Genomic DNA, 72,089 nt, shown 5'->3' with positions numbered 1-72,089 from the left:
ACTTCACTCTTTTTTTTTTTTTTTTTTTTTTTTTTTTTTTTTTTTTTTTTGAGACAGAGTCGCACTCTGTCGCCCAGGCTGGAGTGCAGTGGCCGGATCTCAGCTCACTGCAAGCTCCGCCTCCCGGGTTCACGCCATTCTCCTGCTTCAGCCTCCCGAGCAGCTGGGACTACAGGCGCCCGCCACCTCGCCCGGCTAGTTTTTTGTATCTTTTAGTAGAGACGGGGTTTCACCGTGTTAGCCAGGATGGTCTCGATCTCCTGACCTCATGATCCATCCGTCTCGGCCTCCCAAAGTGCTGGGATTACAGGCTTGAGCCACCGCGCCCGGCCATAACTTCACTCTTTTAATCAATTGCCAATCAGAAAATCTTGGAATCCACCTGTGACCTGTAACCCTCCCGTTCAAGTTGTCCTACCTTTTCAGACCAAACCAATATATACCTCACATGTATTGATTGATGTCTTACGTCTCCCTCACACATCTAAAAACCAAGCTGTAACCCAACCACCTTGGGCACATGTTCTCAGCACCTCTTGGGACTGTGCCTCAGGCCTTGGTCACTCATATTTGGCTCAGAATAGACGTCTTTTAAAATGTTATGGAGTCTGACTCTTTGTCTCGACATGCTGATGGTCCCATGGGTGTACACATATGTCAAAACTTATCAAAATGTACACTTTAAGTATATGGAGTTTACTGTATATCAATTGTACCTCCAAAGTGAGTTAAAAAAAGTCTTGAGAAAAAGAAGTCCCCTTTTGTTTGCACTTGGAGCTGTAAGTAAGCATGTCTGAGGCTACTGGCAGCTATCTTGACATTGTGCGGAGAAAACACGCTTGAGAGTGAGGCCAACCCAGAGGAAAACAAGAACTGAAAAGGCCAGAGAAAGACCTGATTCCAGCCATCCATTGGTACTGGATCCAGCTGTGCCTACAATTGTCACTGGAATTTTTGTTCATTGAGACAATACATCTCTGTGTGTGTATGATTAACCCAGTCTGAACTGAGTTTTGTTTGTTACAACTGAAGAGTTTTGTGCAACATCATCCACAGTCCACCAGGCAGGCTGAAGGTGCTTCTTAATCAGCAAGTGCTTCACGGAGGGATTGGGTTTGGAGTTATGGAAGTGAATAGAGCTGCCTGCCTTAAGGCAAGTAGGCCTTGCTCTGTCCCCCTTGCAGTCCCCGAGCCCGGGAAGCCCGAGAGGGAGCCCTTCAGTGCTTGTGCACTCGGCTGTTTCGCAAGAGTCACGGTCAACTGCGCCTCTGCTTCGGAGGAGTATTTTTAGTGGCAAATAAAGTGGTGTGCAAATAAACAAATGCCTGGAACAAATCCTGCAAAGGAGAGCGCCTGTGTGCGGCCCACTGTCTAACTAGGTCAGCCTCGGGCACAACTCCTTTTGACAGTTTGCTCCCCAGGGTGGAAGGTGACCCGCAGGTGCAGGCTGCTTTTCCCACCAATCAGCCATCTGTGGTTTGAGACTCACAGGCCTAGGAGAGACTCGGGAGGCATCAGCTCTGCATCCCTCACTCCCACATGAATTTGCCCCCGCCCCGAGCCAGAACCCTAGAGGGGTGAAATCCCTGAATTCTGCAGGCGAAACCCATACTTCTTTGCTTTTTCGGCAATTCCAGGAGATGTCGTTTTTCAAGTGGCAAATGTGTGGCTCTTAGAGGACAGAGTAACCATCTTGCAGCCAAGCAGCCCTGATGTGAACTCCCAGCTTTGCTGCAGCACCCAGAAATCACCAGACCTTTCTGTATCATTCTGGGTGACTCTGTCATGAAGATTTCATAATGTAATTCCCTAGCACACAAGAATTTCTCAACTAATGTGACTTTCTTTTTTTCTTCTCACTAGACTTTGAGCTTCTTAAAGGGAAGCCATGTCCTATCCATGTCTACATCCTCCATACCAGTCTGCATTCAGTAAGTGCTCAATAAATGTCTGCTTAATCACATCTTCCCATTCAACTGCACGGCCTTGGATGATCCAGTTCTGTGGGGCTCAGGGTCTCCCTGATTCTGAAGATCTCCATTTCAATCACCCCATCCTGGTGTTTTTTCTGGAGAGACTGGGAAAGAGGTGAGCAGAAAAGAGTAGAACCAGGAGAGGGAGGGAAAGAGGGTTGAAAGAGGGGTTGGGGGAAGGAAGGGGAGGGAAGGGAAATGCTATAGTTTGAATGTGCCCCCTCCAAAATTCAGATGTTGCCAATGTGACAGTATGAAGAGGTAGGGCCTATAAAAAGGTGATGAGGCCGTGAGGGCTCCCTCCTTGTTCATGGGATTAAGGCTCTTGTAGAATAGGCTTTGCGCAGCACTGCACTAGCTTGCTCTCTTGCCTTATGCCCTGTGAGGTTGCAGCAAGAAGCCCCTCATGAGATGACAGCACCTTGCTCTTGGACTTTCCAGTCTCCATAGCTATGAGAAATAAATTTCTGTTCTTTATGAATTACCCAATCTCAGGTATTCTATGATAACTATTCTGTTAAAGCAGCACAAAATAGACTAAAGCAGGAAGGGAAGGGGGGAAGATAAAACAGAAGATAGAAGAGAAGGGGAAAAGAAGGGAGGCGAGACAAAAGGAGAAGGGGGAAGGAGAGGCAGGGGAGGGGAGGAGAAGGCAGAAAAGAGGAAGGGAACTTGAGGGGAGGGGAGAGAATATAAGAGGGGAGGGGAGGAGAAGGAAGTGGGGAGGAGGGGGGACAGGAGAGGGAAAGGAAGGAAAAGTAGGGCAGGGGAAGGGAGGAGAGAAAAGATGAAAGGAGAGGAGAGGGGAAGAGAAGGGAGGAGACGGAAGGGGAGGAGAAAGGAAGAAAATGTCCTGGGGAAGGAGCTCATTGATGGGGCTTGGGTCCATGCCCATTCCTGAACCAGTCACCGTGCACCATCACTAAGTCCCGTGTCCACCCCTGCAACCATGAAAGCAACACAGTGTCAAGGGTGGTCCCCCAAAGAAAGGGGAAGTAATGGGTCCCAGGCAAGTAGAAACTACAGATGTCTTTCCTGCCGATCCTGCGTGCCTGTCTTTGAATTTTGTAATTAGAAATGAGTTTTTTTCTGATAATGTCCATCATTTAGGTCCTGAGAAGGGCAGAGTCTGTGTTCCAGTGTGGTCCATCATACAAGGAAATGAAAAGAAGAGAAAAGGAGAGTAGAGGAGGACAGGGGACAGGAAAAAGAAGGAGAAGGGAGAGGGAAAAGAGGGGAAGGGAGGGAAGGAGAGGGGGGGAAGGGAGGGAAGTGGAGAAGAGAGGAAAGATCTGGTGGCAATCATTTGAGCCCTGTGTTTAGCTGTGCCTACTTTAGATTTTTCAGTTATTTGAGTCAATAATTACCTTTTTCCTTAAATGAGTTTAATTATTTTTAAGAGTACTTGGAGCTCAAAGGGATCTTTACTAATCTATCTGGGCCCTGTAGAGTAATTCCAGGGCCCATTTGTCAAGGAAAGCAACATGGGGCAGAGTCCTCCACTTGAGGCCGTCTGCAGGTATCCTCCTTGCTTGGGCACTGTGTGGCCCTGGAACCAGGCCTGTGTCAGGGTGAAGGGCTAGAGAAGGCAGAAATGGGTGTAGAGGTATCACCAGGACATTTATCCAAAGTGTGTCATCAGGTCAGGTGCGGTGGCTCATGCCTGTAATCCTAGCACTTTGGGAGGCTGAGGCTGGCGAATCGCCTGAGGTCAGGAGATCAAGACCAGCCTGGCCAACATGATGACACCCCATCTCTACCAAAAATACAAAAATTAGCTGGGCATGGTGGTGCATGCCTGTAGTCCCAGCTGCTCAGGAGGCTGAGGCAGGAGAATCGCTTGAACCCAGGAGGCAGAGGCTGCAGTGAGCCGAGATCGCGCCACTGCACTCCAGTCATCTGGGCAACAGAGCTAGACTGACTCCCTCTCAAAAAAAAAACAAAAAACAAAAGTGTGCCATCATCTGGCCTGCGCTGGTATGGTGTCGTTTCTGAAGGGTGTTCCCAGAGTGTTGTCAGGTGTGTGCAATGGACACCGGCTCTGGAGCCAAGCGGGGATTTGGAAGCTATGTGCGATTGTGGAGAACGTCTGGCCGCTAGAGGAGTGCGCATGGACCATACCAGAACACAGGCTCTGTGCTTCCTGAGACACCTGTCCAGGCTTGATTAAAAGATGGACCTGATCAGGAAACACACAAACAAACCTCATTTCTAATGACAAAATCCAAAGACAGGCACGCAGGATCGGCAGGGAAGGCATCTGTGGTTTCTGTTTGCCCGGGTCCATTATTTCCCCTTTCTTTGGGGGACCACCCTTGACACTGTGTTGCTTTCATGGTTGCAGGGGTGGACACGGGATTTAGTGATGATGCGCAGTGACTGGTTCAAGGATGGGCATGGACCCAAGCCCCATCAATGAGCTCCTTTCCCAGGACATTTGCTGGAGCTTTGGGAAAGAGGTATTCTTTTCCATTGAGAACGCCAAGCTGGCAGGTTGGAGCTCCTCTTAGCCATCTTGCGTGGAGACCCTGCCTAAGATCTACCAAGCACAGACAAAAGCAGAGCCGTGAGTCGGGACACATCCATTTCTCCCTGGATCCAGCCATTCCTGAAACCACGTGCATTCATTTTACAAACCAACATTTCACTCCCCCACACCTCCGTTATTTATGGTTAAGCCAGTCTGAATCAAGTCTCTGTCATTTGTGGCCAAACAAATCCTGACTAATGTTATCTGTGAATCAACAAGCCTGTCTAGCTAATGCCAGATGTTGAAGAAGATAAAAAAGATGATGTTGTGCAGGTGCTGGAGAGGATGTGGAGAAATAGGAATGCTTTTACACTGTTGGTGGGACTGTAAACTAGTTCAACCATTGTGGAAAACAGTGTGGCGATTCCTCAAGGATCTAAAACTAGAAATACCATATGACCCAGCCATCCCATTACTGGGGATATACCCAAAGGATTATAAATCATGCTGCTATAAAGACACATGCACACGTATGTTCATTGCGGCACTATTCACAATAGCAAAGACTTGGAATCAACCCAAATGTCCATCTGTGACAGACTGGATTAAGAAAATGTGGCACATATACACCATGGAATACTATGCAGCCATAAAAAAGGATGAGTTTGCGTCCTTTGTAGGGACATGGATGTTGCTGGAAACCATCATTCTCAGCAAACTGTCGCAAGAACAGAAAACCAAACACCACATGTTCTCACTCATAGGTGGGAATTGAACAATGAGATCACTTGGACACGGGAAGGGGAACATCACACACTGGGGCCTATTGTGGGGCGGGGAGGGATGACATTGGGAGTTACACCTGATATAAATGATGAGTTGATGGGTGCTGACGAGTGGATGGGTGCAGCACACCAACATGGCACATGTATGCATATGTAACAAGCCTGCATGTTGTGCACATGTACCCTAGAACTTAAAGTATAATAATAATAATAAAAAAAAGATGATGTTGTGGACCCAAATGAAATACCTAAGGCCTGGTAGAAGGCACCCAGCACTGGAATCCAGCTCTAGCCCCAGCCCTGCTACCCCTAAGGAGGATAAAATAGCTTAAACTCCCCGAAGGCATTACCAATACAGGGATGATAATACCACATAGGTCTGCCTCTTAGGAATATTGACCAGATGATAATGTGTATGTGAAAGCATTTTGAAATTCAAAAGCTCAATGCGAACATAGTAACAAGATATTCTGTAAATCTGTGCTACCTGGCTGGGCACAATGGCTCTTGCCTACAATCCCAGCAGTTTATTAGGCCGAGGTGGGAGGATTGCTTGAGGTCAGGAGTTCAATTCCAGCCTGGGCAACATAACCACAATCCCATCTTTACAAAAAGGAAAAAATTAACTGGGTTTGGTGGTGCACACCTGTAGTCCCAGCTACTTAGGAAGCCGCGGCAGGAGGATTGCTTGAACCCAACACTTTGGGGCTGCACTGACCTATGTTTGCACCACTGACTCCAGCCTTGGTGATTGGGCAAGACCCTGTCTCAAAAATACATACATACATACATACATACATAAATCTGTGCTGTTCAACACAGTAGCCACTAGCTACCTGCTGTTACTGAGCATGTCAAATGTGGCTAGTCTGAGCTGAAATGTGCTGTAAGTGTAAAACACACAGCAGCTTTCACAGACTTGATATCTTTTTAATAATTTAAATATCATATTAATACTTTTTATGTTTTTTTATGTTGAAAGGATATTTGTGATCTACTGAGTTAAATAAAGTACATTGCTAAAATTAATTTCACCTGTTTCTTTCCCCTCGTTTAATGTAGCACTAGGAAATTGTAAGTTGCATGTGGTGGCTTGCATATGTGGCTCACATTCTATTTTTGTTGGCACCACTCGTCTAAATTGTGAGGGATGGTTCGTTGTTGGTGTGGGAAGTCAGTGAGTTCTGGAGTAGTCAGAAAAATCAGAAAAACCTCAGATGAAGCGATAAGGATGGGGGTGGGATGACATTTGGAACCCATTCTCCTGTGGTTGTTGTCTCTAATTTTCCCTGTGAGTAAAATGAACTGTCTTCCCTTTCCCCATCATTCCTCCCACCATTCACCACCCACCGCCCACCAGACAATGAAATGGTTTTAGCATCCTGTGTGCTTTTCACAGCTGAAATGCTGGCAATTTTGCCACTGATTCAGATCTGCTTGGACTCGCTGGTTTCCTCTGGTAAAATGCCCCATATCCAGAAGGGAAGTCTACTGGCTTCTCTGACTTGGGCGTGTCTTTAGGATTTCTCAATAGGATGACTTCTGTGTCCAACACTCATGGCTCCTTTCTGCAGGCGGTGCACTTTGTTCTTAGCCCGAGTTACCCCTAAAAGGAGACCCTGAGAAGGACTGCGTGCAAATGGTTTGGGGGGAGAGGAATTTCAGGGAACACTTTGAGGGAGTAGGGAAGTGAGACAGGGAACAAATGGAAGCCAATAAAGGGTGAATTAATGAGGCCACCATGGGGGACATGGATTCAGTGTCTTGGGAAATACCTTGAGAAATACTGAGGAGCATATCTCCTTATTGTCCCTGGATAAGGAATCTGGGATATTTATTAACTAACTTTTATTCCTTAGAATTGAGGGTCAGTCTTGGGGTGTTAAGTTTCTGGTATTTCCAGCTTGGGTGTACACCACCAGGAACAGAGAATGCCCTCAGACAGAAAGATGCAGGCAATCTTTGAAGCATACAGGAAATGTCTGCAAGTGATCTTCAGGATAGGCTGCGGGGAAATGGTCAGACAGTGTCTGCTGTACCTTAGAAGAAAGACAGAAGACATAGAGAGAAGTGGGGTCCTTGGCGATAGTCTTGATCTACTGGACCAAGCCTTACCGGAAACCTACCTCTAGATTTGTCATTTACCTGCACCTATAAATTCCATATGCTGTTTAAACTGGTTTGAGTTTTCTGTTATTCACAATGTAATGATTCCTAACTCAGTCTTCTCCTAACCTGGTTCCTACAATTGAGTAGATCCCCTGTGGTTTCAAAATCAGGAAACAGGGCTGATGGGTAAGTCATGTCATCATTTCCTTCCTGAAACCAGAGTGCAAGGGAAAGAAAAGGAGGAGTTGCATGGATGGTAGCCAAGTTCTCATTGTGACCCAGGGACCATTCCCATAAAAGGCACCTGACCAGGGAACTTGCTCAGCTCTCTCTAAACACAGTCAGCTCCATGTTTCCAACTGAATGTCACATCAATTGCATTGATGTTAATTCTGGTAAACTGAATTCACCCAAGAATCTTGTTGTGGAAGCAAAACGAGCTTAAAAGGCTTCTTTGTTGCACAAGGAATTCTCACAAGCAATAAATTAAAAATGATCAAGGAATTATTTTATATAATCTGTATATAATATAAAGTAATTGTGTCCATAAATAACGAGGAAGTTAAACAGGAAAATAAAGGCTTTTTTCCTGACGTTCACATCGCTTCACAAGGTTTCGTGGATTCAGAAGGACATCTGGACCCCAGGAAAATTCAAACGTAGCATTTGAGACTTCCCTACGGCCCCCCTGTCTAGTACGCAATCGCGGATTCACCAGCTTGGGTCAGTTGGTCTGTTTTGCTTTTGCAGGTAAATGGGGTGGTGGGAAGAGATACAGTTCCATTCCTGATGTGGCCACAAGAGGGAGCTCCCAATGGTCGGCTGTACCTGAAAGTGCTGTCCGTGAAAACTGACAAAGAAAACTTGATTTAAAAGGCGTCTTCTGATAAACCTCAGCATCTCCTTGCTAACATACTAAGAGCAATCACTGAACACTTTTCGTCTGTTCAATGCGTCCTCGCGGGATCTAAGTAGCATTGTCCTATTAAATCTCAGTCGTCTGATTTTCAGCATCAATTTATCTTGGGAGCTGCTCCTGCATTTTATAAGGTGAATTCTGGAGCAACCAGATTAAAGATTCAGAAAGTGAGTAAAGTTAACACTGAGCCCTTGGGCCTGGTAAATTGATAACTGAGCCAGAATAAGTATTTACCATTGTAAAGCTCTCATCCTCGTGGCACAATTGTTTCTGAAGAATGCTACCAGCACTTCCCTGCCCTGCATTTGTCTGTCTTTTTCCATTCATATTTGAATCAATTCTCTCTCTCTCTCTCTCTCTTTTTTATTATTATTATCATTTTCCAGGGACTTTGGATCATTATAAGATTGTGGGTAATGACAGACTGTAATTAAGCCTAAAACAGATTTTTCTTTTAGGAGACAGAAGAATCCACTCTAGCTGAGACTCCAGATTGCCTGGGCTGTAATTTACGGTGCTGTCACAAAGGGGTCCTTTTTCCGCATGGTGCTCTGCGGTGATGAGCCAGAAGCTGAAGCTGAGGGGTGTGTGGCTGTCCTGCACACTCTCTGGAGTGAGCAGAATGGACGCTTAAATGGCTAAGTATAGCTTGAAACTGATTACAGGCCAGATCCCGCTATTGTGCATCATCAGTTGTCATTGTTGAGACTGAAATTGCACTGGGATGTTTCTCTTTGTCACCAGCTCCAAGCCCGTTTCTAGGACAGGAGTGAAACCTTATGGTGAGCCTCAGGCCCAGGCACAGGGAGAATTGTTCTTCTGGTGTGTCGCCCAAGGAAGGGCTTGGCAGGTCTTTGGCAGTGAAAGATGGGCTGGCTTCAATCATGACACCTATAACCTTGGTATTGCTAGGGCTTCCAGATGTATGGACAGTAACCTCTAACCTCTAGCAAAGAAGGCTGAGGTTGTGGCTCTTCCTCAGTTGCTGTGTGAACTTCAGCAAGCAGCTTAACTTCTCTGGCCTTAGTTTTCTTATCTGTACAACAGAACTAATTATAGTTACTCTCTGATATGGTTTGGCTGTGTCCCCACTCAAATCTCATCTTGAATTGTAGCTCCTACAACTCCCATGTGTTGTGGGAGGGACCTGGTGGGAGGTAATTGAATCATGGGAGCAGGTCTTTCCTGTGCTGTTCTCATGGTAGTGAACAGGTCTCACAAGATCTAATGGTTTTATAAAGGGAAGTTTCCCTGTGCAAGTTCTCTTGTCTGCTGCCATATGAGACGTGACTTTCACCTCCCACCATGATTGTGAGGCCTCCCCAGCCACATGGAACCGTGAGTCCATTAAACCTCTTTTTTTGTAAATTGACTAGTCTTGAGTATGTCTTTGTCAGCAGCATAAAATCAGACTAATACACTCTCCTATTCTCAAGGTAGATTTGCAGAGCAATGAAATGAGATATATGAAGACCCTGAGATATATGTGTATATATATATATATATATATATACTCACACACACACACACACTCAGGCACTGCACACACACATGCACAAGCAATATGCATAGAAGACATAGAAAGTACCCATATGTATTATTATGGGGTGTGTGTGTGTGTGTGTGTGTGTGTGTGTGCGCGCGTGTAGTTTCTTGGTAAAAGCATTGGGGTGAGATTATGGAAGGTTTATATGCTGGAAGATGAAGTCTGGACTTGACTGCATAATAATTGTAATAATAGTAAACTTGCATTCAGTGCTTATCGTGAGCCAGGCACTGTTCTAAGCTCTTTGCATGTATGAAAGCAGTGGTTTTCAATAGAAGCATTATCAGCATTTGGGCAGGACAATTCTTCATTGTCAATGGGACTGTCCTAAGCCTTGTGTGATTACCAAGGTCTCTCAGGACCCTCATCATCGCTGCTAACAAAAGATAGCCCAACTCCCCTGCGCTTTTAAAAACACCCAGCTGAGAACCAATTGCCTGAGTATAGATATGTACTCTCCAATATGGAAGCTACTGGCCACAGGTGGCTATGAATGGCTTGCAATGAAGTTAGTCTGGATTGGAGTGTGCTGGAAGTGGAAAAAAACAAACATTGGATTTTGAAGATTTGGTATAAAAAGATCGTATTAATATTTTAAAAGATTGATTACATGATGAGATGTTAATAGTTTGGATAGATTATAGTAAATGAGATATTTAAATTCATTTCACCTGATTCTTGTTGCTTTTTTTTTTTTCTTTTTGAGACAGAGTCTCACTCTGCCACCCAGGCTGAAGTGCAATGGTGTGATCTCGGCTCACGGTAACCTCCGCCTCCCAGGTTCAAGCGATTCTCCTGCCTCAGCCTCCCAAGTAGCTGGGACTACAGGCACCCGCCATCATGCCCAGCTAATTTTTGTATTTTTGAAGAGATGGGGTTTCACCATGTTGGCCAGGCTGGTCGTGAACTCCTAACCTCAGGTGATCCACCTGCCTCGGCCTCCCAAAGTGCTGGGATTACAGGCGTGAGCCACTGCGCCCTGCCTCTTGTTGCTTTTTTGATGTGGCTACTAGAGAATGTTAAAGGACAGACGGAGCTTGCATTTGTGGTTTGTGTTCTGTTTTTATTAGGCAGTGCTGGAATGAACAGTGGGATGCTGGCGAGGGCTTTTGAGCCAAAATGGTGTCAGAGTGGCTGTGGGGGACACTGCTCGGCCAGCCCAGCCAATATTCATTTCTGTTTCTTCTATACTAGCAAAATCCTGATTGTATTTGTGATGGCCGTGTGTTCAAATACTCTTCTCCTTAGATCCCATGTAACCTAGTTTTTGTCAAAAAGCATAAATGGAAGTCAACTGGGTGGGCCACCTGGGGAAGCTGTTGTTAACATGAGAAAAAGAAGACTTGGCTGACATGTGCCTTTTGCCCTTTGCCCTTCCCTCCTTTTGCTGCCTGGAATGCAGACACAATGCCTGAAGGTAGAGTAGCCTCTTTGGGACCATGAGGTTGACAGTCACATTATAGGAATGGTGAAAGGAGGGAGGAGACTAGTTCCTTAAGCAGCGTCACAGGCCCAGCACTGCCCACCCAGGACTCTTCATTATAAACACCTTGTTTGGTTAGGCCACAGTAGTTGGGTTTCTGTCACAAGAGTTGAAAATGAGCCTCACTGATCATTATAATTTCATTTGTTTCATTCTGAAGTCAATGCACTGGATGTTTTTGCTTTTCAGTCTGTCTCAAGCATTTGAGCATCTTTGCTAAGTTTGGGAAAATTCTGACATTAAGAGGTGGGCCGCCACTTGGCAGAACTCAGAAACCACCAATGGCCAAGTCCCTTATGGCATGAGGCTCTGCCAGTCGGTGTTTGATTCCAAGAAACTGGAGAAGAGTATCTAGTGTTTAACCCCAATAGCCTTTTAATAAACTCCTTGTCTGCTTAGCCAGCCCAAGCCAGCATCAATCGCCTGCAACCTAGAGCACTGATGGCTGCAGCTGGGAGTTAGTTAAGGTCCTGCTCCTCAGTAGTCTCTTATTAAAATCCTATTCCCCAGGAAAAGACACATGAATCCTTAACTTCTCAGCAGGAAACACTGCTCTGCGATCAGGCACTTCCTTACATTGGAAGAGCATTGTAATCTGTGCCATTGTCAAAATGCAAGACAGCTCTTATTATCCCCACTCACCTCTGTCTCTGGAGGCTGCTGCAGTGCCGGGCTTACAGAGTGTATTGACAATCACTTTTTGAATTCAAGCTGCTTGCGAGGAATCTGGGTTGACCACACCTGGGAAGGGAAATATAACGAGTGAGGAGTTACTGGAATACCAGTCATCTGCCTCTGGATGGAGTGTACCTCCCAGCACACCCCTCTGCTTCAGCCTGAGAATGTTTATGTAGAAGTGAGACTACCTGGATTCAAATCATGGCACCAACACTTACGTTTACAATATAACATATGTTTACAATATAACATAACTGCTGTGTGTGATCTTAGGGAGGTCACTTAACATCTCTGAGCTTTGGTTTCCTCCTCTCCAAGATTAGTTTCAAGAGTCTGTGAACTGTGCAGACACTTAGGGTCTCCTCCACTTGGAAAGGTTCCCTACTTAGTTTCATGCTTTGCTGTTGCCATCTTAAAATGTGTGATAATTTTTAACAAAGGGCTCTGCATTTTCATTTTGTCCTGGGACATGTAAGTTATGTAGCCAGTCTTGCTTCTCTATAAATTGAGAATACTATTTACCACAAATATTTGCAGTGAGAAGTAAATGAGAAAATGTCTTTTATGTGCTTTGCCAAGTGTCTGGAACTAGGATGTCCTCAGTGAGTGATGGCTGTTCCATGTCAGCGCAGCTAATTTTCTCACAGCATCCTCCCTGGCAGGCTAAGTTCCCTGCACTCCTCTTACTAACCTCCGTGTACTCAGGGCCTATGTGAGGACAAATTGGACACCCGCTGCAGCATCAAAAGTGGGAGACCTTGAGCCAAGAATTCCCAGAAGTGAGATTTTGTTTCAATTCTTTCCAAATATAAAGGCACTTGAACTTCCCCTGTGACTTTGATGCTGCAGTTGGAATTTCCTAGAGGATTCTAAGATGAGAAATCCATGTGATTAGCCAGAAACGCCACAGGCTCGTAGCAGAAGCTCCCAGACGCTTCCTTCTAAAGCACTGACACTTGTCTGCATTGTGAGGTTTGGGGATTAGACAGACCTTTCCTGAATACTCCTTAAAATCTTCTGGGCCCCACCTCTTATTCCAGCCACTACTGCAGTGACCAGTTCCAGGCTGACTTTGACCAGCTTTGTGCAGGTACAACTGGACATATTTACTGGGATTCACCACGCACCTCTGTCCTCCTGTCTTGGGTGAACATGCATCCTGATGCTGTCATATGGGGCACCCCTAGAGCCTGCCTAACCCAGAAGAGGGGGAGAGTAAATGCCTGCAAGGCCACCCCTGGCCAATGGGGGATGGACGCTGATGGATAAATGCTTCCCTTTTCATCCCCTTGCCATGCAGCTCTGAAATACATCGAATACAGCCACTGAGAAGGTCCCAGTGGGATACTCGGGCAGCAGCCCCTGTAGCACAGGCCAACTTCTTCCTCCTCCTGTTTCTCACTCCAGCTACCCTGGATCCTCCTCTCCAATAGTCAACCCCATGCAACAAATCCTTTGCGTAAGGCCCTGCTTTCCGGGGATCCCAGGCTGAGATGATCGGCTAATCTTCTGAAATGAAATACATTTACAATATAACATAACCTACCTCCACACAATGTAATGCCATAACTGAATTTTGATAGAGAAATAAAAAGGAAATCTTCTTAAAAATAATTAAAATGTCCCAGCAGAACTCTACCAGAAAACCAAGGGAGCAAAGACACTGACCCTTGCATGGAATCCCTATGAAAGTGACTTCGTGGCAGGAACCCTAGAAGGAGGGTCAGAGGACCTGGTTGGAGTAACCAGCTCTACCATTACCCTCCTGTATCATTTGAGTTCTTTTATTCTGGGTGTCCATTTTCTCAAGGGTGGTGTGGCATTGAACTGTATGCTCTTTAAGGACCTTTCCAGATTGGTTTCTGTATGATTTTCTGATCTTCTGACCTTTGCAGGACACTTGTTATCTTGTTCTGGCCTCCCTCCAACTGTTAGCCATCAACAGCTGAAATACTAAAGTTTTTATTGAGGATCCATACCTGCCAGGCGATGAAAAAAGAGGCAGAATTGTTCATTGTAGACTTTACATTTTTGGGAGGTGGTGGTGGTGGGGAACAGACAGTAAGCAAACAAGCAACTAAACATATAGTATGCCAGAGAGTGGTAAGAGCAATGGAGAAAAATAAACAAGTAAGGGGTCAGGGAATATGGTTGGTAGGAGGCAGGAGAGGCTGCTAAATAAATTCCCTATGATGCTCATCCCATAGAGTTATCAATACGAGGAGTGATGTCTCATTTGGAATGCCTGCTGTTCTGGTTACTATTGTTGCATAAAGAATGACCCCAAAAGGTAGTGGCTTAAAACCGTAGTTATTTCATTAGCTCTTATTGTTTCTTTTGGCCAGGAATTTGGGAAGAGCTTGGGCAGGTTGGCTTCAAGTCTCTCCGGCACTGTGGTCAGACCGTAGCTGGAGTGGTAGAGACTGCCCAGGAATCTCCCTCTCTTTTAATTTAGTCTCAGGGCCCCTCCTTGAGGTCACTGTATGAGCTAGCTTGGGCTTCCTCACATCATGGAGGCCTCGGGATAGTAAGGCCACTGACATGGGTAGCACAGAACTCCAGGCAAGTGCTCCAGGAAACCAAACTGAGGCTGCAATATCTTTTGTGGTAGACACTCCCCAGAGAGGCCCCCATGATTTCTCCCCCTTAGTGTCTGCACTCTATATAACTGCCTCACCTTGAGGTTGGCAGGAACTGTGACTTGATTCTAACCAATCATATATAGCAAGGGAATGGGATGTCACACTTGTAATTATGTTATGTGATATGGCAGTGGTGTCAGGGGATCTCAGGGGTAATTAAGGCCCCTAATCAGTTGAATGTGAGTTAATCAAAAGGGAGATAATCCTGAATGGGCCTGAGCTAATCATATGGCTTTCAAAAGAAGACCTACATTTTTTCCCTGTAGTGAAAAAATCCAAGCAGCAGAAATTCTCTCTCTCTCTCTCTCTCCATTGCTTGCTATTATGGGCTGGATTGCTCCCCCCACACCACCAAATTTGTATGTTGAAGCCATAACCTCCAGTACCTCAGAATATGATTGTATTTGGAGATAGACTTTAAAAGTTGTCATTATGTTAAAAGGAGACTGTCAGAGTGGACCTTAATCCAATCTGACTGGTGTCCTTATAACAAAGAGGAGGGAGAGACACCAGAGATGTGTGCACACAGAGGAAAGACCTTGTGAGGACACAGCAAGAAAACACCCATCTGTAAGCCAGGGAGACAGGCTTACAAAGGAACCGAATCTGCCAAACAGCCTCTGGAACTGTGAGAAAATAAATGTCTGTTGTTTAAGCCACCCCAAAATTGTGATATTTTGTTATGGCAGCCCTAGAAAAATAATACACTTGTCTTGAAGAAATCAGCTGCCACAAATTTTACAGTCATAAGAAAATAAATTCTGGCCAAAACCTGAGGGAACATGAAAATGGCTTCTTCCCTAGTTGAGCCTTCAGATAAGAACACAGCCCAGACCACACCTGGATTCTGTCCTTGGGAGATCCTGAGCAGAGAATGCAGTTAAGCTATACCCAAACTTCTGACCCACAGAGAGTGTGATATACTAATGTTGTGGTGAGCCACTAAGTTTGTGGTCATTTATCATGCCACAAAAAGACCTAATTCATGTTTAATAACCCAGCTTAGGAAGTCACAGCACCACTTCTGTTGCATCTTATTGGTTACAAATGAACCACAAGACCACCCAGATTTAAGCACTGGGATGGGAGGTGTTGCTGGGGCCAAATTTGGAAAATACAGCCTGTGACACCTGCATAATTGAATTTTAATTTGTAGCTCATATTTGAAACTGCAGCTGGCTTTCTACGTCTACATCAGCTTAATCAACTTGGCATGTTTCTTCCAACTGGTCTTCACATGGGCTTCAGAACCTCTCTGAAGGATGTCTGCCTCTGCCTGTCCCTTTGAGGAGCCCCCAAAGTGCACAATACCAGCAGAGAGTATAAAACAGGCTTTTTCTAACATTCCCTCCACGTTTGATGACCATTCATTCGGGCATTTTTACATGATGCCTTAATAGATAAAAACAATTATTTATTTGTGTAGGTTTTTCTTCACCCCACCTTTGCACCTGCTGGCTGGTTCCAGATTCCAACCTGGGAAAGCATAAGCATGACTAGCCAACTGGAAGTATGTATCTCAGCACCTTGTGAAGTAGGCCCTGAAACAGGGGCATTCAGCCACTTCTCAGGGCTGTACCTGCACTTAGAAGAACCTAGACTGGACCTATATTATTCCTGGGGGTAATAGAAAAACCAGAGTTCAGAGTCCTGTCCCCAGGCTGGACAGCCAGAAGCACCCTTGGCTCTCCATAAGTCATGACACTGGTTCATGTGCCCTCAGCTAGGAAGGACCTTGGAGGACATTTAGGCCAGACATCTGCTACTCAGTTCCCTTCTACAACATCCCCACCTAGTGGATCTGCCAGAGTGCTTCTCCAGTGGGGATAATCATTCCCAGTTGCCCCAGGGAAGGAAAGGGCAAGTTCTATCCAGAAGAAAGACGCCATTAACCACCTGGAGTCTCTAGGCTGCCTTCCTTGACCTCTTTAACAAGACAATGGTCTTGATAGCTGGGCACTGTCAATAGAGGATTTTCTAAACTCCCTTCCTCTCATTACTACATTAGAGCCTGGCTACCTAGATCATAGAGTTTTACTATGAGACAGAGAAGAAAGAAACCATGGTATGATGACAAGGAAATGAGAAGTCTATTCCTTCCAGTCCAAGAGATTTTGAGAGGAAGAGGAGCCAGGTCGAGAAAGCAGAGAAAGAGTGGCCAAGGCTGTGGATGTGGGGGTGTGTTCCAGAGGGAAGGGGAAGGCCAGAAACTCTGCACAGCCAGAGACACGCTTCCCTGTGAGTCCCAGATGGATGTGCAGAATGTCCAGGAGAAGCCCACCAAGCAGCCCCTTTCAACATGACACAATGTAGGGGCAACGGCTATGGCAGACACAGCACTTTTGGCTGCATAGGATCTCATTTACATGCCCTGCTGAGGAGACCTGGAGGGGCTGAAAGGACTGGCAGAGGGTCCTGCCAGGAAACAGAGTCCACTGCCAGTCATTTCCTACAATGAGAGCAAATGGCCAAGATCCAGTCATGGGTCCTGGCCAACAACAATGATATTGACCTGTATTGAGCACTTATTAAATGTCAGGCTTGTCTAAGTGCTTTCCATTTATTATCTCATATTTAATCTTTGAATTAGCCTTGCGAGGTAGGCACTATTATGATCCCCACTTTTCAGATGAGAAGTTCCTGGCCAAAGTTTCTCAGCAAGATTAGATAGGATCAAACAGACCTCAGTGGTCCTGAGGTCAAAGACCAAACCAGAACAGGGCAGAAGATGGAGTGTGTCCAGAAGATACTATATGCACGTGAAAACCCTTCCCCATCCCACCTCATCCCCACTGCCACCAGGACCCTAAAAGTTCTCTTGCAAGAGAAGCTAAAGAGGGTGGAAATCTGAAAAACTGACCATTTAACTCTTTTTTTTTTTTTTTTTTTTTTTGAGACGGAGTCTTGCTCTGCCGCCCAGGCTGGAGTGCAGTGGCCGTCTCTCAGCTCACTGCAAGCTCCGCCTCTCGGGTTCAAGCCATTCTCCTGTCTCAGCCTCCCGAGTAGCTGGGACTACAGGCACCCGCCTCGTCGCCCGGCTAGTTTTTTTTTTTGTATTTTTTAGTAGAGACGGGGTTTCACCATATTAGCCAGGATGGTCTCAATCTCCTGACCTCGTGATCCGCCCGTCTCGGCCTCCCAAAGTGCTGGGATTACAGGCTTGAGCCACCGCGCCCGGCCACATTTAACTCTTAACAGCCTGAATGATCTAACAGGACTACTGAAATTGTTAGATTTGACTGACATTACTGGGTTGGTCTATGCATGGTTTACTTACTATCAGTGCTAGGGGGTCCAGAAAAAAATTAGGTCAATTAGACAAAAAATTACAGAAGTTCAATTTTTTGCATGTTCGAGTGGAGTGTGAGTAAATTTATGGCTTGACTTCGTTTCCTAGTCTGGTATATCTAAGACACTTATTTGCTCTGAATAGGAAAGTCCGACAGTTCTGGGTTTGAACCCAGCTGAGCTACTCACTTGCTGTTTGACTCTTGCTTACTTTGAGGGCTTCATTTTCTTCACATGAAAAATAATAATAACAGATTTATATTGTTTAGAAGAGAAGCCAGTAAATATTTTCTATGAAAAGTTAGAGAATAAATATTTTAGGCCTTGGAGTCTTACAATCTCTATTGTACCTGCTCAACTCTGCCACTGAAGCACAAAAGCAGCCACAGACGATAGATAAGTGGATGTGCAAGTCTGAATTCCAATAAAACTTTATTTACAAAGGCATATGGAGAGACAGATTTGGCTCAAGAGACTTTGTTTGCTATCCTTTGGGTTGAATATAGACTACACAATGACAAAGAGATCCCAAAATATATTGCCTTGAATAAGACAGAAGTGGTCGGGTGCAGTGACTTACGCCCATAATCCCAGCACTTTGGGAGACCAAGTCAGATGGATCATGCGGTCAAGAGATGGAGACCATCCTGGTCAACATGGTGAAACCCCATCTCTACTAAAAATAAAAAAATTAGCTGGGCGTGGTGGTGCATGCCTGTAGTCCCAGCTACTCAGGAAGCTGAGGCAGGAGAATCACTGGAACCCAGGAGGTGGAGGTTGCAGTGAGCCAAGATATCGCACCACTGCACTCCAGCCTGGGCGACACAGCAAGACTCCATCTCAAAAAAAGAGACAGAAATATATTTCTCTCCCCTGTTAACAGTCTAGAGGTGACCATCCGGATTGGTGGGGCAGCTCTGCTCCATGTGGTCATTCAGGATCCAGGTTCTTTCCATCTTTTGCTCTTCTATGCCTAAGGAACATTCAAGGAATAGCAAGGACAAGACTGGAGTGGCTAGAGCCAAGCAAGCAAAGGAAGTCGTTTAGGAGATGAGGTCAGAGAGGATGTGTGTGTGTGTGTGTGTGTGTGTGTGTGTGTGTGTGTGTGTGTGTGTGTGTCAGAGAAACAAAGACAGAAAGAGTAGTTTAGGTTCTTGTAAGCTATTGTAGAAATTTGGCTCTTGCTCTGTGAATGATGGGAAGCCCTGGCTTTTCCTGAACCACCTGATCTGACTTACACTTTAGCAGGATCCCTAGAGCCACTAAGTGGAAAACAGACAAGAAGGAGTCAGGGAGGCAGCAGGGGGCCTAGTGTGGTGGCCACAACAATAATCAAGGTGGGAAAGCATGTGACTTGGGTCAGAGTGGATGTGGTCAGACTCTAGATATATTTTTAAATGCAAATACAATTTTAATTTTTTTCTGCTGAGAAAGTTCATGACTTTGTTTGGTTTATCAAAAGTTGACCCTTTAAAAACTTACAAATCGCTGTGTAGGCCAGTCACATTTAGATAGGACCAAAGGCTTTGAGGAAACACTTAGTGTCTGAATATCACGGTAAATAGTTTCACACAAGCAGGAACTGTGTGTCTTTTTTGTCAAACACTGAATTCTCACTGCTTGGCTCAGTGCATAACATGTAGCTTTACACCACCAAGCCCAGCTAATTTTTGTATTTTTAGTAGAGATGGGGTTTCACCATGTTGACCAGGATGGTCTCCATCTCTTGACCTCGTGATCCGCCTGCCTTGGCCTCCCAAAGTACTGGGATTACAGGTGTAAATGCAGCAAAGTGCAGGTATAGCAATGAACACAGTGTCTGCTATAAACTCAACCTTTGTGTCACCTTCACAAAGTGCACAGCTCTCACTTTACCATTTCTACTGTGTAGAGAACAAGAGCTCCAAGGGGAGATGGAGGTGTTGAAACAGGCTAGCCCATCCCCATTCAAGAAGCCACAGCCTCACAGGTCTCCTAGCTGTGCTTCTGTAAATCACAAGGTCATGGGCTTTTGCCATCTTGATTACTTAAGACTCAGATGGTTCAAGTTGCAGATTCCAAGGTGGTACCACGTTCATCACCTTCCACTGTGAAAACAAAGCACACACAGGAAAGTGCTAGCTCTCCCTCCCTTAGGCAAGACATGTCATCTCTGGGCCTCCGCTTCCTACCTAGAACACAAGGGGGTTGGAGTGAGAGGCTCCAAAGGATTTCAGACCCCCTGAACTATTCCCAGACTCAGGCCTGCTCCCTCCCCCGCCGCCCCCACCATGTTCTAAGCTCCAGAGAGAGTGGCTGGCTGGTGGCACACGAGAGGGCTCCACATCAGTGACTACTGGCTACTCATGGGTGAGTGGGTGGTCAGCAGAAAAGGCTGGGCTTAGAGCCGGGCACAGTGGCTCACACCCATAATCCCAGCACTTTGGGGGGCTGAGGCAGGTGGATTCCCTGAGGTCAGGAGTTTGAGACCAGTCTGGCCAACATAGTGAAACCCTAGCTCTACTAAAAAAAAAAAAAAAAAAAAAAAAAAAAAAAAAAAAAAAAAAAAAAAAAAAAGCTGGGTGTGGTAGCGGGCACCTGTATTCCCAGCTACTGGGGAGGTTGAGGCAAGAGAATCGCTTGAACTCAGGAGGTGGAGGTGGCAGTGAACCAAGATCATGCCATTGCACTCCAGCCTGGGCAATAAGAGCAAAACTCTGTCTCAATAAAACAAACAAACAAACAAAAGAAACGAAAAGAAAAAGAAAAGGCTGGGCTTAGAGAGCCCTTCGTGAAGAATGGCTTATCCAGCTTCTCATATGACCCATGCAGCGAAATAGACCCCCTCGCCCTTCTTGTGTTCCCTCACCCCTCACCCTACTGCCACATCCACATGCTCTCCTTAGAATGGGATTACAGAACAAAACATGGGCTCTGGAGTCAAACATATCTGGATCAGCACTTGGCACTTACAATGCTGAGGCTTTTTGCATATTTATGGATTAAAAATGGAGAGTAGCCCAATGGATAAGGGTTCACCCTCTGGTGCCAGAGTTTCCTGGGTTTAAACCCAAGCTCCTCTTCTTGCTGGCTGTGTGACTCCAGATAAGTTCCTTAACTTCTCTGTGCCTCTGTTGATTCATTTGTAAAAGGGGGATAATGATTGGACCTGCCTCACCAAATTTCTGGGGACCAACTGAGATAATGGCTATAAAGCCTTTAGAATAGCACCTGGCACAGGGCTAGGCCTACGGAAGGGTTAGATATGATCATTGTTTTCTCCGTTTCAGGTCTTATTGGCTGTGCACACTTGAGGGAGTTGCCTAATCACTCTGGGCCCTGTTTTCCTGGCTTTGCCACTCTTCAGCTGTGTGACCCAGGGAAGCTCTACACCTCTTTGTGCCTCCATTTCCACATCTGTAAAATGGGGATATGACAGTGGCTGCTTTGTGAAGAGTTGTGAGAATAAATCAGTTAAGGTATGTAACACTCTGCCTGGTGCGTGGCACTCTGCAAATGTCAACCAATCATTTAATCAGCATCCTTTTAGAAAATATTAATTGAGACACACTTTGGGGCTAGGCGTGCTGGGGAAAGAGTGGTGACCCCCACAGACACAGCCTCTGGAATGAGAGCTTCCTCCTGCCTTGCCTCCCACCCCAACCCATGACTTTGATGGTCATAGAAAATTTCATGTTAATTTCACATCTTTAATTTTCTAACAGCTCAGCTAGCATTTGTTTGAACTCACTTATTTTTCCTTTACAAATGTCCATTTTTTCCATTCTCTGGGCCAGCATGACTATAAATCATTGTCTATGAATCCATGCTTAGAAAGAGCCAGGCTAGACCCTACCATTGGAGAGTTTTACTAGGTTATTTATTGCGACAGAAAATGCAAATGCATTGGCAGTAAACATAAGGAAGAAAAAGCTACTTCAGCAGTATGTGCAGAACGTAAATGCAGATGGAAATGGGGGGGTGGAGTGTCATTTTTAGTAAGTAGAGCAGATACTCCACTTTGCTGAAAATATGAAATACCAGAAAATTATCCTGACTTTCTATGTTAATGAAAGAAATGTAAAGTTGACCTGCTTCCTTTTTCAGGACCCCGGAATGACATTATATTTCACTACAGTTTGTGCTATTCAATGTGAAAAACTGATAAAATAGCAAATAAAAAACCTAAAAGGAAGTGTGCAGAGAGCAGAGTTTTGCTGAATGACATCAAGTCCTTTCTCATCACCTGCACTGCAGAAAGATCCTCCATCGTGTTGCCAAATTTCCTTTCTCTGGTCTGTTTCATACCAGAAAGACCTTTTCTAAGTGGTTAAAAATATATTCTTCTGGTCTCTGTGCATAACTTGCAAACAGAGTTAGGCAACAGGGAGCCCAAGCTCCCCAGATCCACTCAAGGATAAGAAGCATTGCCTTGTCCTGAGTAGTTGACATTAAAGAAAAGGCTTGATTCCTACTCCTCATGTTTCCTTCCCCATGGAGGGAGCCCAGGAGCACAGTACTCCTGGCACAAGACTGCAGGCATCACTCTCCAGCACCAACGAGATGCAATAGGTGCAACGAGGTCAATTAGGACCAGCAACTGAACATGCTAAAACCAATCTCACCCTCTCCCTCTGGTCTGCCTGTCAAGTGCAAATGTTCATCCGCTCCTCCACACTACAAAGATGTGACCAGGTATGTCAAAATGTGTGTTTCAGGGGTCAGTGTAAGGAAACCCATCTACATGCAGATAACAAGCTGTGGTCTCCAGTGTAACCCTTATCAGTCATAAAAGACACTATTCTGGCATGTTCCCTACTTCTTAAGGGCTGCAGTACTCAGACAGAGAATCGGGGCTTGTGACAGGGCCATCCCAAACCCCAGAAGGTGACAGAGATGTCTCTGAGGTATCATGGATAGTCTTCAGAGCATCGTCATCTTCCTCAGGGTCAGCCACAACCCACCAAACGCAGCCTAGGAGACCTTATTGTCACTAAGAAGTCTTCTTGGCCATGGTTAAGGAAGTTAAGTGACTACATTCCTCTTCAACATTCAATTCCCAGTCAAGACTCTGCTGAAATGCCTTTAAGAAATCTCCCTTGACTTTTTAGCTAAATGGATCATTTCCTCTTTTTAATTTCAATACAACTGTTTACTCACCTGGGTGCACAAATTATTTGTGAAAATGACTTCTCTCCCTTAAACAGTATGTGTGTTGTGGAAATGATGTCTCTCTCTTAAACAGTGTGTGTGTGTGTGTGTGTGGTGACATGTCATAGTGTGGTATGTGGATGTGTTGGTTCCTTCTCAAATTAATAGACCCATTTGGCAGCAACCTCATTCCTATAAGCAAATAAAAATGGTGGTGTGTTAGTTACTCATTACTGCAAAACAAATTACTCCAAAACACAGCAGCCTAAAATAAGCACTTAGTGTCTCATATAGTTTCTATGGATCAGGAATCCAGGTTTCTCAGGAAGTTGTAGTCAAGACATTGACCACGTCTGCAATCATATGAAGGCTTGACTGGGGCCGACAGATCCACCTCCAAGTTGGTTCACTCCCATGGTGCAGACTGTTGGCAGAAGAACTCAATGCCTCCCACATGGGCCTCTCAACAGGCTGCTTGAGTATGTTCACAGCATAGTGGCTGGCTTCCCTCCGAGTGAGCAGTCCAAGACCTATTCTGGGACTTCATACGCCAACACTTTTGCCACATTCTACTCCTTAGAAGCAAGTCCCTAAGCAAAGCTCACACTCCAGGGGAGGGGAACCAGGCTCCACCTCTTGAAGGGAGGGGCACCAAATAATTTGCAAGTGTATTTCAAAACCACTGCAGGTCACATGGTACAGAAAGAGAGAAGCAGGGCAGAAGAATATTAAAACCTATTGAATTCATAATAGCAAGAATAAAATACATGAATGCTGGAAATTTGGAGCTCCTTTCTCTCTATTGTCTGCCCAGGAAAACTGATGTGGATAAATGTGGAAGAGAGGAGGCCAGTGAATGAAATGGTGATGTAAAGGTGAGCTTTGTGGAAGAGTGGAGAAAGAGATTGGCACTGAAGTGGGCAGTGAAAGAGCAAGAGGTTTGTGGGAGACTTGATTTCAGAGGCAGCGTTTGGATGGTTATGAACAGCCTTTCCTCTTCTTTCAGTGGCACTGTAAAGATCAGAATTAATGGTATGACTATTTGGTTTGGAGGCTGTTCATTAAGTGTTACACTGTGGAGAGACAGGATCACATGGGTCATATTATTTATTCAGGTTACATTCATTCACACTCCCTGTGAATTCCCACCCTATGCAGACTGGCAAGAAAGCACTATTTTAAAAGATTCTTGAACGCTTTTATATCTTTCTTAAGACCTTTGTATACAGCACTGTTCACATAGTAGGCAGTCAAAATTAGTGGGAAAGACTCAAGCAAAAAGTGTATTTGGATTTCCATATGATTTATAAGCCAAGATGCTATAATCCAAAGAGGCAGGAAAATGATGTAAACCAGAAATAAAAATATTTGTAAGTGACAATGTGTCCAGAATTCTTTGAGAGTTTAAGAGAAACAAAAGCAGGAGACGAGGAGAGAGTTACAGTAGGGTGAGCAGAGAGTTGAGCCGGGGCCTGGGACAAGCATCAAGAGTGTCACTTCCTCTGAGGTCCCAACCTTACTTCCATAGGCTCTGCAGCCCACACCACCCTTGAAAGCAAACAGGGAGATGGCAGAACTGATGGGCTGGCAGCACCACCTCAAATCTCTTAGCTCCAAAACTGGAGGTACTCATCAGGGCCCTGCATCATTTCTGCGGGTGATGGATGGTGTGAGGTAAGGCACACAGATCTAGACTTGTTTCTCCTTCCGTAAAAATTGTTTCTTGGAAGAGGAAGAACACTTAGCTGGATTTTCTCTCTTTGTGTGGATTTCCAGGGTAGACACTCGGAGGTGTGTGCAGGAGCATGCTCTTTGGAGCCCACGTAGAGATTCCAGCAGGTGCTGGAGATTCTGGGGTAGCCTTTCCATGACGGCCGGCCTCTTTTCCCCTGTGTTGCTTTGGTTTGCTGTCTGGCTAAAGGCAGGAGTGGGAGAAACTCACATTTTGCAAGAGGCTGCCTGGAGCAGAGGTCAAGAGGGTAAGGTTTGTCCAAGGCCTTCCCTGTCAGCTTTGCTACCAATTTGTCAGGAAAAAAAAATCATTTGTGCCAATTAGAGCCTGGTTAGGAAAGTGTTGTCCTGTTTGGGAGGCAGGTACAGAAGCCAATTGCAAGGACAGGAGATCAATGAAAATGACACATTACCATGCCTCCAATTCTTCTCAGCCCTCAATTTACTCTCTGAGACACAGAGAAAATAAGTGTACTTGCCTTGCTAATGGGTACATGGTTGGCTCTGGGCAATTTATATAGAGCACTTTAGTTCCAAGATGAAATGCACTGAGACATTAGGATTAGTCTCTGCTTTAATTAGTTTCTGACTTGCAGGTTTGAAAAAATGTAGTTCTTTTCTGTACTTCTCCACAAACACAAAACAATGATTTAATGGTAAAACAGCAATGAAAAGAAACCAGGCCATTCTCTCCAAAATGGTTAAAAGGATACTTCTCCTGATCTGACATAACCGTTCCTCATATGAGTTTATTATCTGTATTCACACTCATATTCCACCTGAATGCCTTGGGTCCAGGTGGATGGTTGCTTACTGTTAGTGTGTAGTCTGAACAGGTAGGCCTTCATACTGTTTGTTGACGCCTGTGGTGGACACACCTTAAAGTGACTTCTCACACCCCTGAGTCATATTCTTGTATAATCTCTTCTCTTTGAGGACACAAATTGAGACCTGCTTTAAACCAGTAGGATAGAGACAAGGTGATGAGATCTTTGGTGATTGCATCTAACTGCTTCATTTATTGCACAATTAGTCACACACTGTTTTGTGATGCAGAACATTTTTTTTTAAGAGATAGTCTCACTCTGTCACCCAGGTTGGAGTGCAGTGACATGATCAGAGCTCACTGCAGCCTCAAACTCCTGGGCTCAAGGGATCCTCCTGCCTCAGCCTCCCAAGTAGCTGGGACTAGAGGTGCATGCCACCACACCCAGTTATTTTTTATTTTTTGTAGCGATAGAATATCACTTTGTGGCCCAAGCTGGTCTCCAACTCCTGGGCTCAAGCAGTCCTACCATCTTGGTTTCTCAAATTGCTGGGATCACAAGTGTGAGCCACCGTGCCTAGACTGTGATGCAAAATTTTATCTAAACCTTTATTGCTGACTGTAGCATCATGCACTTATTATTTTCCCTCTTAACTAGATTTTAAGTCTCTTGAGAGCAAGTACTCTGTTCTTGAAGATTTTCAAAAGCCCCATAGCAATTGGAAGTACAGTAAGTACACAGTCATATGTAATTTGGGTTTCTGAGCCTTCATTTGTCCAACTAAACCAGATGGGTCTTAGATGAAGATATACATGGCAAACACTGCATGCCTACTGTGGGCCAGGTTAGATCCCAGACATGCAGAGAACAAGACAAAAACTCTGTCCTCAGGGGTTCATGATGGTTCAACCTAACCAATGAGGTCTTGCAATCTCACTTCCTCCTTACCTTGTAGAATCGGAAGATATCCAAAGATTCCTAGAGTTCTTTGTCAAGCTGTCAGAATTATAATTCCACAGATCAGGTATAGTGTAACCGTGAAGCTCTTCAGTGAATTTTTAGTGACTTTTGGGTGATTTTTTAGTTTCCAAGTAGAAGAAGCAAAAGACCCTTGTGGTGGTTACCTTCCATCTAAACAGAGAGTGAGCTGCAAAGATACTGCTGTCCCTCAGTGGCCCATGGGTGTCCCCACAAACTTGTGACTCAAGTGTCCATATTCATATTAAGCAGACCAGAGATCAAAACCATATTAGGCATGAACCAGTTTTTATTAATAGGTTTACCAAATATATTGAATTAAGAGGCATATAGTTTGTATACCCTATTTACCAAAAAGAGCTAAATATGTATACAGCCTAAAATACATCCACTGTAGTCTGCATACTGTAAAACTTGCTTCTTTACACATAGAAACTATTCTTATTTTACCTAGGTTATGCATTTAAAATGCATACAAATGGTACCAAATAGCATATTGGCCTATTTTTTCACAATTCTTACATGTTCCTGATAATCAAAGGGATTGATAAGGAATGCATAGTTTCCTACTAGAAAAAAAGTAGATTTTGATACAAGCAATGGAATATAGTAAGGATAATAATGACTTGGTTTAGATCTCAGTAGCTTTACAATATACTTCTTAGTTGAATGAGCATTACAGTTGGTTCTCTTCATTAATAATTGAGATGTTGTTAATTTTCCTGGTCATTCTATGCTCTGCTTGCCTGGCTGAGGCAAAGGAAGTCATTATCCTTTTTTCCTTTTCTTCCAGTTTGTTTTTACTTTCCCAAGTTTCCTCCGGAGCCATCTGCCCCACTTTGCCATTCCCCTTGCACTGCCACCCAAATCTGGACCACTTTCTCATTGCGTCATTGCATACAACTAGATTATTGTATTCCACTCCAGGAAGCTGTTGAACAGAATCTTTGGCCACCGCCTAATTAAAGAACTTCCTTCCGCAGCTGCGAAGGAGAGGCTGCTACCTCTGCGGAAGAATCGGGAAGCCAGCTTAAGAGATTTTCTTTAGGTGGCATGCCAATAGACTCCCCTCCTGCAGATCTTCATCTCCCCTTCATTATACCCCAGGCCGGAGAAATTTCCATCATGAGCACTCCTGGCCGCCAAACCTCCGGCATCCCACACTGATTTCTTTCCTAAAAATACACAGACTCTCACTCCATGGGGAAGAAAAATGCAACTCTGCCATTTCCAGTGTGCTCCCTGAAGTCTGCTGATGGCCGAGAGCAATTCATCACCACTCGTGCGTTCAGACTTTGAATTTTTCCTTCACAGATCGCTTCTTGTTTATCTGGTGGACAATGTGACAAGAACCAGATGTGTCTCAACCTCAACATCCCTCCCATAGCTATGCAGGGGGAGAAACAACCAGACCAGCTAGATATCCTCCTTAGAACGGCAGAAAACTATCCGAAATTTCTGAACCACTTTCAAGAGTGGGGCCTTGCATGTAAAAAGAGTAGGGCATGTAATTGCATGTTTGTTCATTGTTAAATGGATCAGTTGATTGAATGGTGTCTATTCAGTGTAATTTTTCTTCTGGCTATGCATATTTTGTTGCACTTTTTACTTTATCTCAAGGTGCTGCCAAATTCAAAATCATGCTAGAAATGAAAGTCTTTCTTTGGGAGGGTATAGCAGGGTGTCTTAGAAAGAAAATACAACGTTTGCTGATCAGAGGGAGAGTTCTTGCTTTGCCAGTCCCCATTGGATAACCATGGCAGGCAATTTGTATAGTTTTCATGTCTATTTCCTTCTCTCTGGAATTAGAATAATACCTACTCTGCAATAAACTTCAGAACTATTTATGAACAAATGAGGTGAATACTAATATGCATTGGAAAAGCATAAAGCCTTGCTAAATGTAAGGTGGCCTTATCATCCACTGTCCAATAACACAGTGCTCTTCATATCTAAGATTTATTCTTAGAGTCTTGATAACAGACTCATTCCTGATCCTATGGAGTATGGGGACAAGTCTCCCTTTAAGGAAAAGCCTTAAAGCCACATGGCTGCACAGAGGAATCAGTCCAGGAGCCTAGCCACAGAGCTCATAAAGACGGGCGGATCACGACGTCAGGAGATCGAGACCATCCTGGCTAACATGGTGAAACCCCGTCTCTACTAAAAATACAAAAAAAAAAAAAAAAAAAAAAAAACTAGCCGGGCGAAGTGGCGGGCGCCTGTAGTCCCAGCTACTCCGGAGGCTGAGGCAGGAGAATGGCGTAAACCCGGGAGGCGGAACTTGCAGTGAGCTGAGATCCGGCCACTGCACTCCAGCCCGGGCGACAGAGCAAGACTCCGTCTCAAAAAAATAAATAAATAAATAAATAAATAAATAAATAAATAAATAAATAAAATAAAGAAGAAAGAAGCTAAGCAGACGACCACCCAATGGGTGATGGGAGGGAAAGTAGAAGAAAGATCTGCCCCCTCCTTCAAGCTGATCTCCACTGGGGATAGTCCACATATGTCTCTGCTTTGCATTTTTGCTGTTGCTTGGTTGGTTTTGTGTTTTACATTATTACTGGAAGAATGCTTCTTGCAGGAATTGTTTAAAACTTCAGGGATTCTTGGGATGGAGCAGTAAGATTAATGAAGCAAAGCATCCGCCACCCCGTGCCAAGAACATCTATGCTCCTTTAGTAAGTTGGCCAGAACAAATATCTCCTTCCACAGCATAGGCGCTCTGTAGATTGCAGGCTTTAGTCTTGCGTAAAATAAAATTATAAAAAGGAAAACCCGATTGCAGTTGAGTGGGTCACCCACTTCTCACACCCCACCCATTACCTGTTTAGATCATTCTTTCACCCCCTAATTCCCCATCTGGACTCAACAGCTCTCCCCATCCTAAGCCCGGCGTCCTGTGTTTCCTGGTTTCCCAGAATCTGGCAATGTGATCAGAATAGTGAGTGCAGGGGGCTTAGTCGCTAATTGACCCTCAGAGGTACAGCTGGGAATGTGACACCTCTCTGCAGTGGCAACACTGTGAAAAGATGCCACCTTGCCGTCCCTACAGGTGGCTGGAATTGGGAACATTACTTTGATCTGGCATAATTGCTGGGACTGTCTAAATATCTCCTACAGTTTGCCAAGTACCCATTTTTCTGCTCAGTTTGTCTGAGGGGTTCCATGCAACAGAAAGAATAGCTTGCCATCTTTAGGGCTGGAGGAGCGGCAGAGCTCTTCCCCTTTCAGCCTCTAATGGGGGAACCTGGGCATTTGTAGCCTATTCAAATAAACCAAGAAGGCAAAAAAAAAAAAAAAAAAAAAAAAAAAAAAAAAAAAAAAAGAAAAAGCAGAAGAAAAGTAATTTGCACTTAAAAATGAAAACAAACCACTTTTCTCCTGTTCGCTTGGTATTTGTAGAAGTTTCAAGTAACAACACTACTATGTGTGGGTGAGTTCGTTCACTCAAATCCGTGGTTTCTGAGGCTGGAAGCCTCAGCCTACAGTCCCAGAATGTTACCCAAGAGTGCTGATGTAACATCAATGCTTCATTCTCTGAGTGCTATTTATTGTCTCAGTCTTCATTGCTTAAAGTCAGGAAACAACAAACACATTCATATTTGTGGCAAAACATCTACCTACTCATGACATGGCAAATAATCATTTTACAATAACAATACAGTACAATATGATCGTGCTACTTTCATGGCTAGGAATGAAGTTGTTGGATTTCTCTCTCAGAGCTACCCCTAAAGGCATTCACTTTATATTCTCTGAAGAGAACCAGCTAACCAGGTGGAACATCCCGTAAGAATCTTCCACATAACCGAACCCCAGGAGCTTCCCTATTGCCCATACCAGAGAGGCCCATTTGGAAATACACCATCTGGTCTCTTGAGCACAGACCTGGAGTGTGGGATTCAGCTTGGCTGGCTCCAAAGCTGGCCCCTACTGATCAGTCTGAGATCCCCAGCCTGCACAGGCTGATTCCACTGCCAACACGTGGGCCCTGTGAGCATATGGGTCTGGGGGATTTTCCTTTGGGAAAGTACTGGGAGAGGAAGGAGTCTTCCTATCTGAGTATCTTGGGTTGTGATTTGGTGTGAGCTGAACTGACAGCTGCAAGAGCAGCAACTCAACAAAACGGGACTGTTACACAAGCGGGGCGGAAGGCAGGTGGGCTGGCAGGGAAGTTGGTATTCGATTACTTGAAATATTCAGTTGTCCAGAGGGCAAGGACACGCACAAATCAAAGGACCACCTCTAGGTTTCAAAGCAGGTTGAGATCTGTGTAAAGTCCTCTTTGCCTTCGTAAAATCTCACTTCAAAAATTCTACCAAATGCTCATCGGACAGAAATAACTGTTTCATCCCTCTAAAGGATGAAATGAAAAGCACCATTCAGTGTTTGGCCTGTCTGCTGGTTACCCACAAACTCAACGGGTGGGTTCCGGGAAGCAGATGAGCCATGAAGAGCATCAAACAAGCATTACTGCTCTGGCCACCACAGGGTCAGCTTTGAACCATAAGAAAGAGGGAGAAACTCCTTTGAGTTGCTGCTGGGCCTACAGCCTGTGCTGGGTCTAGACATGTGTCACCGGAGTATTGTCTTTGTGGCAGAGGAAGCAATGTCAAATGTTAAATTGCTAACATATCCATGACAAGCATTCATATGAGCCAACAAAATCACCAAGGTTCTGCTATTAAGGAGGATTCAGGAAGACTGGGCATTACTTTTAGGAAACTGGGATGACTCAAAATAGCACTGCTGAGTGTTACAAGATTTTTAAACTAATAATCAGCAAATCTTTTCAGCTGACTTTTGGCTTAAGAGTTCTTACCAAAAAGATTGCTAAAGTGGAATAAGAGGGGCTCAAAGTTTGTTTTTTTATATCATTATAAGAGCTGTCCCATCTTATCCAATTTTCTTCTTCCTCATTAAAAACGAGGAAAAAAGGCATAATACATTTCTAGATGATAAGAGTAAATGCTGTACTCTTTTCTCAGAAATTACAGGCTTTAAGATGTTTTTTAAAATGGTAGAATGGGCATGTCATGCAGTTAGCCAATAAATGCAATCCCTGATTAAAATGTGAGTTCTAAAAGTTTGAAAACATCTAACTATTTCAGTGCTTTTTAATTTCAGGGCTCTGAGCCTGGCTTTGATTTGTGTGTTGATTTTTCTTGGTCCTCTCTTGTGAGACCCTAATGCTACATGTCTTTTAATTTCACCCACCACACTTTCACAAACTTAAGTCAACAATGATATGTTCAAAAATCTTTGTTTTCCCTTTGAAACTGGATGCAAAAAAGAAATCTCTCCTGTCGGTGGAGACAGCTGTGAATGAACGAGGCGCCTGCACATAAATCTCCTTAAACTTTTTGAATAGCTGCTTCTCTTTATCCCACTGGTATATCTGAGAGAATGTATAGTCACTCCCCAGGGCCAGGTAGTGATTATCTTTAAAAGAAAAGGGCTGCAGGGTCATGGCCCCCCGGGATGGAAGAGCTTGGATCTCCACGAACTGCTTACTGTTCCATCTCATGACCCGGGAGTCCCCGATGAAGCGGGTGAGGGAAAGGTACAGGGTATTGTGCATTCGGAAGCTCTTCACAGCCAGTACGTCCTCCATGTTGGGGATGTCACCATGGGGGACAAACTTCTTAGAGCTTTTATTCCACTGGAGGATGATGGGGACCTGGGAGCGGCTGGACAGGATGAGATGCGATTTTCCATCGATATCAACAAACTCCGCATCCGTGTCTCTGAACCACTCATGCAGTGACTGGTAAGAATAGAATCCTTTGCTGTTCCATTTGTAAACTGTGGACAGACCAGCCTTCGAGCTGTCTGCGATGACAAAGAACGTCTCGTCGTCGATCTGAAACAGCTCAATGTCGTTGGGCTTGGAAATGCGAGAGACCTCTATGTCTTGGAATTTGACAAATTTGGTCCAGCTCTCGTCGTATTTGTAAATGTGAGAGCCACCGAAGAGCTGGGCTACCACCACAAAGACCTGATCATCGATGAGAATGGCCTTACAGCCCACGATGGACTGACCTGTGCTCCAAAATAAAGGAGAGATTAGTGCAACTACAGCTAAAAACGCATCTCCACTTGTACTCTTGTACACTGCTGGTGGGAGTGTGAAATGGCACAGCCACTATGGAAAACAGTAAACATGGACTTACCCTACGAGCCAGCAATTCCACTTCTTGGTATATACCCAAAATAATTGAAAGCAGTGACTCAAAGAGATATCTGTACACCTAATGCTATAGACCAAATGTTTATGGTCTCTCCAAATGCATATGATGAAACCTCATCTCCAATGTGATGGTATTTGGTGGTGGGGCCTTTGGGAGGTGATTAGTTCATGGGAGCAGAGTCCTCAGGGATGGGATTAGTGCCCTTCCAACTCCCTCTGCCCTTCCACGACATAAAGACACAGCAAAGAGGTGGTCAGCTATGCAGTGGGTTCTTGCCACATACTAAATCTGCCAGTGTCTTGATCTTGGACTTCCCAGCCCCAGAACTATGAGAAATAAATTTCTGTTGTTTATAAGCCACTCAGTCTATGGTATTCTGTTGCAGCAGCCCAAACAGACTAAGACACCTATAACATCATCCTTCACAATAGCCAAAAGGTAGAAGCAACTCAGATTGCTTCAATGGATGAATAGATAGACAAAATGTGGCATATACATAAAATGGAATATTATTCAGCCTTAAAAAGGAAGAAAATTCTGACATATGCTACAATGTGGATGGACTTTGAGGGCATTAAGCTAAGTGAAATAGCCAGTCACAAAAAGACAAATACTATATGATTCCACTTATATAAGGTACCTAGAGCAGTCAGATGTATACAGACAGAAAGGAAAGGAGTGGTTTTCAGGGGCTGTGGGATGGGGGAAATGAGGAGTTGTCATTTAATGGCAGAGTTTCAGTTTTTCAAGATGAAAAGCGTTTGGAGGTTAGTTATACAACAATGTGAATGTATCTAACACTACTGACCAGTATATTAAAACATGGCTAAGATAGTACATTTTGTGCTTTGTGTATTTTGCCACAATTAAAACAATTTTTTAAAATTGTCTAAAAATGTGCTTCCATAGAAATGGTCAAGTGAGGTCATCAGGGCCTCTGGAGTCCTCAGAGGCAGGCATACAATTCAGGAAACTCACTAATGCACCAAAGGAATTATCGTCATGCTTTTTAATAAAGCTACATTAAATAGCTTGATTTAGCCTTTCCACAATCTATACATATTTCAAAACAACATTTTATACACAAATAAATAGACACAATTTTAATTTGTCAGTTAAAAAATGTGTATCCTTGGGAAAAAAAAAAAAAAGTATTTCCTGACTCCATATGGCAGAAGGAGGCAGTTAAACAGGCTTCTCCTGGTGGTGCAGATGGGTAAGGGATGGTAAAAAGGCAGGAGTGAGGTCTCAGAGGCAGGAGAAAAAGATTTCTGAGTGTTCTTGAACACATTTGGGCTCTCTTGATTTCCAGAAACAAAGGAAGCCAAGTGGAGGCAGAAAGAGTAGGGTTAAACCTTATGACACACACCAGGTGGCCTAGGGTTCAAAGCCCAGCCCTGCACCTTGTAAGCTTTCTGACTCTGTGCCAGTTAACCCAACTCTGTGCTCCCGTTCCTCATTCATAAAATGAGATTGAAGATGCAGCCAGCCCTGATCTTACAAGTGACTGTAAGGATGAAATGAGATCATTCATGGCAAGCATTTCTAGCATGGAGCACTGGCATCTAGGGGGTGATTGATCATTAGTGGCTATCATTATTGGACAATTGAAGCAATTGTCACAGTAATCACAAGACCTTGCCCCTTAGTGCTTGCCCATAGTGGGCATGCATAAATATCTAAAGAAGGAGCAATAGTCTGAATGATCTCGTTCAGGCATCATAAAACTAAGACTTTGCAGAGATAGGGGACCATTTTCCATGGTGACTCTCCTCTCTGGCTCACCTCCCACCATCCCTTCTCACCCTGCACCCAGATGCCCCCCAGACCTCCCCATTCCAGAAGACCAACCACTAAGCAAAGGACCACCCACAAGACCACTGATCCTCCATCTAGATCATTCGATTAAAGGTTATTTCTTTCATTTTCTACGTAATTTGGACCAAAGCGAAATTGGCCAGAATCCCAAATTCTAAGGATGATTCCATTTCTATCCTAAGGATTGGCTTTGGGAGCTGACACTGGGTGGTTTTCAGAGTGGCATTTACTTTTCTCTTTCACCATTCTGGCCTTCCCGCAAGGACCTAATCCCTTTTCCTTGTTTAAAACTAATTATTGCATTGTTTTTCCCTGAGGATATGTGTGTTAAATGTTTACCAGAGCAAATTTTGAAAATACTAAGAGGTAAAATGTAAAAAGTGTATAGGTGGGCCAGGCACGGTGGCTCATGCCTGTAATGCCAGCACTTTGGGAGGCCGAGGTGGGCGGATCACGAGGTCAGGAGATCAAGACCATCCTGGCTAACACAGTGAAACCCTGTCTCTACTAAAAATACAAAAAAATTAGCCAGGCATGGTGGCGGGCGCCTGTAGTCCCAGCTACTCGGCAGGCTGAGGCAGAAGAATGGCGTGAACCCGGGAGGTGGAGCTTGCAGTGAGCCGAGATCACACCACTGCACTCCAGCCTGGGCGACAGAACGAGACTCTGTCTCAAAAAAAAAAAAAAAAAGTATGTAGCTATCACCAGGCACTATTCTAAGTACTCTACATGCATTTACTTATTTAATCCTTGTAACAACTATATGAGGCATATACTATTCTTAGCAGCATCATCATCCCCATTTTACGAAGGGTAAAACTGAGGCACAGAGAAGTTAAGTAATTTAGTAAAAGTCACACAGCTAGTATGTGGTAGAGACTGAGATTTAAATTCAGATAGTTTGGCCTCAGTCTATACTCTGCTACCAAAGAACCAAAAAGCACAAAGGAGAAAATACAAACTAGTTGTACTATAGATGAGAAATAACACCAAATATCTTGATATATTATTTAATGTTTAATCTATGCACATATTCAAATATTCTTTTTTCAAAAACTGGGGTTTATGTTATCCATAGATATTTTACAATCTACCTTTTTTTCACGTGGCGCCCATGCTGTGAACATTTCCTCATGCTGATGATTCTTCAACAACTTGATATTGTTTGACACTACACAGAATCTCATTGCATGGATGCACCATATTGTATTTAATTAATGCTCTACTGTTGGACATTGCAGTTATTTCTAGGTTTTCTTATTGTAAAATAACATTTCCTTTGAAATATTGTTAAATAACATGTTTTGATACCATCTGGCAGTGTTCTCAAGTGTAAGAATTGCTGGGGCAAATGTTGTGCACATTTTTAAGCTTTTGGGTTTTAACTGCCAAACTGCTCTTCAAAAGCAGCATTGACTTCCACCCTGCCAACACTAATTGAGAGTGCAGGCTCCTCGTCTCTTCTTGAGCACCTGGCTATGGAGGCCACCGCCCCCCAGAAGCATTCTAGAGGTCTGCCTGTCACAGCCAAAGGACCGCATGAAACAGAAGGAATTCCTTTCCTGGAGATGCTCTGAAACACACTCTGTCCAGGTTAGCCGTGGAGTTGTCAGTAGCAGACAGATCATTGTGTGCATGTGTGTGGCGGGTGGGGGTGGTGAACGTAGGAAGAGGGATTACAGGTTGGAACATACTTAGCCTGCAGAAATCAAAAGGCAAACAAAATAAACCAAAATTGAGAAAGCCGAGATGAGGTGTAGAGAGAACAAGGGGAAGCGAACCTCATGGAGAACATGACCGTGGGTTTCTCTCTCTCCCCTGGGGCACATGGACAGCTAGAGCCGTCCCTTTGGCAACATGGTCACTAGGCCGGCAAAGGAGGAAGTGCATGGATTGAGAAAATCCTGCCCCGCCCTTGTCAACTTGGGGACGACCCCACAGTCAAACAAGATGTCAAATGAGGTATGCACAGCACAGGGAGGGAGAATGATCCATTTACCTCCTTCTTCTTCTAGGCAAGTAGCACCCAGGGCAGCGTCCTTGCCTACCCACGTGTGCTGTAGGGCTTTCCCTCATGCCAGGCTCAATGCCAGCTACCAAGAGACAGCTCCTCTCCTCCCTCCATGGAGCGAGACAGCTCCTCTCCTCCCTCCTTCCTTCTGTAGCACCACCTTCTACCTCCCTCAGGGAAGTCTGCTGCTCTCTGCAGTCCCTACACTCATGCAAGTTGTGGAGCAGTTTTAATGGGAATCAAAAAGGTAGAGTCTGTGGGGGGAAAAGGAGGGTTGTTCCTATTTTATCCCCATTAAATCCTTACAGTATTGGCCTGTAATCCTAACACTTTGGGAGGCTGAGGCGGGTGAATCACCTGAGGTCAGGAGTTTGAGAATAGCCTGGCCAACATGGTGAAACCCCATCTCTACTAAAAATACAAAAATTATCCAGGCATGGTGGTGTGTGCCTGTAATCCCAGATACTCGGGAGGCTGAGGCCGGAAAATCGCTTGAATCTGGGAGGTGGAGGTTGTAGTGAGCCAAGATCACACCACTGCACTCCAGCCTGTGTGACAAGAGTGAGACTCTGTCTAAAAAAAAAAAAAAAAAATTCCTTATAGTATTTCCCTGAGTCCAATACTATGCTGATCCCATTTTATAGATAAAGTGGAAATTCCTAAAATCTCCACTTTACAGATGAAAGGGGCTCATGCACATTAAATCACTTGGCCACGGCCACCAACCAGTCAGGGCTGGAGCCAGGATGATCAAAAGCCAGTCTGACGTTGGAACTCATTTCTCGGGCTTGGTGGTGAAAAGAGGAGCCAGGTGGGCTTCATGTCATGGCCGCCGAGCTGTGGGATGATTCAGACTTGGAGACTGAAGGGCTGAGGAATCCTTGGAAACTAACAAGGTCCAGCAGGGCTTTGACCCCAGCCACACCCACTTGGATAGCACTGACTTCCTCCCCACCAGCTCTGTGGCCTCCGTTGGGTCCAGGCCATGCTTGCTTGCCTGGGTTCCAGATTCTTTTCATAGCCTCTTAGCTGGCCACTGTGCTTCCACCTTTGTGCCCTCACTCCAAAAGTCTATATTTGACCTGGTAGCTGGACACAGTCCAGCCTCTTAGCTAGGTACCTGCATCCTCCTGCCTCTGCACAAAACCCTCCACGGCTTTGCAGGACATTCAGAAGAAAAGCCAAGTCCTTCCTAGGACCTGTGAGACTCCATGATGAGCCTTTCTGACTTCGGACTCATCAACTGCAACTCTGCGCTGGCTCATTTTGCTCATGCCAAACCATCCCCCTGGATGTTCTTCAAACAGGAAAGATGCTCTCCTGCCTCTACCTATGCACTTGCTGCTCCCTTTGCCTGGAATGCTCTTCCCCCCTCTCCATGGGAACCAATCCCACCGATCCCACAGGTCTTATGCAAGTAGCACCTTCTTGATGAGGCCTCTCCTGGACACTTTACCCAAGGCTTCAAATCCTCCCACACACAGTACTCCACATCTTCCTTCTTCACTTTATTTCCCCTCCTTAGCACATTTTTGTCTGACGTGTTTTTTTTTTAATACTACAATTATTTTTACGATAATTATTACAATACGAATATTCTTTCTTACTGTCTCTTTCTCCCATTAGAATGGAAACTCCTGAGGGCAAAGGTTTTTATGTTTTGTTTTGTTTTTTTGAGATGGAGTCTTGCTCTGTCACCCAGGCTGGAGAGCAGCAGCACGATCTTGGCTCACTGCAACCTCTGCCTCCCGGGTTCAAGGAATTCTTCTGCCTGAGCCTCCCAAGTAGCTGGGATTACAGGCGCCCACCACCACGCCTGGCTAATTTTTGTATTTTTAGTAGAGACAAGGTTTTACCATATTGGCCAGGCTGGTCTCAAACTCCTGACCTCATGATCCACCTGCCTTGGCCTCCCAAAGTGCTGGGATTACAGGCATGAGCCATTACTCCCGGCCAGAATTTTATCTGGTTTATTCACTGCCGTGTCCCCAGCACCAAGAACATGCCTGGCTCAGAGTAAATGTTCAAGAAATCTTTGGAATGAATGAATAAATTTAAGAACACCACCAGCTGCCATATATCAGAAGGGCAGGAGTTTGAGACCAGCCTGGCCAACATAGCGAAACCCCGTCTCTACTAAAAATAAAAAACATTAGCCGGGTGTGGTGGGTGCCTACAGTCCCAGCTACTCAGGGAGCTGAGGCAGGAGAATCGCTTGAACCCAGGAGGCAGAGGTTGCAGTGAGCCGAGACTGTGCCACTGCACTCCAGCACAACGACAGAGTGAGACTCCATCTAAAATAAGAAGAAGAAGAAGAAGAAAGAAAGACAAGGCTGTCCTACCAAGGTCAACCTGGGAGAGAAATCCAGTGGGGTACAACCATGAGAAACCCCGGGCTCGGCCCTGAATAAACAGTGGGTGACTGGACACACCTGAGTCTGGACCTCATCATTTGTAAGGCTGTGAAAAGGATGGCGGCTTTGAGAAGTGCCTGCTCTGTGCACTCAGTCCTCACAGCATCCACATGAGGCACATCCATTCCCCATTTCCCAGATGAGAAAACCAAGCCTCAAAGGCACAGGTACTTCCCAGTCCACGGCAGAGTTGGGAGTACAATCCATGTGCATCAGTTTTCAAAAGCTGAGCTCTTTCTAGTATGTATGCCTCCTCTCTCTAAAGAAGAGAGCTTTTGTCCTCCAACCTATGGGCAGATGTAACTCCAAGGGCTGTTATGAGCTTCCAATGGGATAAACTAGGCCCTGGTGCCTCACAGGCTCACAGCCAACATCGGCACTGGAACTTGTTCAAGACCAAAGCTCAGCCAGGCACGGTGGCTCAAGCCTATAATCCCAGCACTTTGGGAAGCCAAGGCAGGAGGATCCCTTGAGCTCAAGAGTTTGAGACCAGCCTGGGCATCATAGTGAGACCCTGTCTCTACAAAAAATAAAAAATTAGCTGGGTGCAGTGGTGTGTGCTTGTAGTCCCAGCCACTCAGGAGGCTGGGGCAGGAGGATCCCTTGAGCCCAGGAGTTCCAGGTTGCAATGAGGCAAGATTGCATCACTGCACTCCAGCCTGGGTGACAGAGTAAGAGCCTGTCTCAAAAAAACAAAACAAAACAAAACAAAACAAAACAAAAAAAACCCACGAAAAAACAAAGAACAAAAAGCAGCAAAGCTTCATTCTGCTCCCATCTCCTACCCTAGAGACGGGGAGAAAAGGCAGAGAGGCCAGCACATCCTCCCCTCCCCTATCTTCCACGTCAGGACGAAGAGGGAAGAACAAAACCACGTGGGCATGGACTCACTTCCTCATATCCCTTGTTCTTGGCTTCCACGGCAGGTTCACCTGTGCCGCTCTGTGCTGAGTCTGCACTTCCAAGAGCGCTACTCTCCGGAAGGTGAGCTCAGCACTGGGAGGCCAGATGGCCCGACGGTGGCCAGCTCATCTGAAATGGTATCCTCGGAGCATCCGATGTACATCTCACACCGAGATACACTGTGAGATAAGGCTCATTAGCAGCTCTCCCCGCCTCCCCACATCCCCGTACCTGCTGTGAAGCCACTTGGTGCTTGGGAGACTCTTAGGAGCCTCCCAACCCAGAAATTCTACCTGAATATGCTTCTTGCTGCAACAGTAAAACACTGCTCTAAGGCCACATCAGGAGCCTCTAAAGGAAATCCTCTCCTGGAGTGATGATTAGACATTTGTGGCACTGTTTACACAGTATTCTTATCAGATTGCATGTTGATAAATGAAGTCTTTCAAAGGTTATTTCAAAAGCAAGTAGACAGCCCACACTTAGTAAGGCTAAGGCACTGGGATCCCATGACAGCACTGAAAGAAGTGTTAACTAATTCATATCCCAAATGCCTAATTTAGGGATCTATTTATTCTTATTTTGTACGTACTTACTAAAAGAAAGCAATGATCACTAGGACTTAGCAAAGGGCACTAGGAACAAGCTATAGGGTGTGTTTGTGTGTTTGTTAGCATATTAGTTAACAATCAGCTTAACGAAAGTCAAAGCATAATTTAGTTGCTACAAAGCTGGTACAGACCTGGGCTCCCATACTGCTCAGAACAAGGAATTCTCAGTGTGACTTCTCACCTCTACTAGAAAATGCCTCCCACCACGTGCAACCTCTAAATGGTCATCAATAGTAAGCAGGATCACTACCTGAGGTTTCCACTCTCCCAGTAACAGACCACACTAAGACAAAAACTGGAGAGACCCAGAGGGTAGGCTGGGACGTGTTCCCCAGCTCTAACCAGGTTAGAGGGCAGAGCTCTCCCTCAATACAGAGGGCGTTCCTTCTCCCATGGGCTTGTGGAAAATTAGTTCAACACATCTGATCAAAGCCACAACACACCTGTAATGTTGTCGTAGCTCCGGAAATTCATTTCGATGTGGTCCCACTCCAGCACCATGCAGTTCTCCATGCTGGGCTGCGCAATGGCCACGTACACATCGTTCTTGGAATTGAACGTATCCACTGAAACCGACTGGTAGGGTAAAGTCTGATGAACAACAAAATCTGGGAACGGGTGTTTAAAAAGAAAAGCATTCATAAAACCTCCTGCAGGGATTATCAACCACCATCACCTTTCCATCATCACATCAGCTCTGAAAAGGACTGGGGAGGAGGAGGAGGACAGGAGAGAAGCAACACAAACATCACAGTGTATTTTACTCTGGGACATTCCAGAAAGAGTCCTGGCTTGTGCAGGACTATCAGACAGAATGCACAGCTTCTACTACAGCTTCCTGTGGAGAAACGGCTTCCCGAGTTTGGCTAAAGGATCTGAGTTTTAAGCATATTTGGTGAGACTTGGCTTTCAAAGTGGTAAGACAGACAGGACGTTGCACAGCAACATTCTCAAAACTGTCATGCATATCACGCTGTGACAAGGTGGGGGCTGCGGTCCAGTGAGTTTGGAAAATGCCGTACTTCCAGCTCTCTCAGAACAGCCCTTGTAGGGAAGAAGTCTGTTTTGTTTTGTTTGATGTGGTGCTTCTCAAACTTACCTGACCCTTTATCTCCAGTTTTTATAACCCCTAGCTTGGGATTACCTGTCAGCAGACAACCCCACTGCACGTTCAGAATGAATGGTACGCTCCCCAAATGGCACACTGAACACTGGAAACCAAACCAAACCCTGTGCTACGGTCTCAGGGGTATTATGGTTCCTACCCACTTAGCCTAGCACAAAGTGAGTGCTCAATACACGTTACCTTTTAGAGGTGCCCCTCCCTTCATTCTGGGGGCAGAGTAGGTGCTTACTGAACACCTGTTGGCTAAACCAGTGTGAGGGGACTGGCTTTGCTTCTCAGCCCACTCTAAAGACTACAGGGAAGGAGATGGAGGCTGAGTGGTGCACGAAGATGTGGGTAGAAGGAGGAGAAAAGAAGAGGCTGCCTTTGCAGCCCAACAGGTAGGAGATGGCTGAGGGAGAGTATGGACAAGTGGCTCCAGTCGATGGGGTACCTTCCCATCCCCAAGTTGAGAACAGAACATCCTGGTGAAGGGCTGGGACTCGAAGGTAAGACAAACTGGGCTTCCGATTCTTGCCCTGCCACTTTTAGCTGCATGACCTTTGGCAAGACAACTGACCCTCAGGTTCTTTCTTCATCTGTAAAATGAGGGTGGTGTCTGTTTCATAAGGTTACTGTAAGACTAAATCCAAGAGTACATGTAAATATATACTGCAGTGCTATGGTGATCACTTAGTAGTTGATATATGCAACAATGATAGTATTCAGTTGCCTGCTTGAAGACTTAGGGAAGAGTCGTGGCTCCCCCTCATCCCAGCCCCCACCAAAATAATTGTTGCTTGGTCAAAGATAAAAAAACAAACAAACAACAACAACAAAAAACAGAAAAAAATGAACCTCTGTTCACTCCTGTTGGCACTGGCAGAACGAGTGTAGAAGCCAGAAAGCACGTGTTGACTGCACAAGGCTTTGCTGGTTTCTGTGTTCACTCGTAGACAGAGAAAGGGGAAATGGTAGCAGTCATCATGTGCCCCCTTTTCTGGGGATATAAAAGGACTTGGAGAATACAGCTGCTTTCTTTTAATTACAACCAAGATGGCCATAAATTCCTCTCCTACATCTCCAGTTGCATTCGACTAATCCGAGTCTGCCAAAGGTTCTAGGCACTCCCGCGATGCACGCCACTCACTCATCTCCTCCCTCCCATTAGCCTCCCTACTGCACTCTGAACTCGCAGAAACATGAGTATTTGCTTTAAAAGGCAGGCTGTTTAAAGTGTAGACTAGAAAGTTTCTGGTTTTATTGAAGAATCCCAGGATGAAAAGGAGCTGTCACAGTGCAGAGCATTTTACAAATCTAGCCTTTCGTGGCCCTGTTTTAATCTATTTTCCCCACATAGTGGCTTCATAATATTTTCTATATACTATCTGGCATAACGCAGATTGTTAAATCATTTGAATTACAAATCTAACTCTTGATGGAAGACCCCCCACCCCCCAAAAAAAGGGAGGAGAAGGAGGAAGAAGAGGAAAAAAAGGAAAAAAGAAGAATGGGGCCAGGCAAGATACACAAGATGGCTTGTGCCTGTAATCCTGGCAGCTTGGAAGGCCAAGGCAGGAGGACTGCTTGAGGCCAGGAGTTTGAGACCAGCCTAGCTAACATAGCAAGACCTTCTCTTTACTGAAAATTTAAAAAATTAGCCAGGGGTCATGGTGCATGCCTGTAGTCCCAGCCGCTCTGGAAGCTGAGGTGGAAGGATAGGATCAATTGAGCCCAGAAGTCTGAGGTTGCAGTAAGCTATGATTGTGCCACTGCACTTTAGCCTGGATGACAGAGCAAGACCTTGCCTCAAAAAAAAAAAAAAAAAAAAAGAGAGAGAGAGAATGAAAAGCAAATGGTTGATGCATATATGTTTGTGGGTATCAGAGAGAGGACCAGAGGAATTTAAATATCTTCTCCCACCCCCAATTAAATTTACTTCTCACAAACAGCAAAAGCACATTCTTGTGGAAAGATCTTAGAAATACACACATTGATGTGACATCAATTTACTAGTGTTAAAATATTAATGGCACTCTGCAAAAAGAGCTGCCACTTCCATTCACACTGGATTAAGTTCATGATGTCAGTGGGACTCTTACAATTTAGGCCTTTCTCCCAGCGGAATCAACAGATTTTTACATAGCTATTTATAGCACTGGCAGAAAATAAATTATACATGACACCGATCCTACTGGGAGAGAAACTGCACATTAATGCATTATTTCTCTTTGCATTTTCATCAGCCCCGAAAAGGGGAAGCTAACAGGACAATTAGGATGCAAAATTCACTTTCTCTAAGGAATTGAATGAATTACCCACCTAACACAGGGAATCATAGGTAGGTAACAGGGACTTTTGAGGTGGTTAAAAATAGACTTGAAGGGAAGGGTTCAAGAGCTGATTAAAGATCTGAAACAGCCCAATGCTGGCTTTGTGGTATGAATTACACGCATTGGCCGAGGAACAGAATGGGGACAGTACCTTCCTCTCTCTGGGAAAAAACAGTGAGACAGGAGAAAACTCACCCCTTTTCTGAAAATCTGAGTTGAAAAGGAAAACAACCATACTTAGAAAATGTGCTTCTTTCCAAACCTTTGGCAAGAATACGATCACTGTACCATGAACTCTCGAATTTGGCTTTCCATTTTCCACCATCCTCATTCGTTCCCCCCACCCCATGCCCCTACTGCCCATCTACCTTTTAATGAAGCAACAGAGGCTGAGGTTTGATCTGAACAGAAGATAATGAACCCCGAACACTCACAACACTCACAGTTTGTTGACCTAGTTCTTATACATCAGGGCCTATATTTGGGGGTGGGTCACAACTTGATTGCACCATTTTTTTCCCGATGGAAGAAACTGTCAGCAAGAGCCTCATCTCTGTTTGTGAGTCTTACAGGGATAAAACCATAGCAAAGCCAGAATTATCATCTCCCTCTCACCAGAAAGCCTAGCGCTGACTTTCTAAAGTTTAGTAGGAAGCTTGTTCATGAAGACAAACACTGCATAAGACAGAGAAGGCTCTAAAATGTGTTAAGGCCTCTTGCTGCTCCATGTTGGGATGAGGACAGGTTCCCTCAGTTCCAAGCTACCACCATTCCCATAACAATTCTCAGAGCCTGGGTCACTTTTACAACCATCCCCAGGGCCCTAAGTTCAGAAAATATGTTTTCTTATAGAAATTATTTCCTATTCCCACGGCCCTCCAGCCCATTACTTCCATCAGAGATTAGCAAAGTTTCTCCACGCTATGGCCAGGTATGAAGAGAACAATGGAAAATCTGCAAATTTCACCTTGGCATTTCGAGAACTCTCCAGAGAAAATGGAGAAAAGGTAGAGAGAAGTTCTCAGTGAGCTTTGGTTTAGCTTTGGTTTAATTCAATTTAATTTAATTTAGCATTTAATGCCAAATAGTCTTGAATGTCACCTTTTGGTGCAAATGTTATCGACTATGACCTGTGATTTATTGCCCTGGCCCTAAAATACAATAAATTAACCTCCTAATGGCCTCAGCTGACTATGGAGCACCTGCCAATTACACAGCTGAATAAGCCCCCATTCGATGATAAAAGAAAAAGTCATTTTTGTGAGATTTCAGGTTGTCTATCAGACAAGAATAGAACTTGCAGGGGTCCCTTATTTACAAACAAAGATACCTAGAAATGATTTTTACTTTGTGGGTTTTTGTTTATTTGTTGGACGGTGGTAGCGGGGACTGGCCTAAATGTGATATTTTGTTCTTGGAGTTTTGGTGTCTTTTGAGTTTCTGTAACTATTTTCTGTTTCTCATTCCTGCTGCTTCTCCTGACATGACTTGAGGCTTTGTAGATACCATCTCTCAGCCTGAATGTTTATTTTTATAAATCGGGTAAGCAGGTTTTCATACAGTGGCCTGATCCTCTCTCTGACTTTAGAAGCTGTAGAAACCCCACGTAAGCCTTTCTAATGGAGATACTCACCAGTACCTTTGGCCTCATGTTGTGACAGTGGAAGCAGTTAGTATATATATAAGTATAGTTTAATTTTATCTTATAACCTGAAAAATGTATAAACTGAAAGCTTGTGGCAGGCCCTGGAAAACAAAATCAAACTTTCTTTACATTTTTCCCTCAACATGAGTTGTTTCCTTTTGATAATTAGTCGTTAACTCTTATTTTCTATTTTGCCATTGGTTATAATTTACCTAGTTATCTCTTCTTACATGGGACTCTGAAAGTCATTTCTGGGTTTAAAGTTCTGATGTTTGGGCCAGGCACAGTGGCTCATACCTGTAATCCCAGCACTTTGGGAGGCCGAGGCGGGCAGATGATGAGGTCAGGAGATCGAGACCATCCTGGCCAACATGGTGAAATCCCGTCTCTACTAAAAATACAAAAATTAGCTGGGTGTGGTGGTGCACACCTGTAATCTCAGCTGCTTAGGAGGCTGAGGCAGGAGAATCGCTTGAACTCGGGAGGTGGAGGTTGCAGTGAGTCGAGATCACACCGCTGCACTCTAGCCTGGGTGACAGAGTGAGACTCCACCTCAAAAAAAAAAAACTCTGGTGTCTGTTAGTTAAATGTCCAGTGAACTTCATCTTCCTAAAGCAAGAGAACAGTCTCAACCGAGTAATTTAGGCCTCCCTGCACTGACCTTCTATGAAATCTAGATTGATCTGAAAACATTCTCTTGCCAAACCCACAAGTTTATACTTTGACTTAAGAAAATGAAACCCTTAGAGAAATTTGAATTTTGCAAAGAAGCAAAATTAAAGCCAGGGCAGTTAACAAAAATCCTCCCAAACTTTTGAGATGTTTTCCTTACCACATCAATTCATTTCTTTAGAATATTTAAAATTTCTCTAGAACAATTTTGATAAACAGTTCTATATTCACCTTTCCCCACTCTCTGTTAACAGTCTAAAAGAAAGACAAAGAGATTATTCTAGATATCCATGTCTGATGACATAGGCTCTGAATACCTGTAGTTGTGCATTCATAGTCAAAACTGGTCACATCATTTAGCTTCTTTTCCTGATACTCTGGTGGACCACTACACAGCACGTCGGAAACAGTGGAATTTGTCATCTTCAACCACAGGTATAGCCACTTGGCTTTGCAGTCACATTCAAATTTGTTACCCCTTAAATCTCTAAAAATCAAAATAAAACACAAACACATACAAAGAGAAATAGACGTGTCTGACATGTTTTGGTAGTAACACGAAACTCCAGAATTATTAACACCCTGATATATTTAAAATCCCCTAAAAATAGAGTTCAAAAAATTTTGTATTTAATGCCTCCTGTTTCTTGTATCTATCACTGACTTTATTTAATACTCCTCAGCACCCGGGAATTTAACTGCATAACTATATAACGTCCAGAGAGCTCTCAGCGAGGACATATCATCTCTCCAGATGCTCTGGTTTCCATGCCATGCTGGAAATGGGAGACGTGTGATAGAAGAGCAGCCCCCAACAGAGGTTCTCATCAACGTAAAGAGGATATTGTAGGAAGACAGTTTTCACAAACACAATTGAAACTTCAAGCTCTCGTTAAAACTACATCCAGTAGGTTGGGCACGGTGGCTCATGCTTGTAATCATAGCACTTTGGGAAGCCAAGGTGGGCAGATCACCTGAGGTTAGGAGTTCGAGACTAGCCTGGCCAACATGGTGAAACCCCGTCTCTACTAAACACAAAAATTAGCTGGGGGCAGTGGCATGTGCCTGTAGTCCCAGCTACTCAGGAGGCTGAGGCAGGAGAATCGCTTGAACCCGGGAGGCAGAGGTTGCAGTGAGCTGAGATTATGCCGCTTCACTCCAGCCTGGGCAACAGAGCAAGACTCCGTCTAAAAAACAAAAACAAACTACATCCAGTAAGAAGCAACGTTAGAAGATAAAGCAGGTGAACGCGCCATCTCAAGGAGGGGACCTCCCACCCAGCAAGTGCAATTTACCATTGGCCTCATGGTGCTAAGTATAAAATGGCAAAATCCAACACAACACAAACTATATGCTATTTCCCAGGATGCACTACTTTGTTATAGAGTTTTAGGCACAGCATAAAAGAAATGCATAAAAGAAAGGTGAGAGGGGATTGAAAGACATGATTAACTGGGGCACAATGACAAGAACACATAAACTAAATTTCATTACTTACAGTTCAATCAGAGAGTCTAAATCACTGAAGACATCCCTTGGTAGTGCTTTTATGTGGTTATTGGCCAAAGAACTAGAATAAGAAAGTCACATTGCAATGCAGTTATTATCTCATGCCCTGTCACTCTCAATTCCCTTCAGATAAAGCTATTGACTTACAGCACAGCTTTGGTCATCAATACTGAGATAGAGCTTAGTTATGCAAAGATAACATAAGAGATGCTGGATTATAATATAAATTTTCTTTCTTTCTTTTTTTTTTTTTTTTTTACAAAAAGCACTTTTTAAGCTCTTTATGTATATGTGCTCAACCTCAGATGGCTTCCCATGCTTCTTAGAATCAAAGCCAAAGTTCCTTCAGTGGCATGCAAGACCCTTTATTGCCTGGCTACCTCCACTCTTGCTTACCTAGGAGACCCCATCTCATTGGTCTCCAACTACTCAATGGATCTCTGATCCAGCCACACTGGCCTCCTTGCTATTCCTCCAACAGGTGAGGCATGCTCCTACCCTCCAGGCCTCTGAACTTGGTCATCTGCCTGGAATGTTCTTTCCCCAGCTATCCATTTGGCATTCCATTGCCTCCTTTGGGTCTGTCCTCAAGTATCACCACCTTCTCAGGCCTCTGCACACCTCCCTTCCCTGCACCGCCATCATTTGGCACACTGCATATTTTAATTATCTATTTGTTTACTGGCTGTGTATTCTCCCTCTACATAAGCCACATGTCTGTCCACTGCTGTATCCCCCCCAGTTCCTAGAACAGTGCCTGGCACACAGCAGGTAATCAGTATATCTTTGCTGAATTAATGTATTAAGCACCAAAGTGAGAGTGATAAAAGAAGATTTACAGTCTTGTCCCAAGAAGTTTCCTAATGGTCCATCTAAGTGAATTCTATTACTTGTGACTCTAAGAACGGACTCAGTAAATACTCTTTTACATAAAGACACTCAGCTCTAACCTTTATTCTTAAAGGTTAGACCTGAAGGGAATGATTGACTATGATCAATTTCATTTTCACATTAATAAAGATTGACCCAAAACCATTTTGCATTTGCTCGTGATAGTTAAAGATCATTCTAAGACATCTTAGTCCACACCCCACCTCCAGGAAATAGACTAGAATGCACAGCATCAACTCTTTCTCTGATGATTCAGGATTTTGCAGTGCCCTGTCATCATCCTGTGAAGATGAATGTCCACGGTGCAGGGCTGTTGATGTAGAAAGACGCGGAGTGTTGAAATGATGTACACTGAGTTTGTGATTTCCCCAGGCACTGCACTCTAATGTGAGTCAGCCAAGAAACTGATGCCTACTTTTGTTTTATTTTACACATATGAATGCAAACAGCAAAACATATAAATGACAAACATGTAAGCAATTCAGCCCCAACTATTTAAGATATCTATGAAATGCATCCTCTGTATCATCATAATGACCCATCCCAGAAAGATGAATTAAAGAAATGAGTCTTCCTACCTAGAGTCGGTTAGCTGGGCACAGTAGAAAGCTTGGAGCCCAAATATTCTTGCTTCAAGGCACCAACTGAATATAGGGAGACCCATAGTTTCTGAATTATGCCCCTTTCCATCTGGGTAACCACAAATGGATTTAAATAAAGTTTCATGTACTCTTTTACCTTTCTTTTCTAAATGATGTATTTGTACATTTTTAACTGTGTTGGAAAATAGGCTGAATATGTAAACAGACTGAAGCTACTCTGAAAGAGCTTTTGGAAATTTTTAAAAGGGGGGTTGTTCATTTTGATTTTTTTTTTCTTGGTCGATGGTCACTTTTTCGGGAAAGTAAAATACAACAATGTTTTAGCTAATTAACGTTATTAGCTAAAAACTTCAGCTAATTGAAAGTTATTGTATTGATATGATAAGTATCCACAGAATGGTCAAAGCCAAAAAAGCAGAGTGTTTAGCAACATTCCAAGTGTTCAATTTAGATTTCAGAAAGCACAATTATTTAGAGGGGCTATTCACCCCACTCACACTAAGTGCTTAACACCTGCCTTTCCACTTCATTTTGCCTACAAATCATGGCACTTATTTTATTTCTAAAACTATTTAACAGCTCTGTGTCCCTTGGGCTTCATGGGACTGCTGGAAACAAATGTTCTAGATTTTAGTTACAGATTGGCACAGCTCCTTCAATGCTTTGAAACCTGATCTATGTCTCTTTTCCTATGCATGTGAGTCTGTAAGCATTGGAAAAGTTCATAAAAGATAAAAATCAGCTGCTTAACTTCAACAAGCAAATTCCAAATAGGAACTTCTGTAAGTACGGGGGTGAACTTTAGAGACTTGGTATCTTCTCTTTGCTTAGAGGTTTTTAAAAGAGGAGGGAGGTGAATTGATTCATTCTCTAAACAATATATTAAATTCTTGAATTACTAAATACATCTCCAGCCTAGAGGAGTCAACGTTAAAAGTCGCCTGGTCGGGCACGGTGGCTCACGCCTGTAATCCCAGCACTTTGGGAGGCCGAGGCAGGCAGATCATGAGGTCAGGAGATCGAGACCATCCCAGCTAACATGGTGAAACCCCATCTCTACTAAAAATACAAAAAATTAGCCGGGCGTGGTGACACATGCCTGTAGTCCCAGCTACTCAGGAGGCTGAGGCAGGAGAATCGCTTGAACTCGGGAGGCAGAGGTTGCAGTGAGCTGAGATCATGCCACTGCACTCCAGCCCGGGTGACAGAGTGAGACTCCATCTCAAAAAAAAAAAAAAAAAAGAAAGTCACCTGACTTGTCCAGAAGTAGAGCACATATGGGAAATCCAATTCCATTAAGAAGCCATCCATCGGCCGGGTGCGGTGGCTCAATCCTGTAATCCCAGCACTTTGGGAGGCCGAGACGGGTGGATCACGAGGTCAGGAGATTGAGACCATCCTGGCTAACACGGTGAAACCCCGTCTCTACTTAAAAAATACAAAAAAACTAGCCGGGCGAGATGGCAGGCACCTGTAGTCCCAGCTACTCGGGAGGCTGAGGCAGGAGAATGGCGTGAACCCGGGAGGCGGAGCTTGCAGTGAGCTGAGATCTGGCCACTGCACTCCAGCCTGGGCGACAGAGCAAGACTCTGTCTCAAAAAAAAAAAAAGAAAAAGAAAAAGAAGCCATCCATCAATTAGCAAATCAGAAAGTACGTCCTGCTGGGTTAGCCCTGCGCTAGACACTGGGGGAAGAACAGAGCTAAGGGCAGATCACTAAAAGTCCTGCCCTCCAGGAGCTTCCAACCTGCTGGGAGATAAAACAAACACCCAGGCAACAGCACCAACCAGTATGGTCATTGTAGACAGTAAAGTACTGGCTGCATGAAGCCAATGACAGGAGTGAAGAGGAAGATGGAGAATGGCTTAACTGGGGAGATAGAACTTAATTTGGACTTTGAATGAAAAGGCAGATGCCAAGAGACCAAGGGCAGAAGAAACAGCATCCCGGGCAAGGGAAAGGATGTGAGGAAAAGCAGTGATTAGGTGGGGGAGCACCGAGAGCTTGATGTTCTGAAGATACTCAGAGAAATAAGGTTAGAGAGCTGAAGAGAGGCTTGACTTGTAGGCTTGACAGCAGGGTGGTCCTACTCACTGGGATGAGCTGGTTCTTCTCTAATGCATTCTGTGCTCTCTGGACCCAAGTGCAGGACTCCCTCGCTCCCTCTGTGTTTGTGTTCTCTGTGCATACCACAGAAAAGGAGGTGCCTCTTGCACACATGTACACATGATAACACGTGAAACAAATGCATAAGCATGCACACATGAGCACAGTTATGTACACTCATGTATATAAGTCCATGCATCCAAGGATACTTTGTACACCTGCACAAAGATATGCAAATACCCATGCATGATACCTGCTTGTTCACACCCTCCTGCTGATGGCCATCTGAGCAAATGAAAGTTGCCATCTGGGCTAACTCAGCCCGTCACATGGGCTTTGGGTTTATGATCTGCCCAGAGCTTTTGCTCAAATACAAATCCCTAATTCCTGACTTCTGGGAACCAGGCTCATCTGGCCACAGCTGTTCCTCTTCAGACACCCACAGCTGTCTCCTTAGCAGATTCTGTCTAGCCACCCAAACTGCCAAAGATACTTGACGGGTCATGGAGGAAATTGGGACTTCTCAATGCGTGGAGGGAAGGAATGATGATGATGATGATGATGATGCCAGCTATGCCTTGAGCATTTACCATGGGTAATGGGCTAGATGCTTTGCAAGCAAGCATTAACCCTTTATGTACAGCAATCCTATGAAATCAGTATAGTTATCCCTATTTTATGGAGGAGGAAATTGATCTCAGAAAGTTAAGCAATATTAATAAATCATGGCCTTGAGATTTAAACTCAAGCCTATTGACTCCAAGCCCACAACTGTAGCCTCTACAGGAATCTGGGGATTTCACACTTAGGTTGAATCTGAAAAACAATAAAGGCTTTTATAGGAAGAAATGAAGACCTAGGACATTCTCCAGTACCAACTATGCTGACACAGAAGTTTGGGCTTCCCACGTCTGTGCCCTCATCTCCTTACCCCATAGGCTTTAACTTAAGCAGAGCCTCTACTTGTGGGCGTTCCAGAATCAAGTGTTTGCTAGGCCTATTGACAAACCCCTTTGCCAATATCGGGGCTTGATGTGAATGGTTTCCTCATTAGATGACTATGTCCACACTGTATCAGTCAGGGTTACACATGCTGAAGGTACTACCATCCCTGCCCAACACTTCCAGTCAAAACCCTCCAATTTTCCCAACTGTCTTTATGGCAGGCAGGCTGACTACAGAGATGAGACATGTTATCTTACTCAAACTCAAAATACCTATCATGCAAATGGGACCTGGTTTCTGGCTAACGAATTGCTCCTACCAAGACAATGAGTATTTTTACATCTTCATAAACACAGCCACTATTTTTTCTAGTTTTATAAATTTTATACATTTGCTAAGTGTGTGTACTTGCTTCATTTTCATATGCCAATTTCAAATCAATTTCTTTAATTTTATCTCTAGAAAGCTCTTAAAGAACCAGAGAGCTTAGTTGAAACCATAGATTAATTCAACATAAAAGAAAAAGTGATTTGCATTCAAATGAGAGGAACCATGAAAATGTCTCTATTCCACTTTATCCTAATTCTGATTCAACATGCCACCTAGTCATCTAAGACTTGGTTCCAAAATCTGTAAAATGGGGACTCACAGATTATTATGAAAGATGAAGAAGAGAAGGCTCACTAAGCACCCAGCCCTGTGCCTGGTGCCAAGCAGGTATAAGACTCACAATAATTTCCTTCCCGGCTGGGCGCAGTGGCTCACGCCTGTAATCCCAGCACTCTGGGAGGCCTTGGCAGGTGGATCACCTGAGATCAGGAGTTCGAGACCAGCCTGGCCAACATAGTGAGGCCCAGTCTCTACTAAAAATACAAAAATTAGTCAGGCGTGGTGGTATGTAGCTGCAATCCTAGCTACTCGGGAGGCTGGGGCATGAGAATGGCTTGAACCCAGGAGGCGGAGGCTGCAGTGAGCCAAGATCACGCCACTGCACTCCAGCCTGGGTGACAGAGTGAGACTCTGCCTAAAAAAAAAGAAATTTCTTCCCATCTCCTCCATCAAGCAACACAAGTCCCTCACACCCCAGGTTGCTCCTTAATTCCCATACAGTCATGTGGCCTATAACTGCAATTCAGGTTGATAGAGATGATAATAAAGACAACTATGTGAGTACTCACAATGAGCCAGTATCTGGTTGACACCATAGAAGCCTCTTGAGTAATCTAGAAATTCGTTTCCTTCAGGGACTCTTACAGCCAAGAAACAGAGAGGCTCCAGGAAACGAATCTCACTCCACATATTAGAGGACTTACAATACTTTCCATAGGACTTACAGGTGAGTCAGGTCACGGAGGCCACGAAAGGCATTTCTTGAAATCGTTTCTATTTTGTTCCCTTCAATGAACCTAAGAGGAAAGTTATATAATTAAAATGAATTTTCTCTCCTTAGTATCTCTAAAAAAACTATGTTGGTAAGATTTCAGAATAAAATCTGAAAGCATTCCTGAATTATAAGAATTGATCTCTGAAGACTAGGTCAGCTACACCAAATTACATGTGGTAGCAGTATGTATGCAAAAATGCATGCATGTGAGTGTGTGATCTGCACTCCTTCCAGAAGCGGCATGGAAATCTTCAAAGAATTCTGAGCTGGCAACATGGGTAAAAACATCTTGGGGAGAAATAAACAAGAAAGCACTATACAAAGGCAAGAAATTCTCATATCTCTATAAGACTGGAGCGCTTCCAGACATTTCCCCTACTCAATCCCACATTTCATGGTGCCTGGCCATTCAAACTTCTGTTAATGTCACTGTCCCTTGAGGGGGTTCCCTTGTTTTACATCTCCATATTAAAGTTTTTTGCTGGGGGAGAATTCTGTCAAGCATGGTTTTCAGCAACCTTGAGTCTATCGTGTCCTACACCATCTAATCACCAAGCAAATGGGTGACAAGGCAGGAAAAGCTCAAGCTCTCTAAGCCGCTAGGAAGTAGGAAGTACAATGAAGTTGAGTAGGGACCAGACTTCTTTCTCTGTACCAAAACCCCACAGGGTTTTCTCATGGGATCTTGTAATAATACCACTGGCCATGCTTTAAGGTCTTTATGGGAAAGAATTGATGTGAATTCACTATGACTATTCTCTAGGACCAAGGAGAACTAAATTTTAGTTTACAGCATCATATTAAGTCAAATGTAAGAGGGTCTTTGATGAGATGCTCCATGGGTGGCGCTTTGTAACACAACATCATCAATGAATTAGTTCTTGATTCTTGCACTGAAAACTCAATGATGGTTTTTAAAAGTGAGGTGTTTTTTCAGTAATACACTTCAGCATAAACTGAGGAGCTCAGCCAACTTCCTCTCCAATAACCTCGACCATAAGATGAACTACCGTAAGAGAAAACTCATAGCTTTACAACTGCTACCTCCATTGAGTATGTATGTGCTTTGATAGACCCTAGTCAGATTTAGCATTGCAGTCCTGCTATACTTTCCATACTACGCATATGACGATATCAGAGTATTATGCAAATACACATATTATGTATACTCTGGAGAAAGAATTCCTCCAGGGACATCTTTCCTCAAGACACAAAGTCAGCAGAGAGATTTCTTATATCTGGGATGTGTCTAGAATTCCAATACCTACCTGTTGAACTCAGACAAAATAATAAGACAAGGCTTTAAAAATCCCTCTGAATGCTAAGTGAGGAAATCCCATCTGATAGCAGGATTAACATTATTACAAAGTTACCAAAGACAAGGATGAAAGAACTTACAAGGGAAAAAAGACATGAAAGGACGAAAAGGCAGAAATCAGAACAAGAAGAAAGCTCATTGTGAGGGGAAAAACCTGCACATCAAAAAAGGGGAAAAGGACCTTTTTTTAAGGAAAAAAATAAAATGAAATTAGACCCTCAGTAGCAATTCATAGGAGATACTGCAAAAGAGATGTAGGACAGTGAATGAACAACATGAAGTTGTACCCCCCAAATAGGGAGGCTTTCTTAAAAGTAAGTAACCCTCAGAACCCTGCAGCTCTATTTCTGGCTGATCAGCAAATCCATGCCTACTTATGAGAGGTAAAAATACCCAACACAACTTCCAATTGTGCTTACTAAAGACAAATTAAATGTCAGCAGAGAATGAATATCTCTCCTTCTTTGTTTTGTCGCTCCCTCTTTGTCTCCAGCCTCCTCCTTCCCCAGCATGTTTGTAAGCAAGTAAACTATAGAAGGTCAGTGCTGAAAAGAGAATGGGGTGTTCTCCATTTTCTCCACCCCTAAACCCTCGCAGAGATGCTGTTCCAGCACAGAAACCAATTCAGAAATTCTACCAAGATACCAAATGTTCAGCACATAGACAAAGCACAAAACTTACAGGTATTCAAGATGAAAAAGTCCAGCGAAAGCGTCATCCCGGATGATCGTGAATGAGTTAGAATTCAGCAATCTGAAAGTAAGAGACAGATTCCAATGCAGAGATGTAAAACTCGAGTCACATGGTGAAGCCATTTCTATTTCCTTTGCTACGTTTTGATCTGTGGGCAAACATGAGCTCTTCTTAGTCTAAGGAGAACCGATGTTGTTGTAAGAAACCTGATTTTCACAGCCTGCACTTACAGACGATGGCAAGCAGATTCCTTTTGACCAGATTTTCTTGTCATCTCCAGAACTCTACTCCTTTCGTCCCTGTGTGTCTCTATATTTACTATAGCTATCAGTAAATATGACCTGATAGCTATTACTTTAAAACATTATAATGCTTAGCACGACTAAACAGCCAGTGAATGTTTTTTGGTACATAAGCAATCATAAAATTAGAGATCTAAAAAGATCTAATCCAAATCTATTTTTGGGAAAATATAAGCCCAGAGAAGCTAAGTGACTTGACCATAGTCACACAGCTGGGACCAAGAAAAAACAAAAACCAGAAAAACTTTTTCTACTGTATTATACACTCTAATAAAAATAGTTTTTTTTAAAAAAAGTTTGCTTAAGAAACTTTCAGAAGACTGTCACTACATAGTTTTCTATTTGAGTCATTGCCCAAGTCTACTGGCAAAAGAATACCTAAAATTGTATTTCTATTATATGAAAAGTATATTTTAATAGCACTGCCATTTCTAAGAGGCCTCAGATTTTAAAATGTTAAGTATAATGTTAAAAGTAGGCATATAACATTTCAAGAACAAAAGTATCAAGAGTATGTTTTTTAGGATGAATTGTGATCTCCTATATTCCATTTATCCAAATTTTTCTAGAGCACATTGCTTGTTTTAATTTCAATCTCATCTCAAATTTAAGAAACCAACGTAGATCAAGAGAATGAGGTGTGTACTCATACTTTGCCTGTCACTGGTTTGCTTTTGAAAACTGCTTTTTGGACATTTCTTTTCATCAGCAAACATTACCCAGCCTGGGTTACAGCGCACAGCATGAACATCACCACAGTGACTTGAATGTCGCTCACAGAGAGGAGCTGGGATGAGGAATAGTTATGAGTGTGGGCTTTTGGCCCTGGACTAGAATCCTGGCTGTGATTTGGGGCAAGTTAGTTAACTTCTCTGAGCCTCAGTTTCCTTATCTATCAAATGGGATCATAAGCATGCCTTCATCCTACAGATGATGTGATGATGAAATAAAATTATGCAGATAAGTTCATAGGATGCTGCCTGACTAGTTTAAGTTCTCAGCAAACTAAAAACACTCCTATTTCCTAAGTAATAGTAAGATTTTAAAATGACCCAGCACTTTGGGAGGCTGAGATGGGCAGATCACGAGGTCAGGAGATCGAGACCATCCTGGCTAACCCGGTGAAACCCCATCTCTACTAAAAACTACAAAAAAAAAAAAAAAAAAAAAAACTAGCCGGGCGAGGTGGCGGTGCCTGTAGTCCCAGCTACTCAGGAGGCTGAGGCAGGAGAATGGCGTCAACCCGGGAGGCGGAGCTTGCAGTGAGCTGAGATCCCCCGCCACTGCACTCCAGCCTGGGCGACAGAGCGAGACTCCGTCTCAAAAAAAAAAAAAAAAAAAAAGATTTTAAAATGAAGTTTTCTTTTAAACCGAGGTGTTTGGGAAACAGTGCATTTAGGTGGTGTTCAGGTCATGAGTCAATGCAATTACCTCCCCATTTACTAGATCTGGGTGGTGGGATCTACAATAAAGTCTTTGAAGAAAACAAGTATCAAACTAAGGAAAGAAAGCTGAGCAGAGAGCCTCAGTGGTTTGCTGGGGACATCACAGGGTAAATTAACACCATGAGGCAGCCATGGTCTCTTCACGGAGCTGGGGTACTTTAGGAAGGGCTGATACCAAAGAGGCAGAGACAGCAGTTCAAGGATGGCACCGCAAGGCCCCCACTGTGCAGAGGGAACTTCCCATACTCACAGCAGCTGCAGGGAAGGCAGATGAGAAAACATTCGGTCCTTGATTTCTGAAAACGTCCCATTTACCAGGCTCCTATGGGCAAAAGATGAACAAAAGTAGGCCTAGGTTTCTTTTAGGAAGTGCCAGGCAGGGTGGGCAATCGACCTCTGCCTCCGCCTGTACTTCAAACCCTGACTCTCAGGAGTGAGGCACAGCACAGTTGCCCAGGATCTTCCCCGGGGTAGGAATGAGGAGACAAGCCACTTCCCAATGAATCAGATCAATATGAAAACTGGTCTGAATAACAGAAACCTTTCCCATCAGCTCCTTCCACAGACATTATCTCGGTCAGTTTAAATCAATCCCTTCACTTCCTTTTCTTAACTACAGGAGGCCCTTGCCTGAAAATGGATAATCGCTTCACCTCTGCCCATGATTCTGTTTGTGTAGACACAGCGTTACTGTTGGCCTACACAACGCTGGGGTAGGATTAAGCATTCCTCTTGGGAGCCCATCTCTGAAAGATAGTCGGAGCACTTCTGATTAAATGCACCATGAAAGCCCTGGGGAAAAACTCACAGACACCTGAACTCCCCTGTGTGGGGAGAGGCAGTGCCATCTGCCAAATAAAATGATCAACCAGGGGACAAGATGCTTGGCTTTATTTCTGCCCCCAGGCCCCCTATCCTTTCTGGCCACAGCAGGATCTGAATACATTATTTCAGAATTCCCTTCAGTTCGCATGCAGGTCAATTAAGCAGCTGCTGGTCTGAAGGATTTAATAAGGGGAACTCTAATTTCTGGAATCCTCCATGTCACCCGACTTGGCAATATTAAGAATCAAAAATGTCCTCTGTTCCCACCAGTCAAACTCTTCTGACTTTCTATAAGTGCAAATGGGAACCCCCTCACTCCTGGGTCCAGGCCCCTACAATTTGCCTTGGGTGGGAGGCTGGGGAGTGTTGGACACAAGAAAGTATCTTGAGCACAAGCAACGTCACCTCGGGGATTCCCTGCCTCCACCACTGAATGGGCACCCAGACATCTTGGCCTGGAACAAGAGAGTGGTCTTAGCAGGAAACATGTCCTAGCAGTAAAGATACAGCCCAACAGCCCCTTCCACCGTCCTTATGAGAGCTGGTCATTTGGCTTGAGTGGCCAGGGGAGGGCAGGGTGAAAGCACCTTGGCAGGTGGATACATAATGTGAAGCCCTTTCCTGTCAGTTTTTCCTGCTGAGAAAAGCAGCCGACACAACTGTGTGATGGAGAAAGGGGGCAAGAAGCCCTCCTGACCTCAGGGCAAGAAGAAAAGCTGATTTCAAAGCACTTGGTCACTGGGCTAGGCGCCCGACATGCCCCAAACCTCTGCCAAGCCTTCTGTGACCTCTCTTCCAGGCCACGTGGGGCGGACCCTCGGGCTCGCAGAGCCTGCATGCCTTGACCTCGGCTTTTTGTAACCTGCAATGTGGAGAAGTCGGGAGGAGGCCACGGGAGGAACATTCGCCCCAGACCTGATGTGGGGCAGTGAGGCCTCACCCTTCCCAGTTTGCACTCAACCAGGTCGTGTTCAGCTGCTCCTATGCACTCCCCTGCACACACAACTTCAACCCGCAAACACACACACACATACACACACACTCTCTCAAACTTTAATGTACCCCTGAGTCTCCCGGGGATGTCAAATGCACACCCCAGGACTCCACTCCAAAGACTGCTTCAGAGCAGCCAGATTCTGCATTGGCACAAGCTTCCCCAGGTGAGTCTGATGCAAGTGGCCCGTGGGCCACACTCTGAGAAACACTGCCACAGGGACCTGTCTGGGTTTCCAGATTCTGGGGCTCAAGTTCTCAACATCCTCCCCGGGGCCAACACTCGACCCACGCCCCCCACCCAAAGGCAAACAAGGGGCCTGGGGAGTGGGTCAGGGTCGCGCTGCCCCGGCGCCAGAGGCAACTCCCTCGCGGCGGCGGACGCAGGGTGGGGCGGGGCGGGATGGGGGCTGGAGGGGTCCCACTCACAGGGAGCTGATGTCGCCCGGCACGATCCTGGGCACCCAGGAAGAGCCCACGCAGATGATGGACTCCTTGGTGCAGCTGCAAGTGGCGGGGCAGCGCGCCAGCCGCCTCACCTGCGCGCTCCGTGGGATCAGGCACGCCGCGCCCAGCAGCAGCAGCAGCAGCCCGAGCGCCCCGCCGCCGCCTCTCCGCAGCGCCATGCCCAGTCCCGGCTCCCGGCCCGGGCCCCGACCCCCACCGCCGCGCCGCGCGCTCGGACCCGGCGCCGCTGCAGACGCGGGCGCCGCTCGCTGCTCTGCCGCCGCCGCTGCTGGCGAGGACGAGGGCGCCGCGGGTGTGGGAGGCCGAGCCGCAGCCGAGCAGCATGCTGGCCGCCACCCCCACTCGGCGCCCCCCCACCCGAGCCCGGGCTGCTGGGCGGCCGCCGCCGCTGCGCCCGCCGCACTCGCGCCTGCCTGACATCAGCACTCGCGCCCGCAGCCCGGCTCTGACCAATGAATAATACATGGCGGGGCCCGCCCCGCGGGGGAGGGGGTCAGCGCCGCCCCCATGGCGCCCCACCCGACCACCACCTCGCCACTCCCTCCCGCCCCGGGGCGGGCGCGGGGACAGAGGGAAAAGTTGGGTGACCTTGGGGGAGGGGCCAAACCCGGCAGAGACCCCCGTCGGGGCCTGGCTGAGCGGTGGAGGATCCGATGCCTGCAATCCCTCCAGGGGTATAATCTGGGGTGGGCACTGGGTTCCCTTCAGGCAAATAATGAATAAAGTCGGAGCGGGGAGTGTGGAGAACCGGCTTGATTACTGGGGAGGGAGGCAGCCCTAGGTGATTTGAAGAGGAGAGACTTTTGAGCAGCCTTTATTAATTTTGAAGTGCATGCTGCCAGTGGGGTCAGCGGGGATGTCTTTGCTTGCCTTCTGCGGTGGGGCAGTGAGGTCTGGCTCCCGTTTCCACGGCACCAGGGGTTACTGAAGCCAGCCAGCCTTCCCCATAGGAGGAACGTGGGGAAGCAAAGCCGCTGCAGCCTGCACGCCCGGCGCTCTGGGCCCTGCCTGCTGCCTGCTAAAGAGCTGGAAAGCCCGGGAAAGTTTCCCCTTGCTCAGCTGCCCACTGGCCGCCCCACCCGCCCCAGTCAGAGGAGGGTTAGTAGAGATTGAGGGTGTGATACATCCTAGCCACTGTGATTTTAATCTCCTAACCCTTTAAGGCAGGTCCTGCTTATATCCTTAATTTACTGATGAGGCTGCTGACGTCCAGAAAGCATCCTGACGGGCTGGTGGTCCAGCAGCTCCTGGCTGGGCAGGATGGGGCTCGGAGCCTTGAAGGGCTACATTAACTGGGCCCTCCTGAGCCCCTCTTCAACTCCTTAAGTTTAAGCAATGAGCTGAAATCTTAACACAGGTAGTGTGCGGCTGAAGAAATCAAAGAAAATGGCCAAAGCAGAAGCAAAAGAATGTCTAATAGCCTGAACTGCTCGGAGAAGGGAATCACAGCACCATGTCCAGCCGCAAACCAACAAAAAGCATTGCGGATGCTAAAACCTACTCTGAAAAGGCAGTATCCAATGCAAAAATAGGAATCATACTATTGCTTCTTCGGCAATTACTGTTGGTGATCCGCTGACAAGATCCATGAGGACAGTATCAGGCTGGCTGCTGTGGGAGGGAACAAAGGAACAGCTCCTGTCCTCAGGGAGCTTAAAGTCTAGCTAGACAGACAAACCTAGAAGAGCAACTACACCGATTACATGGGGGTCACAGACTGACCAAAAGAGGTTCAGGAATTGAAAGCGAGCTTTGTGTAGGCAACTTCATGGAGGGAGTTAGACATTCCCTCCTGGTGGCCATGTATCCAGCACCTGGCATCAGTGCAAACCAGTCTGCATTTATCATCATTTAATTCTTGCATCTGTCCTGAGAAATGGGTCCTCCTATTTTATGGATGGGAACATTGAGCTCAGAGAAGTTTTTATCTTGCCCAAGGTCACACAAGACATGGCCGGGGGGATCATACTCCACAACTGGCTGCTGTGTCTAACCCTCACTGCTGTGTGGGCATGCATTTCACAAATACTTTACTCAGCAAGCCCCAGTGTTAGGTGCTGAGGACACAGACCACAGCCTGGGGAGGGCGACAGACATGCAGACCCACAATCATGGATGTGTGTGCTGCGCACCTGAAAGACGTTTGCCTTAAGAGGGACAGGCTACTACTCTATAGAGCAGAGGAGGGGAGGCTTCTCAAACACAGCACTACCTGCTGACCCAGGAAAAGAAAATCTATTTCTCACCTGTGAGTGAGAGCCGGGGGTAACAGGGCGGCGTAGCTAAATGCTGGCCCTAGGACCAGACCGGTTGGTTTGCATCCCAGCCTGCCACTTACTGCTGTGTAAATGTGTAATCCCAGCCTGCCACTTACTGCTGTGCAAGTTGTGATCTTTCTAAACCTCGATTTCCTCACCTGTAAACAAGAGGTTGTTGTAACCACATTTGGGGGTTAAATGAGATCAAGAAAGTAAAGCACTTAATACCACAAAGGAGGCACTGGGCGTTTGAGCAGAGTTCTATGTGACTAGATTGTAGGGAAGGGACGGGGAGAGGACTATGGAGGGAGACGGGTTTTCCTGACTTCTGTGCTTCCGTTGTAATCAAAGTCAGAGTCACCGTCTTGTATTGTGGTTCTCAGTTGCGAATAATTCAGGGGACACTTGGTCATGTCTGGAGATATTTGGGGTGGGTGCCCCTGGCGTCTAATGTGTAGAGGCTGAGGATGCTACTAAATATGTTGCAGTACTCAGCAAGAATGATCCAGGCCAAAATGTTGCTAGAGCCAAGGTTGAGAGAGCCTGGCTTAGTGTTCTGGAAAGACCCTTGGCATGAGGAATTCCAGAGAAGCAGATTGTAAGCCAGGTTCATCAGTCACAAGCAAACCTTCCTGGTTATGTTATTCCCATCTCTAGCTCCTATTTTTTTCATCTATAAAATGGGGATAAAGAGCCCTTCTCCACCCTTTCCTAAGTAAATGTGACATATCATCATTATTACTAACCTTAGCTTCCCCAAGCTAGGACTAGCTCCAGCCCACCCTCTCCAACCCAAAAACCTAAAAAGTTCCTGATAGGAGTGGTGCAGAGAGTAGGCTGGAGTAGCATAGCTGGCAGAGTTAATATTTGTTTCGGCTCTGCTAGAGACACTAAGTAAGTGAGTGCTTGTAAATTATAAGGCGCAGTTTATAAATTAAAATATAAAAATGGAAATGCAGATTACTTTGGTGTTGTTCCAAGTTCCTCAGCAGTTAAAAAAAAAAAAAACTTAATAGACAATCAGAGAGACACAATCTGTTTCAGGAAATAGCAAGAGTGTTTGAAAATGTAAAAATCCTTGTTCAGATGTACACTTACTCAAGCTATGTCTTTATGACATGAATAACACACGTTCCTACAGTGGCTGAAACAGTGCCAGCTAGAGTGGCCTTCTCTAAGGTCTCAAACAGGTTCTACTTTATGTGATTCCATGTATTGGCAGCTCAAAATGGCATTCATTCATGCATTCATGTACCCTCACGTTCAGTTACTTGTCAGTTCATTCTATCAGTATTAACTGAGAACCTACTATGTGCTGTGTATCCATAATAAAACAATGGGCAAGACAGACGTGATCCCCACCTTCATTGCAGACAGATATTAAATTAAAAGAATGCATAAATGAGTAAGCAATTGCAAATTTTGATACAGCCTATGAAGGAAGAGAAGAGGGGAGACCTAATTTAGGTGTATATTAGTCCATTTTCATGCTGCTGATAAAGACATACTGGCGACTGGGTAATTTATAAAGAAAAAGAGTTTTGATGGACTCACAGTTCCACATGGCCTCGTGGGGAGGCCTCACAATCATGGCGGAAGGTGAAAGGCATGTCTTACATGGTGGCAGACAAGAGAAAATGAGAGCCAAGTAAAAGGGATTTCTCCTTATAAAATCATCAGATCTTGTGAGACTTATTCACTACTACAAGAACACTGTGGGGGAAACCGCCACACTGTTGATCCAATTATCTCCCACCAGGTCCCTCCCACAACATGTGGGAATTATGGGAGCTACAATTAAAGATGAGATTTGGGTGAGGACACAGCCAAACCACATCAGGATGATGAAAGCCCATCTGAGAACTTAGCTGAGTGCTTTGAGATGAGGAAGGGCAGGCAAGTGCAGGAGGGCAGTAAGCAGAAACTAAGGGAGGGGTGGAGTAGGCAGAAAGCATGGGATGTGTGAAGTCACCAGGACCAGAACATGCTGAGTGCATGTAAGGATCTGAATGCAGGCCAGTGTGGCCAGAGCATGGAGAGTGAGGGAGGGGAAGAGATGAAATGAGGTCTGAAAGGTAGAAAGAAACTAAATCGTGCAGGACCTTGTAGGCCAAGGCAAAGAGCCTGCATGTTGTTCTAAATGTCAGAGACCACTGAAGGACATCAGTCAGAGAAGCCGCATGCTATCCTTTATACTTCAGAGCATTTATTTCTGACTACTGAGTAGAGAATGGGAACTAGTTCCATTGAACTAGTCCTGGTAAGAGATGACGGCAACTGGGACTTGACTGGTGGCAGAGAAGAGTGGATGTGGATTCAAGATGTATCTTAAAGGAAGGATCAGCAAGACTAGCTGCTGGTTTAATTTAGGAGGGAGGTGGAAAGAAATGGCAAGAATGCCTCCCAGGCTTTGCCTGAAGCCAGTGGGTGGATGGAGGTGCAATTTCTTAAGATAAGAAAGTCTAGAAGAGGAGAGGGTTTGGCTGGAAGAGAAATATTAAGAGATTGGTCTTGGGGATGTTGAGTTTTAGATGTCCATGAGGCATCCATGTGCAGATGTTGAGTTGGCAGCTAGAAGGCCAGTGAGGATAGGAAGGGGGAGATGGGTGGAGGTGGATGGGAAATCTTCAGACCATAGGCTAATCCTTGATTCCCTCTTGGTAAGCCCTCAATGTAACATTGGTTGATTGAATGAATGAATGACATTTCAGAAATACAGACATTAGAGGGACAATGTCTCTCAGGTGCAATCAGTAAGAAGCAACAGAAATCTTACAGAAGAATGTGACTGAGAATATCACAGTTTGGGGATTCCATTTTAAGACCAAAAATAGGCTTTAAACTCTACACCAAACTGTGAATCTTGTTAAGAATCTCCGATACCACATCAGGCTGCTTATCCTCCCTCTCTTCTCCTACTCCCCATTTTCCAAGCTAACTTTATCCCCACCCCCTACCGGGTCTTCTCACCAGAGATAGAAACTTTGGAAAGCCTCCACTAACATCTAATACTTCTAACTCTGATGCTTGCTGTAACAACTAAAGCAAAATTATTCATCCAAATCTCAAGGGCACTTGGCTTGAATGGCTACAAATGAGATTTCTTGGGGTGAAAAAGAAAAAAGTTCTTGTCCATTTTTTAAAAATCAGGGTATGTCAATCCCTTCTTGACACATCACCCTAATGGACTATTCTTGTGGTTGGCTGCTGATTGAATGTAGATCCTGTTTCTGGCTTCCCACCATTTGTTTTCTTCATAAACTCAGTGAGTGTCACAAGTCTGGAACTCATTTGGAATCTATCCCTGATTGGCCTCTTAGATTGCATCATGTTCTTGAAGAGCTGCCTGTGGATATCTTACTTAGATTTCTAAATCAGCCCAAAGGCCCTCAGGACCCTGGCATTGGTTTCTAGTGACCTTTGTTACCTCCTCCCCATTACCAGTGTAATGTGCCTGTGGGATTTTTGTTACCCTGCACCAGCTTCCCCTTCTCATGACAACAGGGCATGACTTTCCTTTGGAGAGAATCACTCCTCCTCAGTGTTCAGTCTGTGTGGCTCACTTGACGAATACCTTCATCTCCAAGAAGTATACATGTCATCTAGACTAGAGCGTTCCAGAATATTCCATTCTCCCAGCCACACTGAGTGGTTTAGAGATAAACATACCACCCAACTGGAACAACCAGGGCTAACAAAACTCCTTAACAGGGCTTTTTCTCTCTCCAATTTCGTAATGTTCTTTCCATCCTCTTTGTTAAGGGGGTTTTGAAATTCTGCTCCTCTCCCCTTTATGTCATCTCTTTTTTTCTTGATCAATACTGTCAGAGTTTTGTCGATTTTATTAGCTTTCTCCAGGAATCAAGTTACGCCTTTGTTGCTTTTCTGTATTCTATCTTGGTTTTCTATTTCATTACTACATGCTTTTATCTTTCTCATTCTTTTCTTTTACTTATTCTGAAGTTCTGCACTGTGCAAAAAAGTTAATCAGAATCTTTTATTATGGTTTTTTATTTTACACTTTATTTAGGTTTACAAGGCAGAATGCCTTTATCTGTGTTCCTAGTTCTAGGAGAATGTGCCCAGTCTGTGAGGTCACAGAGAGTGAATCTGTGAGTAAAGTCAACCCCCTAAGACAAGCACAGTTTTCTATATAACAAACTTTCAGTCTCAAGTTTACAAGTAACATAATAACTTTATGAGAAATCTCTTTCCTCTTCTTAGCAAACAGACTTAACAGAAATTCTACTTTAGGCGAACGAGTTGTGGAATAAGCAGAGATTTAACTTAAATTTATAATAAGGGGTCTGTAAATATCCTCTAAGCTCTTCTCTTATCCACAAACCATGATTAATCCAACGCTTTGCATTCTGAAAGGCCTTATATCCTCTCAAGATTTTTGCTATTCAAGACTGTGGCCTCTGGTCTCAACTTAATTTTAATCAAGGCTAAATTAAATATATTTGGGATTTATAATTTTTCTGTTCCTTAGCATCTGAGTTACTCTGTTATCTGATGCCCTCTGTTCAACCCACCCTAGCTCACATCAAAATGTCTTCTGGGAAAAGTGTCCAAAATGCATCCACATTTAATCCCATGACTGCTTGCTTATTGGATTAGACTTCCCAGGGATGTTTGTGTTTGAATATAGCTCTCAGAATTAACCTAATCACCATGGAGGGAATTTCTGAGTTCCTGAAATCAGAACACGGACAAAGGATTCCACTGCTACCTACAGGTCTGGCTGTGGGTCCCTCCTCTTTGCTTCACCTACATCTTATAGGAAGGATTGCTCAGAAGACAAGCAGGCATAGCTCATCTTCAGAACTCACCCCCATGCCTCCCTTTCCAAAGCTCACCAACTGAGAAGGTGGTGCGGTGAAGGAGCATGGCCTGTGTTGTCAGAGGGCGTGATTTGAATCTCAGTTTCACCAGTTCTAAGGCCTTGATTTCCTCTTCTGCAAATGGAAGAGGACAATGGACATCGGCTTGGATTGCTTGAAGGATGAAGTCAGTTGAAAAATGTGAACATTCTTATAAGCAGCACAAATTAGTTAACTAAATGGTTAGCTAGTTGGTCTCTCCCTGTTTATTGAAAGCCACAAATCACTATAGATATAGGTATGGATGTGGATAAGATATGGATATGGACATGGATGGATGGACAGATAGATCAGATAGGTAGATGATAGATAGATAGATAGATAGATAGATAGATAGATAGATAGATAGATAGACAGATAGATAGACAGACAGTAGACAGATAGATATAGCTAAATATATAGAGAGAGAAGATAGAGATACTCTCCTCAAGAAGCTTAAAATGTACCAAGAAAATAAAACTCTTCTATGTCAAAACAGTCTCCTAGAGCCTCGGAAGTGTTTTAGTTTTTCTCCAACACTTTCCACAGTCCCAAGAGACAGTATCTGTGAATTTCTCTGAAAGCTGGGGAGCTTAGTTTAATTGTTCAGCAAGTATTTCCTGAGCAGCTCCCATGGCCAGGCACTGTGCTAGACTGTGGGAGTCCACTGGTGAACAAGGCGACTCTTGCTGCCTTCAGCCTGCCCTGCACATGCAACAATTCCAGGTGTACCTCTTGCATTCTGGGATTAGCAGCCCCCAGGCCATTAGGCAGTGTCTTGGGAGCCTAGCCCAAGGACAAGATGTGGGAGACTCCAGCATACTCAATCACCACTGCCCTTCCACCAGGACAAGGCCAGACCCGTCACTGTGCTGAGATAAATCTCTATCCCTTAAACAAACTTCATGACTCTTTGTTCTCGATTGTTACAAGGACATCGGAGCCTAGAATTTATGTGGCTCCTGAAGACTGCTAATTTGGTGGGAGAGTGGGTGATCTATCATTTAAGGAAGGGCAAAGGGGTGTGTCTGTTGGCCCAAATGCTGACACACAGTAGCAGTCATTTCAAGGAGAGGACAGTTGTAAATCCCAAGTCTGTCACCAGTAGGGTGTCTTAGCTCATGTCAGACAAGGGCTCTCCCTCTGCTATACATAAACTTCTGGGAGAGTTCCTATCTCCAGCATCCCTATGTTGCGATATTTACCTTCCCTGGAGGGAGAAGTCAAGTAGCCCTTAAGGTTACAATAATATTATCTGATATTCATCTAGCGGTTTTCTAGGTTACAAGGTTTTTTCATCTCTATTATCTCTATTGCAGCTCACATAACCCTGGAACAGAAGTTTTCAGAGGAAGAAACTGAGGCTTGGACAGGTTATGTGATCAGGTAGCCAATGTCATCATGTCATCGACTATAGTGGATGGAGTTGTCCTATTCTATCAACAAAGCTGCTGGAGAATATTGAGGAGGGAAAAAGAGTATCAATGCTTTCCACAAAGTTCTAGAAGGTAGAAGCCTTATCATTCCTTCCACCATCTAACCCTAAATTATTTGAAGGCATCTCTTTGATGTTGGAATATCATTCAAACGCAATCTTAAATATGACCATTCTTCAGGCCCTCAGAGGGAGAGTCTTCATGACTTGCAGACACACATGAATTCCAAGATGAACCTGTCCAAATATCCCTTGAGGCACCAGCTGAGTGCAAAAGGGGGCATGGAGAATGGAAGCCCTCTGCAAATTCCTCCTTGGTCCAAATGAGACCTGGCAAGAGACAAGCTTTCCCAAGAGCCAAGAGAGAATCACTGGATGTTGACAATGGCAGACAGTAGAAAAGACATAGTCACCCTTGGACATCAGGGATAATCCTGTAGCCTCCAGACCAGCAAAAGGCCAGCTAGAAAAACTGCCCGGCCTCTTGCACATTCCTCCCCACTCTAGTATGAGCCACAGTAGCTTCCTGGGGAGTACAATCCAAGACAGCCCTATTTATTTTTATCTTTTATCCTCTGAGAAAAATAATAGGATTCATCAATAATGTCTTATGTTTAGACTCATTTGGGAAATCAAGAAGTTTGCCACGGGAACAGCATTCTCTTTGATCGATTTTACTACAGTATCATATTTTGGACAATGTAATTACAGCTGGATTCCCCCAGCAAAACCAAAGGACTCTGGGTGTCCTTCTGGTATATGGGCAGCCCAGACCACTGGACAAGGCTTCTGATGGCCATATGCCTGGTGCTGTCAGATCAGCTCAATATTCTATGTTTCTTCACCTGCTGTAAATGAGCACTGCTCCTGGAAAATGAGGTCAGTCTTCCTCCCGGCTCTTTCCAAGCTCCCTGGAGACACTGGTCTGCAGTGGTGTGCTTTTTGGGATTTTTGGGAAGGAGAGGCTGAGCTGGTATTGACAGTGTAAAAGCCTTATTAGGAAGTAACACCAATGAAAGAAAAAGAGGAGAAGTACTGCAGACTGGATAAAGTCCCTGTCAGCCCAGCAGGGAGCTCCCAAGCAGAGATTGCTTGCGGGAGGAATCCCACATCCAGGGGAAGAGGCTGGGCCCTTGTACCATGGTCTTGCTTAGTTACAGGACCAGGGTTCCCTTGCTCCCTGCAAACTGAGGAAAATCCAGAGGAGTGAACAGCTGGAGACGGTGAGTTAAGCACACTCTCAGTCGCTGTGCAGCCAGTCTTTTCATGAAGAGATCTGAGCTGCGATTCTCCAGGTCTGCTACAAATGGTGAGAAGGATATTTGGGCTTGGCCAGGGAACATGAGCTCAGAGGATCTCAGTCAAAGCTGTTATAGATCTCCAGGCCTTTCTGGACCCAAAAGAATATTTACAGTGATTTCTCCCTAGAAATTCACTGCTTAACAGGAGTTAATAACTGCCTCTTATTGAATTTTATCCTTTCCTACTTCACTAGCTAATTCAATAAACATCTACTGAGCATTTTCAATCTATGTCTATTGAACCCCTTGAAAATGGCAAACCCTGAGTGAAGGGTTGAAGCTACAAAGATTCCTGAGGCTTATGACCTCCTCTCTGAGGGCTTACTTCTGCAACAGATAAATATGGTGTGCAAATAGCTGAAGAAATCCAAGAAAGCTTGGGACAATTGCTATTGAAAAGAAAGACATTTGGGCTTGATCAATTGACAAAAACTGAAAGAAACTCACTAGAAGTTGTCACAGAAAATCTTCAGGTCTTTCTGGCTAGACCCAAGAGACTATTAGTAGTAATTTTTCCCTTTCTTCCTTCCTTCCTTCCTTCCTTCCTTCCTTCCTTCCTTCCTTCCTTCCTTCCTTCCTTTTTCCTTTTCCTTTCTTCCTTCCTTGTCTTCTTTCTTTCTTCCTTCCTTCCTTTCTCTCTCTCTCTCTTCCTTTTTGTGTGTGTGTGTGTGTGTGTGTGTGTGTGTGTGTGTGTGTGAAATAGGGTCTTACTCTGTTGCCCAGGCTGGAGCACAGCAGCACAAGCATAGCTCACTGCAGCCTCGACCTCCTGGCCTCAAGCAAACCTCCTCCCTCAGCCTCCCAAAATGCTGGGATTACAGCAGTGAGCCACTGTGTCAGCCCATTTTCCTTATAAATTCACCGCCTCACAGAGGGTGATAACACAGAGGACTATAAATGTACAGAAGAGGTAGTGATTGCTTTGCAAGGTCAGACTGGCTTTCCGGGACTGTTAACGTTAGAGCTAGGCAATGAAGAATGGGTAGGACCTAAGTAGACAGATACCAGGAGAGGGACATTTTGCATGGAATGGAATGAGCAAAGCCACTGATTAATGACAGCAAGAATAATAGCTAACACTTTTCTAGTGCCTATTATGTGCCACACACTTTATGTAAGTTTATCCTACCTAAGACTTGAAACAGTTCTGCCCAGGAGGTAATTGTATTAGTCTGTTTTCACGCTGCTGATAAAGACATACCTGAGACCTGGCAATTTACAAAAGAAAGAGGTTTAATGGATTCACAGTTCAACATGGCTAGGGAGGCCTCACAATCATGGCAGAACGTGAAAGGCACATCTCACGTGGCAGTAGACAAGAGAAGAAAATGAGGGCCAAGTGAAAGGGGTTTCCCCCATGAAACCATCAGATCTCGTGGGACTTATTCACAACCTCAATAACAGTATGGGAGAAACCACCCCCATGATTCAATTATCTCCCATTGGGTCCCTCTTACAACACGAGGGAATTATGGGAGCTATACTTTGAGATAAGATTTGGGTGGGGACAGTCAAACCATATCAGTATTAGTATTCCCAATGTATAGGTAAAGGTTCTGAGGCTCAGAGAGATGAAGTAATTTGCCTAAGGTTGCACAGGCAGTGGAAGATTCAGTTTTCAAACTTGAAAACCTATTCGCACCCCTACACAATTTGCTAACATGTGAGACCGACAACACCATTGGCCAGGGAGGGCACACAGCAGGAGGAGGATGAAGAGAAGGAGACATTCTGGAGAGGAGAAGAAGAGTGGTCAGTCACCCCTAGGTGGTCTGTGGAACATTTAGGTGGACATCCCCAGAAGCCAGTCGGAAATTTGAATTTAAAATGCAGACAAGAGATTGGAGTTAGAAAGGAGTTCTGGAGAGAGAGAGGGAGAGATCATTGCTAGTCTTAGAGGTGGAGACCTGTTTATTCACTCAAAGAGAGCAGTGGGTCTGTTTGGAAAAATACCACGAGCATGAGATGTCAATGCTGTCTTGTAGCAGAAGAGCAGAATCCGTTTTGCTAGGAGTGCAAATGGGCTGGAGAAATAGGAAGAGAGAAGGCAGAGCAAAGATGGAGAGAGAGAATGAAGGTTCTGCTAGCTATAAGTTCTTTCTCATGACTCCCCAGCCTTTGAAAAAACTACCAAAAGCACACATGATCTGAACGAATAATAATATGGTGTGTGTGTGTGTGTGTGTGTGTGTGTGTGTGTGTGTGTGTGTGTGAAAGTCAACAAAGCCCCACACTGGGTGAAACAGAGACTGTGTACCTGGAACAGGGGCCCAGGCAGAGGTACCCTGAGAATTCAAGCATGGAAAATTTGCAGAAATCATGGGCAGGACTCTGGCCTTTCACAGGCTGGTGATTTGAATCAAATCTGTTGCGTTTTCGTGGAGCAAGTGCGCTCTGGCTGAGAAAGAACAGGCTGAGGATGGAACTTCCCTTACTTTGCACCACTTAAGAAGCTGCAGAGGAGCAGAGGAGACCAAATCCAGTGAAAGAGAAAGCAAAGGGCAGAATAGAGAGAGGATGGAGGTGCCCTTGAATAAAAGGAAG

General features: G+C 44.8%; 1 protein-coding gene across 1 annotated transcript; it reads right to left on the bottom strand.

Annotated features, from left to right (window-relative positions):
• Nucleotides 1-30,022: 30,022 nt before the first annotated feature.
• On the bottom strand, nucleotides 30,023-60,056 carry LGI2 (leucine rich repeat LGI family member 2). Its single transcript, XM_010362986.2, has 8 exons — nucleotides 59,651-60,056; nucleotides 57,654-57,725; nucleotides 55,645-55,716; nucleotides 53,596-53,667; nucleotides 47,707-47,778; nucleotides 46,526-46,695; nucleotides 40,897-41,061; nucleotides 30,023-32,547 (listed from the first exon to the last, which is right to left on the bottom strand). Exons 1-8 carry the CDS (start codon nucleotides 59,845-59,847, stop codon nucleotides 31,730-31,732), a joined length of 1,638 nt encoding a protein of 545 aa, XP_010361288.2. The 5' UTR covers nucleotides 59,848-60,056; the 3' UTR covers nucleotides 30,023-31,729.
• Nucleotides 60,057-72,089: the final 12,033 nt, after the last annotated feature.

The sequence above is a fragment of the Rhinopithecus roxellana genome, chromosome 2, assembly GCF_007565055.1.
Source record: "Rhinopithecus roxellana isolate Shanxi Qingling chromosome 2, ASM756505v1, whole genome shotgun sequence".
NCBI lineage: Eukaryota > Metazoa > Chordata > Mammalia > Primates > Cercopithecidae > Rhinopithecus > Rhinopithecus roxellana.
Note: the sequence above shows the minus strand (reverse complement) of the source record. Positions and strands in the feature narration are given on the sequence as shown.

Excerpts from the sequence above, each read along its gene's own strand:
- LGI2 (XM_010362986.2), bottom strand. The coding sequence starts at position 59,847 with ATGGCGCTGCGGAGAGGCGGCGGCGGGGCGCTCGGGCTGCTGCTGCTG. Across the intron at positions 55,717-57,653 it reads CTGCCTTCCCTGCAGCTGCT|ATTGCTGAATTCTAACTCAT; the intron begins GTGAGTATGGGA and ends TCTTACTTTCAG. Across the intron at positions 41,062-46,525 it reads CTATGAATGCACAACTACAG|ATTTTGTTGTTCATCAGACT; the intron begins GTATTCAGAGCC and ends ACCCGTTCCCAG.